Source organism: Ornithorhynchus anatinus, chromosome X5 (assembly GCF_004115215.2).
Source record: "Ornithorhynchus anatinus isolate Pmale09 chromosome X5, mOrnAna1.pri.v4, whole genome shotgun sequence".
NCBI classification, from domain to species: domain Eukaryota; kingdom Metazoa; phylum Chordata; class Mammalia; order Monotremata; family Ornithorhynchidae; genus Ornithorhynchus; species Ornithorhynchus anatinus.
This window is the reverse complement of record NC_041753.1, coordinates 65064214-65136302: the sequence shown is the minus strand read 5'-3', so window position 1 is coordinate 65136302 and position 72089 is coordinate 65064214. Positions and strand designations below refer to the sequence as shown.

At 43.6% G+C, this 72089-nt stretch overlaps 1 long non-coding RNA gene across 1 annotated transcript; it reads left to right on the top strand.

Moving 5' to 3' along the window:
* Positions 1-13827: 13827 nt before the first annotated feature.
* On the top strand, positions 13828-43608 carry LOC103170389. Its single transcript, XR_486140.2, has 5 exons — positions 13828-13989; positions 14576-14690; positions 19232-19338; positions 34179-34283; positions 42491-43608. It is a non-coding gene; the product is annotated as an uncharacterized LOC103170389 (long non-coding RNA).
* Positions 43609-72089: the final 28481 nt, after the last annotated feature.

Below are 72089 nucleotides of genomic sequence, written 5' to 3'. Positions count from 1 at the left end.
GGTAGACATGTTCCCTACCCACAGTGAGCTCACAGTCTAGAGAGATGAGACAGACATTAATATAAATGAATAAAGGATATGTCCATATGTGCTGTGGGCGTGGGGGAGGGGTGAATAAAGGAAGCAAACCCAAATATGACATAATGTTCCACAACACATTTCTTTCCTCCTGCCCTGCTTTAAGGAGTCCAGCTGTAACCCAGTCAATCAATTAATGGTATTTATGGAGTGTTTACTGTTTGCAAAGCGCCATATTAAACTTTTGGGGGAGTACAATACAAGAAAGTTGGTATTCATCAAGGCAGCCCCCTTGCCCTCTGCTGTGGGAAGAATCTAGCTTAGCGTTATTTTTCTTATAATTCAGTGGAACATTCCGAAGACCAGCGTTGACTAATATTAAATATTATAATATCTACTGCCAATTGTAGGAGAAAATTTTGATTGTAAAAGGGAAGAAAAACAGAATTAGACTCTTTTAAACTGCAGTTATTCTAAAGTATATTTTCTTTCTTACTGCAACTTTCCATATGATCTTGGTAGAGAAAGGGGGCTTTCATTTTGATGTTCAATGGACATATATATGATCAATAATATGCACGTTTGCTTCACATTAATTGCTTCCAATGCCCTGGTTTTAGAAGAATAATAATGTTGCATGATTTCTCCTAAATTGCATTCAGTACTTGAGTCATAGGCTTCTTCCTGATCATTAAAAATGATATCCCGTTTACTGAGCCTGAATTGTATGGTTATATTTAAAATGACTTCAATCTGTTGCCAGATTTTAGCCATTGCTTGACTTGAAACAATTTCCCTTGAAATACATCTATTGCTTTTGGCCTTGATTTTTATTCACGTCGTCATCCAGGGCAGACAAAATCTGTAGTTCTGTTGGTGGGGGAGGCAGGGGAGGAGGGGTGTGTGTGTGTGCATGCTTGTGTGTGTGCTTGTGTGTGTGCCTGGCCCCACGTGAGTGTTTTTGTAATTCCCTGGAATTGTTCCATGTCTTCCAGGCATGGCAAAGGACAACTCTTTTTCCCAACATCATCTCCTCAGTTAAGTGCCTTTATTAGCCAAATGATGGCAAGCAAAGATGAAGATTGAATTGGTTGTTTTGCAAGACTCAGGCAATGAGAATAATCAAAACCAGTAATAGTTGAAAGGGTGATTCTTTGTGGCAGGATATGAATCAAAATTTGGCTGGACTGACTGGCCATTTCGAGACAGGGAAATATCAGCAACTGTAGATGGAAGGTTGATTTTTGAAACCTTTCTCATCAACTGCTCAGGATTCTAAGGACAAAAGAAGCCCATTTCTGCTTGTATCTGAGTTCTTGAGCATGTGGTTCAATTGTGCCTAATTTTGGGTGGATTCTAATGAACGTAATAAACCCTTCAGTGAGGAGCATATTCTGTTGACTCTCTTTTAAATGAAATCTGCCAAACATGTGTTTTATTAACTAGAAATTTCATTTAACTGAATTGACCTTCTTTGCAGAAGGAAAAAAAATAAGGTGGGGGATGGAATGTTTTATCCTGAGTTATGTTAATTCTGGATTACAGTGGTTTTAAATAACTCTGAAGCCCTTAGTGTGTACCAAACAAAGGAACCGTTCCATCTTCTGCAAAAAGAATACCCGTTTCCTTCCTATTGATAGAACTTGCCTTGAGATTGGCAGGATGGATTTCTTTGGCTAGCTCTTCTACCCCTTCCTTGAGCTGGCTAAAATCACCCTGAGACCAGAGGAGGAAAGATACAATTCATGGCCACATATCTTCTGAACAAAAGCTTACAGTCTATATGGATATGTAGAGTGAGGCTCATACTTTTCCCCATCTCACATTCTCTTTCCTGACTTAGCAAAGTCAGTTTTCAACCCAATCCTTACACAAGCCACCTAACCTCATAATCACTGGATGGCAATTAACTTCTATTGTTGTTTCCTTTTTCAACAGACACTTTCAGTCCACAGATTCCAACTATTCTCTCCCTCTGCTGTTTCACTCCTCTTCTTGAACAGCACCTGACTATGGCCCTGAAAATATAGGTATTTTTTGGGGAAGGATTTTTAGGTTTTTGTTTGTTTTTTGGGGGGGGTCTTACTAGTGATTTTTTCTTTCTTTTTTTTTAAGGTAAAGGGCTTGTCTTGTCTTGTCTTACGCCGTTGAGTCGCCTCTGACCCATAGTGACTCCATGGACACATCTTTCCCAGAAAGCCCCATTCTCCACCTAATTGTTCCAGTAGTGTACTCACAGAGTTTTCTTGGTAAAAATATGGAAGTGGTTTACTATTACCTTATTCTGCTCAATAAACTTGAGTCTCTTCTGTAAGATTTCTCCCATGCTGCTGCTGCCCAGCACAGGTGAACTTTGACTTGTAGCAGATTGCCTTCCACTCTCCAGCCACTGCCCAAGCCAGGAATGGAATGGATATGCCTCTGCTTTACTCTCCCTCCTGGAGCCGAAACTGATTGGTTAAGGGCTTACTGTGTGTCAAACACTGTTCTAAACTCTGGGATAGGTACAAGTTAATAAGGTCACAGACCCTATCCCTCATGGGGCTCACAGTCTAAGTAGGAGAGGGAACAGGTATTTAATCCCCATTTTACACTTGAGAATACTGAGGCACAGAGAAGAAGAAGAATAATGTGGTATTTGTTAAGTGCTTACTTTGTGACAGACACTGTGCTAAGCACTAGGATGGGTACAAGTAAATAGGGTTGGACACAGTCCCTGAACCACAAGGGGCTCACCGTCTTAATCCCCAATTTACAGATGAGGTAACGGAGGCACAGAGAAGTTAAATGACTTGCCCAAGGTCACACAGTAAACGATTGGCAGAGCCAGCATTAGAACCCAGGTCCTCTGACTTACAGGTTCTTTCCACTAGGCCAATTGATTCTTCCTTAACTAATTGGTTTTGTTTCAAAATACATTTATATTGACCCACTAGTTGAAGCAGTGTGGCTCAGTGGAAAGACCCTGGGCTTGGGAGTCAGAGGTCATGGGCTCGAATCCTGGCTCTGCCACTAGTCAGCTGTGTGACTGTGGGCAAGTCACTTAATTTATTATTATTATGTTGGTATTTGTTAAGCGCTTACTATGTGCCGAGCACTGTTCTAAGGAATGTGGCTAGTGTATAGAGCATGGGCCTAGGAGCCTAAAGGACCTGGGTTCTAATCCCAGCTCTGCCACTTGTCTGTTTTGTGACTTTGGGCAAGTCACTTCACTTCTCTGGACCTCAGTTACCTCATACTACACTTACTATGTGCCAAGCACTCTACTGAGTACATGGAGGACTTGGAGGATTTGTGCCAGAGTGACTGCTGGGGGAAGGATTAGGTAAATGGACAAAAGCTATTAAAAGCTAGTTTTGAGGGCAATGCGTCCTTAACCCCTGGACACATGGACATGCCCTGGGACCCGATACAAGATAATCAGGTCCCACATGGGGCTAACAGTCTAAGTAGGAGGGAGATCAGATATTGAATCCCCATTTCGCAAATGAGGGAACTGAGACATAGAGAAGTGAAGTGATTTGCTCAAGGTCACCTAGCAGTGACTAACAGATAAGAATTAGAACCCAGGTCCTCTGACTCCCAGGCCCAGCTTCTTTCCACTAGGTCACACTGCTTCTCAGTACAATACAGATGCCCCACCCCAAGTAGGTACTCAGTAAAGGCAGTTACTGCTGCTACTCTCACTCTGAAGTTGAATGTGTATAACCCAAACACACCACAGGATAATTCAGGTAAGATAAAGATGATTGCCCCTCTCAGGGTCGCACATGGAGAGATTCCAGTACTCTACCAGTCACTACTACAGAAGGGAGAGTCAAGCAAAGGCATACCCATTCCATTCCTAGCTTGGCTAGTGAGTGGAAGGCAATCTGCTACAGGTCAAAACTCACCTATGCTGAGCATTCATTCAATTGTATTTATTGAGCACTTACTATGTGCAGCTTGGAAGTACAATTCAGCAACTGAGATATCCCTACCCAACAAAGGGCTCACAGTCTAGAAGGGGGAGACAGACAACAATACAAAACAAGTAGACAGGCATCACTTGTGTCCATGGTGTCCCTATGGGTAGGACATGACTCGACAGCATAAGACAACAACAACAAAGATGATTGAGCTGGGTGGAGGTTTTGCAACAATGGTCTAACTACTTGTGTGTGGGAAGAGCTTTTCCAATCTGTGCTTTCTGCGATACAGAATTTAGTGGGTCCTATGGAGGGAGGGAGATGAGTCCATCATTGAGCCTTGGAGTGATGCCTGGCCACCTAAAGTGCATAAGTCCAGTATTTTCTAGCGGCGACTCAACCAACCCCTCTGTACCTGCCTGGGCACCTAAAATCTCTGACTGGCTAACTGGCGTCTGAGATGTTCTCTAGGTTTTCAAATGGTTCCATTACATGTGCAAGAGTGGTCTCTCTACAGGAAAAAGGAAGTGTAGCGTAAAGGTGTTATCTGGGAGACTTAAGTCCTATTAGTCCTGTAAGTAACAACTTTCCCAAGCAGAACCCTCTAAACAAAGAGAAATTTCTCTTTCTGTGTTTTTTGTACAATTGTCAGAACAATGTCATTTTATGAGTTCAGATTCTTAAGAGCCTGAAGCTTGAGAGGAAGTGGTAATTGCTAAATGGTAAGTGATATATTAAAAGCACATGAGAGCTTCCAAAGTGGATCCATGTTTCAAATAATGAACGATGATATTAGTTAAAAAGGTAAATTGCCAAAATTGTGCTATTTTAATACTCTCTTCGAAATAGCTATTGCAGCTGAATCTGTAATGGACTGGATTGCTTTTTTACATCTTTAAATGGAAATGATTCGTTGGTTTCAACAGACCTCTGGTAAGTGAACAAAGAGCTGCACACGACTAGTGATCTGTATTTTCTCACCGGCAGAAGCCAAGAAAGGTCACAGTTTGATGGCTAAAGTATTCATTAGAATCTTAGCTGGTCTGAGGAAACAATGGTAATTTTTCTTTGCTACAAGCCACTCAGTGTCCAGGAGGAGAAGAATCATAGAAACATTTGTCTCTCTCTTTCTCTCTCTCACTCTCTTCATTAAACAAGATCTTTAACTGATTTGTGAGGCATAAGTCTTTCATAGTTATGGAAGGAGGACATCCAGGCCAACAATGAAGCCTATCAGTGGCTCCCAATTGTCTCACTTGGGATTTTTAGCAGTTTTGTGGCTTGATGGGTAATGTGAAAATGCCAAATTGTAACATTAGGGTTTGCTTTACATTTACCTCAGGGAAATTTTCATCTTCTTCCACATTCCCTCCCCACCAACCACCACATATGATTGTCTTGGAGCAAGTTCTATTGTTGGGATGACAGCCTCACTATAAATGCCTGGAAGAGAGTGAGGGGATGAGGCAATAGGAAGACACCTTTATAAAAATACACTTTCCCATCCCCAATTCTGACAGAGAATCTCATATTTGTATTTACAAGGCTCTGCACAGAGTAAGCCCTCATAAATATGATTGATTGATTAACTGATTCCTTACATACCTGGTCAATAATATTTACTGAGGACTTACTGTGTGCAGAGCACTGTACTACGCACTTGGGAGAGAAGCAGCCTGGCTCAGTGGAAAGAGCACAGGCTTGGGAGTCAGAAGTCGTGGTTTCGAATTCCGACTCCACCACTTATCAGCTGTGTGACTTTGGGCAAGTCACTTCACTTCTCTGTGCCTCAGATACCTCATCTGTAAAATGGGGATTAAGACTGTGAGCCCCACGTGGGACAACCTGATTACCTTGCATTTACCCCAGCACTTAGAACAGTGCTTGGCACATATTAAGTGCTTAACAAATACCATTATTATTATTACGATATAAAAACATGAGACACATTCCCTGCCTACAATGAACATATGCTCTAGAGGACAGACATTAATATAAATAAGTAAATTACAGATATGTACATAAGTGGGGTGGGGTTGGGAGGGAAGATGAATAAAGGGAGCAGCCAGTCAGGGCGCTGCAGAAGGAAGATGAAAAAAAGAAAAGAGGGCTCAATCAGGGAAGACGTTTTGGAGGAGATGTGCCTCCAATAAGGCTTTGAAAGCGGGGCAGAGTAATTGTCTGTCAGATATGAGGAGGGAGGCCGTTCCAGGCCAGAGGCAGGATGTGGGCGAGAGGTTGGCAGTGAAATAGATGAGATCAAGGTACAATGAGAAGAATAGCATTCGAGGAACGAAGTGTGTAGGCTGGGTTGTGGTAGGAGAGTAGTGAGGTGTGGTAGGAGGAGGCAAGGTGATTGAGTGCTTTAAAGCCAATGGTGAGGAGTTTCTGTTTGATGAGGAGGTGGATTGGCAACCACTGGTGTTTCTTGAGGAGTGGAGAAGCATGTCTTGAACACTTTTGTAGAAAAATGATCCGGCAGCAGCGTGAAGTATAGACTGAAGTTGGGAAAGACAGGAGGCTTGGAGATCAGCAAGAAGGCTGATACAGTAATCAAGGCGGGATAAGTGATTGGATTAACATGGTAGCAGTGGGGATGGAGAGAAAAGGGAGGATTTTAATGATGTTGTGATGTTGTGAAGGATTTTAACGACGTTGTGTTGTGTAGTACGATGTTGTGATGCCGAAGTTGGATAATCTTTCACCTCATTTTACAGAAGAGGAAACTGAGGTACAGAGAAGTTAAGTGACTTGCCAAGGTCATATATCAGGCCAGTGGTGGACCCAGGATTAGAAGCCAAGACTCCTGAATCCCAGTCCTGTGTTCTTTCCACGAGGCGATGCTGCTTCAAGGCAAACTTGGTCATTCTTTCAGTTGTATTTATTGAGTACTTACTGTGTGCAGAGCACTGTACTAAGTGCTTGGGAGAGTACAACATAACAATCTGTGGGGAGTGGAGCAAAGATTTCTTTAAAGCTTGATTTTCTCCATTCTAAAAATGGGACAGCTTCAGGAATATTTTCAGAGATTTCTCTTCCTGTCCCTATCTCAATTTTCCACTCCAAGTTCCCACATTCACATAACATGGGACATCACATCTAAGGCTGAGGCATCATCTCACAGATGGAGAGAGGTAGTCCCTTATAAAATCTCTAATTCCTCTTGCCATGTTATGGAAATCTGTCTGATATCCAAATATAGTATTTGACAAGGCTGTAAACTGCTTAATTTGATGTCAGCTGACAGAATCACAGCTTGACATGATAGGGTTGTAGTCATAATGATAGGTTTTTAAAGCTAGGGATATATGTTCATGCATATTTTTATGCTAATTCCTTCCTGGAACCATACATCTCCCGCTTACTAATTTGGTGGAGTGCTTTTTTATTTTCATGGATATTTAATGTTAGCTTTAAGGTGTTCCTTCGTTAAGTATTTAGCACTCAAGAATATTCATAGAAGGGCATGTAGGACTTTCTAAAGTAACGTAAATTCCTTTAGTTGTTTACTCTCTTTAGGTTATTTAAACTCAATTCATTAAACAGTAATTTCTCCTAATGTACACATACAAAACAAATTGCCTTTGAAATGCAACTTTACCACTGTTCTATGGGGGCTCTCACCTTAAGGTAATCCCTTGACTTGATTAACCCCTTTTATTCATTTGCCCTAAGTCTCCTGGTATAGAATTCAATGTTTTGCTGTGCCTTTAATTTAGTCTTCTTAAAGGGCTCAATTTTCCTTAGGAGGGTAGGAGAGGATTGTTTGTTTCAAAGGACCTCAATTACATCTAGTGGCCAGTATGTAGTATGCTAAGATAAGCTCATGTATCAGCTCTAGAAGCTGACAAACTCAGAATCGTGGGAGATTTCAGTGTAATGAGTGGGTAGGAAAAAAAATCATCAGGCCACAAGGGAATTTAAAGTTAACTAGCAATGGCCTGTGTCTACGTTCTTCTGGATGTGTCAAAAGCAGCTCTGATCTATCAGTCAATCGATCACCAACTCCATCTTCCGCCTCCCATACATATAGGAAAAATACTTCATGGATGTATCCATTCTGGAAACATTGGCATTTCACAGATGGTTTGGTTCAGACATCTATGCTCATTCTCCAAATGTGAGCTCTCAGAACAACCAATCCATCGAAAGGTGGCATCCAAACCACCAAAGAAGGCTGCACCATCAAGAATCTCCTAGAAAAACAGAGACCAGCATACTCCTCACTGACAAGGACTGTTGGGAGACCATGGCAGCTGACAGAATAGCAATCAGGAGAGAGGTTGCTCTCCTTGAGCAAAGGCTTGGCAAATACCAGTGATGGACCCTGTAAAGGGACAAGTCCATTAAGACAACAAAGATTAATCCTCAACTTAGCTATCCTTGGCTTCCTCTCCTGATTTTCCTCTTAGTCTCTCTCTTTTTTTTTAATGGTATTTGTTAAGTGTTTACTATATTCCCCTCTCTCAGGATCACCCCTGGGGAGTTTCTAGTACTCTACCAGTCTTGACTATGGGAGAATGAAGCAGAAGCATACCCATTTCATTCCTAGCGTGGCCAGTGGCTAGCAAGTGGAAGGCAATTGCAGCGTGGCTCAGTGGAAAGAGCACAGGCTTGGGAGTCAGAGGTCATGGGTTCGAATCCCAGCTCTGCCACTTGTCAGCTGTGTGACTGTGGGCAAGTCACTTAACTTCTCTGTGCCCCAGTTACCTCATCTGTAAAATGGGGATTAAGACTGTGAGCCTCACGAGGGACAACCTGATTACCCTGTATCTACCCCAGTGCTTAGAATAGTACTCTGCACATAGTAAGCGCTTAACAAATACCAACATTACTATTACAGGTCAAAACTTCCCTTTGCTGGGCAGCAGCAGCATGGGAGAGAGTCTAGGGTGGAGACACAGGCTTACTGCGCGGAAGGAGGCAATGGTCAACCACTTCTGTATTTTTACCAAGAAAACTCTATAATAATCATCATAATAATAATAATGTTGGTATTTGTTAAGTGCTTACTATATGCTGAGCACTGTTCTAAGCACTGGGGTAGGCACAGGGTAATCATATTGTCCCACTTGGGGCTCTCAGTCTTAATCCCCATTTTACAGATGAGATAACTGAGGCACCGAGAAGTCAAGTGACTTGCCCAAAGTCACATAGCTGACAGGTGGCGGAGCTAGGATTAGAACCCACGACCTCTGACTCCTAAGCCCGTGCTCTTTACATTGAGCCACACTGCTTCTCTAATGGATACACAACCAGACGATAGCAGATGGAGGTGGGGCATTCTGGGAGAGATGTGTCCATGGTGTCGCTATGGGTTGGAGACATCTCGACAGCATAAAACGAAATTACCGTTCCAAGCACTGTGGTAGATGCAGGCTAATCAGATCGGACACAGTCTGTGTTCCACATGGGGCTAACAATATTAATCTTCATTTTACAGCTGAGGTAACTGAGGCTGAGATAATTTAACTGACTTGCTCCTTCATCTCCTCCTCTCTTGCCTCCTGCATCCTAACTTTGAGGGCCCCTCAGGGATTAGTTCAGGGTTCCCTGTTATTCTTGAGCTACACCCACTCCCTTGGAGTACTCATTTGCTCCCACAGTTTCAGCAACCATCAATATGTGGATGATTCCCAAATCTACCCCTTTAGCCCCTACCTTTCTCCTTCTCTGTGATCTCAGCTGTCCTCCTCAGTCAATCAATCAATCAATCAGTGGTATTTATTGAGTGCTTACTGTATGCAGAGCTCCGTGATAAGTGCTTGGGGGAGTACATTGCAACCAAGTTGGTTCCCTTCCCTCAAGGAGCTTACAGTCTAGAGGGATTCCTCCATCTAGGACATCTCTATTTGACTGTCCCACTGACACCTCAAATTTAAGATGTCCAAAACAGAACTCCTCATCTTTCTACCCAAACCGTCTCCAGCCCCTGATGTTCCCATCACTGTAGACAGTGCCACCACCCTCCCTTTCTCACAAGCCCATAATCTTGGCATTATTCTTGACTCATCTCTTTCATTCCACCCGTATATTTAGTCTGTCACCAAAGCCCATCTATTCCACCTCCACAGCTTCTCTAAGATCTGTGCCTTTCCTCTCCTTCCAAATGACTACTAGACTGTTCCAAGTACTTATCATTTCCCATCTATGCTCCTGCATCGGGCCTCTCCCTTCTCCACTCCATACTTCACTCTGCTGCCTGGATCATCGTTCTAAAAAATCATTCAGTACATCTTTCCCCATTCAGTCGATCGTATTTATTGAGTGATTACTGTGTGCAGAGCACTGTACTAAGTGCTTGTAACAGTGTAACGTCTCAAAAACCTCCAATAGCTGCCAATTTACCTCCACTTCAAACAAAAACTCCTCAACCATCAAACTTAAGGTACATAATCACCTCTCCCCTTCCTACCTAACTTCACTCATCTCCAATCCAGCTGCCACACTTCAATTCTCCAACCCCGACTTAATTACTGTACTTTGCTCTTGTCTCTCTTGCCATCGACCCCTTGCTCACATCCTTACTTCTGCCTGGAACTTCCTCCCCCTTCATGTCTGATAGACCACCACTCTCTCCAGTTTCAAAGTTGGACTAAAATCATCTCTGCTTCCCACCCTATTTGGCCCTCTTCTGCATCACGTATGCACTTGGGCCTAAACCCTTTAAGCATTTTGATAATCACTTTACCTCCATCCCCACAGCCTTGCTGTACATTTCCTCATATGTTACTTCCCCTGTTTATAATTCATTTCAATGTCTGTGCCCCCAGCTCAATTATAAGCTCCTTGAGGGCAGAGATTGTGTCTACCAACTCTGTTGTATTGTGCTCTTCCAAGAACTTAGTACAGTGCTCTATACATGGTAAGTGCTCAATAAATACCATTGATTGAGTGCAAACAATATAGCAAGGTGTGATGCTCAAACATTGGTCTTTTCATCCACATTCTCACACATGGACACGATCTCCCTGGCAGAAGCATCATAATTGAAAACAAAGGAGAAAAAAAACCACATATAAAGTGCACATTTGTTGTAGATGTCACAGCATAGGATAGTGGAAAGATTTCTAATCCCATCACCGCTTGCCTTCTCTGTGGCCTTGAGCAAGTCACTTAACTTCTCTGTGCCTTAGTTTCCTCAACCTGTAAAATGAGAATTTGATGCCCGTTCTCCCACTCCCTTAGACTGTGAGCCTGATGAAGGACAGGGACTTTGTTAGACTTGATTATCTTGTATCTACCCCATTGCTTAGTACAGTGCTTGATACAGAGTAAGTGCTTAACAAACACCATTGTTATTATTATCAATATTATAAGAGAAATGGTAATTCTGTGAAAAAAATCCTCAAATTTGAGGTGAAACGTCTCTTGCCTATCTCTATGGATGCTTTGGAAAGGAAGTCTTGTCTACTTTGATTGGATAAAAATGGGTCATATGAATAGGAATTTTAGGTGGGAGAGGTGTATTTTTGACAAAGTAGTTCTTCTCTATTGGGATGGTGGGGGAATCCCCATCCATAATGGTGGGACGTTTCTCATTCTAATTAGAAATCCTTAAGTTGGAAATAGCAATCTGTGATTGTTTTTCAGAGAAAAATCATCCCCACCCTTCAGGACCATTTTTCTTTTCCTTCCCAGTCTTGTAGTTTTGTGAAACATCTCTCTTTTGACTGGCCTCGTCTCCTCATCAATAAATCCTCATAATAACAGTCTCAATGGTATATGTACTGAGCAGTCAATGGTGCTATGAACTGTACTAAGGGCTTAGAGAAGTATAATAAAAAAAGTGGCACTCTCCCTGCCTATGAAGAGCTTACATTTTAGAGAAGGAAGCCGGCCTAAAGGTATTTATAAAGAGAGTAACCAAATTAAATAATAGAATGTACAGTTGAATAAACATATATATGGAAGTATTCTTCTCACTAGGTAACAGAGTGTAGCGGAAAGAGCAAAGTATTGGGAGGCAGGTAACCTGGGTTCTAATCCTGGCTCTGCCACAAACCTCTAGTTTCCCTCAGCCTCCCCATTTGTAAAATGGGGATAAAATACCATTTTCTCCTTCCTTTTAGACTGTGAGGCTCATGTTGGGCAGATACTGATTATCTTATATCTACCCCAGCACTTAGCCCAGTGCCTGGCTCATAACTATAATCACAATCAAATTAATAAATGCTCGAAGTGGTATTGGATCCTTATCCTTTTTTTTCTTGAAATGATCCATTCTTGAGATGAACAGGAGGACTGGAAGTCCAGGGCTAATGGGGTAGACTGGGGACTGAAGGAGGCAAGCAGGCTTTGGGAAAGGCAGGCCTGCATAAGTGCTTGGTGCCAGGTTAGGAAAGAATTCCTGAAAAAATGATGACGTTGGAAACTGGGCAGCCTGAACTTCACTGAAACCATGCCTTATTGCTTCCAAGATGGTACTGATGGCTCTATACTTCTTCCCCAGATTGAAACCATTAATAATAATGCTTCTAATATGGCACTAGTTAAAAAGTTAAATGTATGAATTAAATATGTTGTGAGCATGCTCTTTCTGTTCCCTTTTTAGATTATCATAGAAAAATAAATCAGCTCTCTGTGGGTTACTTATTTTTCATTTTTTCCCCTCATCTGTCATTTTGTTGTGATTTTTCTTTCCATCTTTTCTAAACATCTGGTTTCCCTTTATTTCCTATTTTTCACTTCTATTTACTTTTTGACAGTTTTATTCTTTTTCAAGCTCTTAACTTTTCACAATTTTCTTTATTTTTTTGGTCTTTGGTATTTTCCTTTCCTCCTGGTCCCACTTGCATTTCAGGAAACTGCATTTTTCTCCCATTCCTTAGCTTCTTTTCTGAATTCTAAGAACTGAAGTTTACACCATCCATTTTCTTTCACAGTTGGTTCTCATCCTTTTTTTTCCCCCTGAACTCCCTTATATACTGAATGTAGTTTCCTAGGTGGTTTTCTTTTTTCTCATTGTCTTTTGAGTTCAACATTTTATTTCTTTACTTCTTTTAGTTATTCTTCATTTGCTTAAGTTTGTTCCCTGAAGGACCAAGCTAGTCTAGTTCTCTTTGTCATAAAGAGAACATTCCTTTCCAGGCAACAGGCTTAATAAAGCCCTCTGGAAAATCTGAATTCACTCCAAAGGCACATTTGGAGGGGCTTTTCTTTTGTGAAAAACTGTTAAAATTACAAGTGTTATCCAGGGCCGTTTTTTCGTGAGCAAGGATAACAAAAATATTGTAATAAAAGTGGGCCAGAATCCACTTTTGATAAATAGTATGGCAAAACCACTCTTCTTTTACCAAGCTAATCCATTCTTATGACAATCTTAAGCCTTTAGTCTCATGGTCTTCCTTCGAGGGCAGGCCCTGTCACACAAGTTAGATTTTTTGGAATAAATTAATGCTAAGCCTGCTTAGTTCAGCGGGGATGCAGATATCAAATCTTAAAAAAGCCTTGTTTATTGCCTTTTGGCCTCTTTAAAGTGCCTAGTGGATTTTCATGCTTGTGGAAATGACAAGCCAGCCGTGGCAAAGATCAAATGGAGTCAGGTGCTGTGCCCATTTCTCTCCGTCCATCTGCCAATCCACTTCAGCTACGGGGTGGGCAAACCCCTCTACCACCCCTCCACTCTTCCAGAGTCCTGCCTCTCTCTGAGCAGGAAACTGGGATAGAGTCTGAGGGGGTCTAGGATGAGAACACTGGCCACGGGGGACTAAGCTGAGATCTGGAAATCGATTTTTTCTCGTGACCAATGCCAGGATCCAACTCACACGCCTCCCAGGGTGAAACACTGTAGTGGTTCATTAAGCCGCTGGGCCACTTAGCAGCTTACTCTCTCTTGCTGCTTTGTGAATTAACATCTCTGCTGCCACCACACCAGACCTCTGTTTTATTTCAGTGACAAAAGGCTGCTGAATGAATAGCAGTTTTCTGAAGAGCCCTGTAGAGGCACAGCACTTCAAATTTTCCGCTGAAAACAACGGCAATCTACCATTCTTATCATCATCATCGTGTTGGGAAATCGCAGTACAAAGAAGTCTCATAATGTGTGTCAACTCAGTACCCGGTAATTTTAATATGGGGATGGTTAGTAATCAATGGCTTGGACTCTATAGGTGGGATCAGAGGAGCTCGAATGAACACCATCTCTGCTATATCGTACTGTCCCAAGCACTTAGTTCAGGGCCCTGCACACACTAAGCGCCCCCAAAATATGATTAAATGATTGATCCTCTTCAAAGGCCCTCTACACTCATGTCTCTTTTAGACTTCTGCAACTCATGATTCTTCCTGTCTTCTACCTTCTTCTTCTCCCATACTCCCTACCCTCCCCCTTCCCCTTCTGTTTTAAATGATGTTCTGCTACACAATGAGGCAATCTGGATCAAAAGCTCAGCACTGAAAAAGAAAAATGCAACTGGGTGAAGAGATTGGATCCAAATCAAAACGTTTCTGTACTTTGGCCATTAGCACACACAGGCTAACTGTTGAGAAAGATGGATGTTCAAAAGATAGGGTGGTGGAAAGCACCTGCTTTCTCACGCTGGTTTATGTTTGCTGTCTTGATAAAAATGCAAGGCAGTCTATGCAGAAGTTGTTCAGAAACACTATTCACATGGTAATTCCTTTGTATCTGAATAATTTCTTTTCAGGTGCTGAAGTGAATGCCTTAAGTTTGTCCATGGCCATGTTTGAGTGTCTGGCTTATTTCCTAGATCAAAGATGACCAGTGTGTCTGCAACTCCCAAGGACTGCACGTCCAACTGAGTAAGGCCTGTTTGTATTACCAACCCCTCTCCCCTTCCCTGCACCCCCAATCCAACTCCCAGTCAAGTCAGGCTAAACCTGGCTCTTTTTGGATCACTAACATGTCACGGTTAGGATTTTCCCACATCAGTTCCATTCCTGACTAAGGACAAATTCACAGCAGTAGGTGGGAGCTTCCTGTCCTAGTTTCCCCTTTCCAAATTCTTAGCCTAAATAATAGATAGGGCCTTGAACCAGCTTTGAGCCAGGAGTGTTTACTATGGGATCGGTTGGCTGGTCGGTTATGATGTTTATAAGCTGCGTACTAAGAGCTGATCATTGTGCTGAACATTAGGGAAGGTAGAGCATAACTGCATCAGACACAGCCCTTCCTCTCCTTCTCCCCCCCACTCCTTCCACTGAGAACTCACAATCTAAGTGGGTCTAGACGGACACAAAGCCTGATAACAGTGAATCAAGAGCAGCCTTGAGTAAGAGTCAACAAACCAAGATGAGGGTGATAAGATAAATGAATAATGCTTAGAGGTACTTTGGTGACTCCCTCAGGCAAGTAGTTTTATGTCCCTGGACCCTCATCTTTCCTCTCCTCAAAACCCTCCACTTGTTTCCCCTATCTCTCATCAATTCAAACCTCTTCAAGAGCAGCTATAGCTCTTCCCCAACTCACACCTTAGCTCTCTGTCCCCTTTTTTTTCTATTTTTAGTGGGATTTTTTTAAAGTGCTTATACAAGCTAATTGGGTTGGACACAGTCCATGTCCCACATGGGGCTCACATTCTTAATCCCCATTTTACAGCTGAGGGAACTGAGGCACGGAAAAGTGAAATGACTTGCCCAAGGTCACACAAGAGACCAGTGTTGGAGTTGGGATTAGAGCCCTGGTCCTTCTGGCTCCCAGGCCCATGCTTTATCCACTAGGCCACAAGGCCATCCTGTTTCCTTGTTCGCCTGTTATTCTTCAATCCATTCTCTTCTTTCCTCCCAAATCAACCTTCTACTTGTTTCTCATTCCTGACTCACCCGTCTCCTTATTCATTCATTCATTCAATAGTTTTATTGAGCGCTTACTATGTGCAGAGCACTCTACTAAGCACTTGGAATATGCAATTCGGCAACAGATAGAGACAATCCATCCCTGGCTCACGCTGATCCCCTAGCATGGAACGGTACCTCTGGTCTGTAAACTCATTGTGGGTGGGGAATGTCACTGTTTATTACTGTATTGTAGTTTCCCAAGAGCTTAGTACAGTGCTCTGCACACAGTAAGTGCTCAATAAATACGATTGAATGAATGAATGAATTCCCTCCCCACTGTCCATCCAGCACACCCCCTGCTCTGCCCACATTCAAAGCCAGCCTAAACTCCCACCTCCTCCAAAGAGCTTTCCCTGATTAAATTCCCAGCACCTTAAGCCATATAATCAGTCAGTCAATCGTATTTACTGAGGGTTTACTGTGTGCAGAGCACTCTACCAAGCCCTTGGGAGAGTACAGCATAACAACATAACAGACACATTCCCTGCCCACAACAAGCTTATAGTCTAGAGGGGAGATGGACATTAATATAAACAGTTTATGGATATGTACGTAAGTGCTGTGGGGCTGGGTCGAGGGGGATGAATAAAGGGAGCAAGTCAATATGACGCAGAAGAGAGTTGAAGAAAAGGAAAAGAGGGTTTAGTCAGGGAAGGCCTCTTGGAGGAGATGTGCTTTCAATCAGGCTTTGAAATGGGGGAGAAATACTCTCAGTATTATTATTCTTGTTCATTGTGGGCAGGGAATGTGTCTACCAACTCTGTTGCATTTTACTCTCCCAAGCACTTAGTAAAGTGCTTTGCACTTACTGTGTAAGTACAATACAGTAAATACATAGAATAAATACATAAATACAATACATACAATACAATAAATAAATACAATAAATGCCATCCATTGAATGTTCAGGGCACATTTCTCCACTCCTCACAAACCTCCAGTGGTTGCCCATCCACCTCCGCATCAAATAGAAACTCCTCACCACTGACTTCCAAGCACTCAGTCACCTTCTCACCTCCAACCTCTTCTGGCTACTCTTCTACTACAACCCAGACCACTAACTTTGCTCCTCTAATGCCAACCTTCTCACTGCACCTTTATCTCTTCCATCTCTCCACTGCCCTCTCACCCATGTCCTGCCTCTGGCCTGGAATGCTCTCCCCCTTCATAGCCGTCAGAAAATTACTCTCCCCACCTTCAAAACCTTATTGAAGGGTACATTTCCTCCAATAGGCCTTCCCTGACTAAGCCTCCTTTCTTTTTCCACCACCCCTTTTTGCACCACCTTGACTTGCTCCCATTATTCTTCCCCCTGCAGACACAGCATTTACATACATATTTGTAAATTTATTTACTTATATTAATGTTTGTCTTTCCCTCTAGACCGTAAGCTGGTTGTGAGTAGGGAATGTGTCTGTTATATTATTATAATGTACTCTCCCAAGCACTTAATAGAGTGCTCTGCACACAGTAAGTGCTTAATAAACATGATTGACTGAGTGGCTGACTTAACCTCTCCATGCCTCAGTTTTCTCACATGTAAAATTAGGATTCAATTACCGTTCACCTTCCTACTTTGACTCTGAGGCCTATCTGAGACCATGACTGACCTGAATATCTTTTATCTACCCCAGACTTACAACAGAGCTTGGCACAAAGTAAGTGCTTAACAAATACCACAAAAATTCCCCTGTAGGCTGTAAGTTCATTATGGGCAGGGATGATGTTTACCAACTCTGTTATAGCATACTCTCCCAACATCTTAGTACAGTGCTCTGCACTCAGTAAGCACTCAACAAATTCCATTGATTGATTGACTGATTGATTGATTCCCTGAGGTTTGGAATGAGGAGTGGACTCATCGAGACTAGTCAGTGCCAGAGATCAACAGTGGCTAATCCGGCATGACCAATGCTTTTAAAAGAAGTTTCTCTCTTGATTTCCATAGGAAGAGATTCAGTTTCACCCTCCTGGGAAAATCTGAGGTTGTCAGATTCATGGCTGTCTCTGTATCTCTGGCATACTTGTCAGATGAGCCTTTAGTGGGATTACCACATTGTAAGTGTTTGGAGGTTAGCCAGCCCATTGCTAACCAAGATGAATTCTAGATGAGGATATTGGCTTTGTAAAGGTTGAGGCAATGCCACGGTGGTTTAGGACTCTGGCACTAGGTCTCATGTCCGTGAAGGGAAAAGATTCTGATATTCATTCATTCATTCATTCATTGAATCATATTTATTGAATGCTTACCAAGTGCAAAGCACTGTTCTAAGTGCTTGAGAGACTACAATAAAACAACAGACACATGCCCTGCCCCCGGTGATATTCAAATGATATTGTACCTGCTTTACAGTAATTTCAGGTTTTACATTTTCAATTTCTATTATGTCTGGGTTCTGTTGGATTATCTTTATCTCCATCTGCCTTGCTAAAACCTTTTTTTTAATGCTGATTAGATAGATTTCCCAACCTCCAGTCTGAGGGGGGAAGGAGAAAAGCATTAACTGTAATAAATAGGTTTTATAAAAGTTTTAAATCCCACTATAGTTAATCAGTTTGAACAAGACATTTGAGATGTAAATAGCTTTTAAAAGTAAACAGAGCTTTACACCAAGTGACAGCTACTATTACATTTTCGGCTTCTGAGTGTGAGAAAATTAATGTACCAAAAAAGTGCCGACTATTTAAAGGTGTCTTGCTCCAGACACTTTTAACAACTGAGATTTGCACTGGGTCCACCACTGAAGTGTCTCCTCATTAAATTATATACTGTACATTAGAAACAGATGTAACACTGGAAACCTTGCGTGATAGCACCTTTTTGCCATTTTTCAATTAAGACATTGCTGAAACAGAAAGCAGAAAGACCAGGTCAGTCCTTCTACCTTGAGGAAAGGTGAAACCAGTGATTTTCCAAGGCCCTGGGTGTCTAACTAGTGATTGCCTAAAAAGCTAACCCCTTGCCCTGTGATTGGTTCATTGTCGAAGAAACAGTAGTAACTTTCAGACCTTACAACTTGGAACATTCAAAGACACACAATAGAATGGCTTTTCAAAGCTGGGTCTTGCTGCGGGGGGGGGGGGGGGAGGTGTGGGGGGAACCCTTCGAGGGCCTAAAAGGATTTTGGGGGTGAAGAAACACAGAAAAAGAGTATACCTGCTATTTCTATTCACTGAAAAAAACATTCCAAGAGCCCTTCCCGGGAAATCCCAGGAAAGCAGGAAGATGCTTAATATTGGAATCAACTGTGTCCAATTCCTTCTTCTCCCTCTCTAAGCAGCATGCCCTCGAGGAAAGATCCAGGGCCTGGGAGTCAGAGCACCTGGGCTCTCATCCCAGCTCTGCAAAACTGGGAGAGCATCGATGGATATTTCCTTCTTCCCCCTTTTTCCCTCTTCCTTCTTCACTTGCCACCTTCTTCATTCCCTGACTCAGGATTTTCTCTCCCAGCCCTCCACCTCCCCCAGCCCCATCACATCTCTTCCTGTCTCTTCTTTGTTTGCAGGATCGCAAGCAGCTTGCCCAAACCCAGGAGAACTTGGGGAATGGAAAAAGATGACTATGATAGGTTGTACAGGCTGTGGTTGTGGACGGGAAGCTTGAGAAAAGGAGGTAAGGAGGTAACGTTGTTTAATTCTCAAGGGACAAGACAACACTCTGCTGAACGAAACGGAATTATTATGCTTATTTTATAACTGAGATCTAGACAGGTTCAGTAACTCATCAAAGAGTACATAATGATTCAGTGGTGTTGCTGGGAGTAGAGCTCAAGCCCACCATTTCAGCTTCTCTAAACTGGTGTCCAGAAAGAAAGCAGCAGGATGAAAGTGAATTTTTTTGTTTCCTGCTCAGTCTTGACAGCCAGGCCCCTGATGGGTAGGAACTTGGGTCAAATGAGTGAAAATAAAGGAAAGGCTGTTAAATCCCTCACTCTATTCCCCTCCATCTGACATACATTTTTCCATGGAGACCAAGTTTGAAAGGCTGCTGGAAGCCAGCAGCTTAGAGTGAAGCCTCTCATTTGTAGACCTACCAGCAATAACATTAGCATGTGAAGCTTGAAAACAGGGAGGGGAATTAGAAAGATTCCAGTTTCCAGGAAAGCAAATGGGCAGACAAGTTCTGGTTGGCTTTATTCTGCTAGCTATCCATCACTAGCTCATTGGATGATTCCTTTTAACCTGCTGATGTATTCTGCAGGAACCTTCACCTACAGAGAGAGAAACAGAGGAGGAGAGAGAGAGCATCAGTAGCTTTCTTTGGTCACACCTACACCCCTCCCCCACTCACTCAGATAAATTAAGGTACAAATCCCCCCCCCGCAGATTTGCATTTTGGTCTGAAATGACACAAAAGGAAGACCAATGGGTACCTTGGGGGTTGGAAGTAATCAATTCACTGGCTAAGTAAGAGCAGCCTTTGTCTTAACTATTCCGATCAATTCATTTTTTCTGAAGAGACATGGCCTGCAGTTGTCCTTCTCAAGACAGAAGCAAGCAAAGTGGCTTTTCTAAACCATGTACCAGATGTTCTATGGCCCTCCCAGCTGTTTATTTTCATATGGTTTTCTCTGCTGGGAATTTTTCATTTCAAGAAACAAATCTCTTCAAATTGCTTTACACCCAAAGTTAGATTTCCCATTACTGGATGTATGCAGATATACCCCAAACAGAGATAAACACTGGGTGACATCATTTCTCTAAGAGACTGTCAATGTTCAAAGGGGTTCCAGATGGCCTTTTTTAGCTACTGCCTCGTGGAAGTAGTGTGGGGTGAAGGAGAGGAGAGAGCAGAATTCTCTCATTCAGCTTTCACCCCCTGAAATCCTGTTTGGAGCAGCTGAGGGGTAATTTGTACTAGAGGCATTCGTTCCAGATTAGCTTTGTGAATGGTAGAATTGTAACCAATAAAGTAACTCATCCATTCAGTTTACAGTTCTCTTAAATTCCTTAAATTGAAAGCAATTTTAATAGTGAAAACTGCTGGCTTTTCCTTCACATTTCCCAACTCTTCTCCTTTTTCTCCTCTCAAGAGGTCACCTCCTTGGACCAGATGCTTGTCGTATCCTGGCTAATTCAAGTAGTAGTAGTAGGAAGACTAGTGATGGCCTCAATGCACTGTAGAAAAACACTTGTGAAAGTACAAAAGAGAAGTGATGCATTCCCTAAAGCACTTTGATAGTCTCCCCAGCCACACAGCATTTATGTAAAAATTTCCCTTATCCTTAATTTATTTTAATGATGGTCTCCCCCTGCCGACTGTAAACTCCTTGTGGGTGGGGATCACATGTACCAGCTCTGTTGTACTTTCTGAAACACTTAGCACAATGTTATGCACACAGTAAGTGCTTAGTAAATAACATTGATCGATTGATTGATTCCCTGACCACAAGGCGCTTACCCCTTACAGGAGAGACAGACAAGATGGTTTACAGCTAGTTTAATGAAAACAAATAATTGAATGTAAAATTAAATAAACAAATATACAAAAGTGTTGAGGATGGGTGTGAATGAATATGTAGGTGCTAGGAATGGCAAGTGGGTTTGTAAAATTTGAGCAGTTGAGGATTAAGCTGGGAAGTTTTGTATGAGGAGCTGGGATTTTAGGAGGTTTGGACTATGGGGGAGAACTGTGGTCAGACAGATTTTCGGAGGGAGAGGAGTTCCAGGCCAAGGGAAGGAAGTGAGAGATTCCAGAGTGAGGAACAGTCAGGATTTCTTGGGAGCAATCATTGAAGAGAGCCAATACATAAGAGGAGGAGAGTTGGTGAAAAGCCTTATTGGTCGTGAGATGGTTAGATGGTTTTCCTTGATGGAGAAGGACATGGGGAGCCAGTGGAGGGTTTTGAAGAGTGGAGAGATGGGTGCTGAGCTATGCTTCAAGAAGATGATCTGTGAAATACTGGACAATATAGACTGGATGGGGAGAGAGGCTAGAGGCAGGAAGACCAGTGAGGAGCTGATGCTGTGGTCTAGCCTCGATATTACCCGAGTTTAGACCAGGAATGTGATTGTTTGGGTGCAGAGGAAGGGGCGGGAGATGTTGTTTAGGTAAAATTGGTAGGATTTGGCAGTAGATTGCAAGAGTTGAAAGATGGCAATGAGTTGTGGGCATCTGGATTGTGCATTTCTGGGACAGGAAGGATGGTGCTGTTATTGATGAAGATGGGAAAGTTAGGACGAAGAGTGGGTTAGGGTGGAACGCTGAAGAGTTCCATTTTAGACATGTTGAGTTTGAGGAGCTAGTGGGACAGTCAAGGTTAAAACATCATTTAGCATCAATCCATTTCTCAGAAAGTTCCAATAATTACCCATTCCTTTTCACATTAGACAGAAACTCCTGTCTAATGGCTTTGAGGTACTCCATCGGCTCCCTCTTTTTGAGTTCTTTGCTCGCTTCTCCCACTACTCCCCAGCTCTAGTTCTTTTATTTCTCTCAAGCTCACCTTCTTACCGAGCCTCGTTCTGGACTCTTCCACCTCTGATCCCTTGCTCATAACCTTCCTCCTGCCTGGAATCCCTTCATCCTTCAAATCTACCCTATCTTCAAAGCCCTCCTGAAATCTCACCTTTTAGAGGAGAATTTCCCCCAGTTAATTTTCTTCTCCAAAGGTCACATCCTCCCAACTTCCACCTCAACACTTTTGAACCTACAGCTGACCATAGCCTTTTCTCGCATGTTAATTTACATCCTCAGTGATTTAAGCACTCATTTTTACATCTATCCATCTTTCGATTCTCTTCTGTCTCCTATCGGTGAATTGTTTTGGGTCTGTCTCCATTAGGTGGTAAGTTCCTTGAGGGCAGAGACTGTGTCATTGATCTCTATTATATCAACAAATCAATGAATAAATTCAATCGCTCGTATTTCTTGGGCACTTACTGTGTGCAGAGCACTGTACTAAATGTTTCGTATTCATTGAGTACTTATGGTAGGCAGAGCAATGTACTAAGCATGTAGGGAGTACAATACAGTAGAGTTGGTAGACATGATCCCTGCCCTCAAGAAGTTTAACTGGACTCTTTCAAGCTCTTAGCCCAGTGCTCTGCCCATGGTTGGCACTCAGTAAATGGGATCGATTGATTTTTTTCTGATAAATAAATAAGGCCAAATGAATCATTTCTGAGAGACAATCACAAGTAGACTTTGGAACAGCTGATTTTCAGTGACTTGGAGGGGAAAAAGCCTGGCTTCTAATCCCAGCCCCACCATATGTTTGCTGGGTGACCTTGGGCAAGTCACTTAGCTTTTGCTGAGCCTCAATTTCCTCCTCTGTAAAATGGGGATCAGATACCAGTTCTCCCTCCCCCGTAGACTATGAGCTCCGGGTGGGTCAGGGACTATGTCTGAACTGATTGTATTGTATCTACCCCAGTGCTGAGAACAGCTCTTGGCACATAGTTAGTGCTTAACCATTACCAGAATTATTATTATTACCCAGTCATGATTTGGAATGAATTGTAGTCTTGAATTATTTCAGAAATAATTTAGGGTGATAGCCCCAAGTGCCTTTTTCCAAGAAGTTTTCCCTTCAACTTTCAAGCTCGTGGGTGCTTTAAGGGAAATGGAACCCATGCACTCTTCTGATTCAGTTATAGTTGAGTCACCAAAAGATTTTTGTGAGAGCTCTTTGACCCCAAAAGTCTTTTGAGCCTTTTCATAGAATTCTTTCAGGCCACTTTTCTTAGAAACAGGAAACTGGGCTTGGCTGAGAATAAGCAAACTTGAGCACTAAACCGAGGAGGTTCGAGTGAGTTTGAACGCTGGCAAAATGTGTGTACCCACCTCTGAACAGGGATACCCAAATGGCCTAAAGAGGAATTTGAAGATCTCAGCCAGAGATTCATCCATGAGCTGGGGCTGATCTGTCTTGAAATGGCACCTAATCTAGCAGGCACAGTAGTGTATGATTTTAAGCATAGTTCAGGTTGGATGGAGTAACTGCTTGGCCTATGATTAACATCTTGCAGTAAGCCACCTATGATGAGCAATCTAATATTTGTGGTCTCAGTATGGTTCACTCTGGCCATTTCCATGTAAACCGTATTATCATAATTGTTCCTTGGCTAACCATGTATAACTCATTCCCCACCCATAATTATATAATTAAATTAATTCCATCTTAAAGTGCATTGGTAGGAGAGTTTTCTATATGGTTTCCTGTATTATTAAAGAACCATGCCCTCATAAGTCTATTTTTGGAAGCCAAGAAATCCGCATGTTATACATTATAAAGGATTGTATGCATAGACTTCTGTCAAACTGTGAGCCAAGATCCACTAACATTACTTCAGACAGCCAGCAGTATTTAGGGAGCATAGGAAATTGAGTTGCAAAGCAAAAATTACTGATACAGTTGATGAGAAAAGATAGAGGAGGATATATAAAAAAATGTAGTTATTTCTCTCTCTGCAAGCCTATCACCCAGGTGGGATGAAGAATTGGGCTCTGGGGAGAGAGTCCCTAGGTAGAAGACATAGTTTGTGATTCTTTGGCAGGCAGGGAGGTGGTCTTGACTTAAAATAAGGGGTTTTTTTTGTTTAAAAGTATTTGTTAAGCACTTACTCTGTGCCAGGGGCTGTAATAAGCACTGGGATAGATGATAATAATAATAATAATAATGTTGGTATTTGTTAAGCGCTTACTATGTGCAGAGCACAGTTCTAAGCACTGGGGTAGATACAGGGTAATCAGGTTGTCCCACGTGAGGCTCACAGTTAATCCCCATTTTACAGATGAGGTAACTGAGGCCCAGAGAAGTTAAGTGACTTGCCCACACTCACACAGCTGACAAGTGGCAGAGCCGGGAATCGAACCCATGACCTCTGACTCCGAAGCCCAGGCTCTTTTCACTGAGCCATGCTGCTTCCCATACAGCTAATACAGGCTACATTATACAAACTAATCAGGATCGACACTGTCCCTGTCCCACCTGGGGCTCACAGTCTTAATCCCCATTTTAGAGATGAGGGAAGTGAGGCCCAGAGAAGTGAAGTGACTTGCCCAAGGTCACACAGTAGATCTCGGTGTCATCCTTGACTCGTCTTTCTTGTTCACCCCACACATCCTATCCGTTACCAAGACCTGCCGGTTTCACCTTTACAATATCGCCAAGTTCCACCCTTTCCTCTCCACCCAAACGGCTACCTTACTGCTATGGGCTCTCGTTATATCCCGGCTAGACTACTGTGTCAGCCTTCTCTCTGATCTCCCTTCCTCCTCTCTCGCCCCGCTCCGGTCTATTCTTCACTCCGCTGCCCGGCTCATCTTCCTGCAAAAACGATCTGGGCATGTCACTCCCCTTTTTAAACACCTCCAGTGGTTGCCTATCGACCTCCGCTCCAAACAAAAACTCCTCACTCTAATAATAATAATAATGTTGGTATTTAGGCTTCAAGGCTCTACATCACCTTGCCCCTTCCTACCTCTCCTCCCTTCTCTCTTTCTACTGCCCACCCCGCACGCTCCGCTCCTCTGCCGCCCACCTCCTCACCGTCCCTCGGTCTCACCTAACCCGCTGTTGACCCCTGGGCCACGTCCTCCCGCGGTCCTGGAATGCCCTCCCTCCTCACCTCCGCCAAACTAATTCTCTTCCCCTCTTCAAAACCCTACTTAAAACTCACCTCCTCCAAGAGGCCTTCCCAGACTGAGCTCCCCTTCTCCCTCTACTCCCTCTACCGCCGCCCCCTTCACCTCTCCGCAGCTTAACCCTCTTTTCCCCCCATTTCCCTCTGCTCCTCCCCCTCTACCTTCCCATCCCCTCAGCACTGTACTCATCTGCTCAACTGTATGTATTTTCATTACCCTATTTATTTTGTTAATGAAATGTACATCGCCTTGATTCCCTTTAGTTGCCATTGTTTTTACGAGATGTTCTTCCCCTTGACTCTATTTATTGCCATTGTTCTTGTCTGTCTGTCTCCCCCGATTAGACTGTAAGCCCGTCAAATGGCAGGGACTCTCTCTATCTGTTGCCGACTTGTTCATTCCAAGCGCTTAGTACAGTGCTCTGCACATAGTAAGCGCTCAATAAATACTACGCTGCCTCCCTTCCTTAACTTCTATTTTTAACCACTCAATCTCCAAGGGCTCCTTCCCCTCTGCCTTCAAACATGCCCACGTCTCCCCCATCCTAAAAAAACCCGCTCTTGACCCCACTTCCCCCTCCAGTTATCGTCCTATCTCCCTACTACCCTTCCTTTCCAAAATCTTAGAACGAGTCGTCTACAATCGATGCCTAGAATTCCTTAACTCCCATTCTCTCCTAGACCCCCTCCAATCTGGCTTCCGTCCCCTCCACTCTACCGAGACTGCTCTCTCTAAGGTCACCCATGACCTCCTTCTTGCCAAATCCAATGGCTCCTACTCCATTCTGATCCTCCTTGACCTCTCTGCTGCCTTTGACACTGTCGACCATCCCCTCCTCCTCCATACCTTATCTCACCTTGGCTTCACGGACTCTGTCCTCTCCTGGTTCTCCTCTTACCTCTCTGGCCGATCATTCTCGGTCTCCTACGCTGGAGCCTCCTCCCCCTCCCATCCTTTAACTGTTGGAGTTCCTCAAGGGTCAGTTCTTGGCCCTCTTCTGTTCTCCATTTACACTCACTCCCTCGGTGAACTCATCCACTCTCACGGCTTTGACTACCATCTCTACGCAGATGACACGCAGATCTACATCTCCGCCCCTGTCCTCTCCCCCTCCCTTCAGGCTCGCATCTCCTCCTGCCTCCGGGACGTCTCCACCTGGATGTCGGCCCGCCACCTAAAACTCAACATGAGCAAGACTGAGCTCCTCATCTTCCCTCCCAAGCCCGGTCCGCTCCCAGACTTCTCCATCACCGTGGATGGCACGACCATCCTTCCCGTCCCGCAGGCCCGCAATCTCGGTGTCATCCTTGACTCGTCCCTCTCGTTCACCCCACACATCCTATCTGTTACCAAGACCTGCCGGTTTCACCTCTACAATATCGCCAAGATCCGCCCTTTCCTCTCCACCCAAACGGCTACCTTACTATTACGGGCTCTCGTTATATCCCGGCTAGACTACTGTGTCAGCCTTCTCTCTGACCTTCCTTCCTCCTCTCTCGCCCCGCTCCGGTCTATTCTTCACTCCGCTGCCCGGCTCATCTTCCTGCAGAAACGATCTGGGCATGTCACTCCCCTTCTTAAACAACTCCAGTGGTTGCCTATCGACCTCCGCTCCAAACAAAAACTCCTCACTCTAGGCTTCAAGGCTCTCCATCACCTTGCCCCTTCCTACCTCTCCTCCCTTCTCTCTTTCTACCGCCCACCCCGCACGCTCCACTCCTCTGCCGCCCACCTCCTCGCCGTCCCTCGGTCTCGCCTATCCCGCCGTCGACCCCTGGGTCACGTCCTCCCGCGGTCCTGGAACGCCCTCCCTCCTCACCTCCGCCAAACTGATTCTCTTTCCCTCTTCAAAACCTTACTTAAAAATCACCTCCTCCAAGAGGCCTTCCCAGACTGAGCTCCTCTTCCCCCTCTACTCCCTCTGCCATCCCCCCTTTACCTCTCCGCAGCTAAAGCCTCATTTTCCCCTTTTCCCTCTGCTCCTCCACCTCTCCCTTCCCATCCCCACAGCACTATACTCATCCGCTCAACTGTATATATTTTCGTTACCCTATTTATTTTGTTAATGAATTGTACATCGCCTTGATTCTATTTAGTTGCCATTGTTTTTACGAGATGTTCTTCCCCTTGACGCTGTTTAGTGCCATTGTTCTTGTCTGTCCGTCTCCCCCGATTAGACTGTAAGCCCGTCAAACGGCAGGGACTGTCTCTATCTGTTGCCGACTTGTTCATCCCAAGCGCTTAGTACAGTGCTCTGCACATAGTAAGCGCTCAATAAATACTATTGAATGAATGAATGAATGAATGAAAAAGAGGCGGAGCCGATTCATCCCCTTTCTACTTATTGTCTACTTATTATCATTAGTCCTCTGTTTTTCTTCTGCCTTGATTTTATTTCCTGGGAATCAGGGAGGCAGAGTGGCTCAGGGACTTGGGCACATACCATATTATGCACAACCTCTTTCCAGTTATGGAAAGTCCTTCCCCACGCCCAACTCTTCCCTTCCCCCGTCTCTCCTCTCCCTGCCTTTCTTGCTTCCATTTCCGGCACCTTCACCTCATCCTCCCTTACTAGTCTCTCCACCCACAGTGAGGAAACTGGGGCAAGGAGAAGTGAAGTGACTTGCCCCAGGTCACACAGGAAGCTAGTGGCAGAGCCTGGATCAGATCCCAGGCTTGTACCCTTTCAGAGAAGCAGTGTGGCTCAGTGGAAAGAGCTTGGGCTTGGGAGTCAGAGGTCGTGGGTTCGAATCCCTGCTCTGCCACTTGTCAGCTGTGTGACTGTGGGCAAGTCACAACTTCTCGGTGCCTCAGTTACCGCATCTGTAAAGTGGGGATTAACTGTGAGCCTTATGTGGGACAACCTGATTACCCTGTATCTACCGCAACGCTTAGAACAGTGCTCTGCACATAGTAAGCGCTTAACAAATACCAACATTATTATTACTAGGCCACACTGCTTCTCATGTTAGATGACAGCATTTGCCCCCAGGGTTTCTGGGATATCTATGTTCCAGCTTCCTAGGCAAGTTGGACTAATGAGGGTCCCCTCCTGGCCTGAAACCCCTCGAACAAAGACCCTGGGCCTGGAGGGAAACTGGAGTGCAAGCAAACTCCATGGCTGCTGCAGTCTTTACTCCTGTATGTACTGCCTGTTCCAAGTGGCCATGTTTGATAGATGTGGTGGAGGATTGATGGGGAAGGGAGGGGCTTCTTCCACACTTTCAAAACTCTAGAGACTGCCTGGCTTGGGTCTGACACAGTACTAAGCTCTTGGGAGAGTACAATAGCAACTTCAAGAAGCTGACAATCTAGTGGGAGAGACAGACACTAAAATAAATTACAGATAGAAGAAGAGAAAGGAAAATTAGATAGATAGGTGAAGAAGTGCTTAAGTGGTAGGGTCCTAAGTCAATATGTCCTGAAGGTCAGTCCCTTGATTTTCAGTGAGCTCACAATAGAAGACAGGTTATCTCCATTTTAAAGATGAGGAAACTGGGACCCAGAGAGGTTAGGTAACTTGCTCAAGATCAAAGCAAGAACAAAGCAAGTCTGGGGCAGAGCTGGGGCTCAAACCAGGATCTTCTGACTCTTTCTACTGGGTCATGCTGCCCCCCAGTGATTTCCTTAATCTCCTTCTTTTTGTTTGATTGCAGCTTCAGACTTTCTAAAAGCTAGTAAAAATAAATGGGGCTTTTGAAGGTTTCTTAAAGCTCCACCCTATTCTTCCAAAATGTGTGTTTTCACTATGCCTTTTGACCAGAACACTCTACTGTGGTGTTGGAAGAGATAGCTTGCATGATTGCATGCGGGATTGGACAGGAGCATTAAATGTGCTCGTCCCCCACTTTTTAGGAAAACTGGGTGTTTTTGAGGTTACTCTCCTACTTTTCCATTCCCATAAAGAAAATCTCTGAGTGAAATTGATGTACTTTGTAAATTGGTATGATTAAACCAAAATCAATTGTAATAAAAATAGAAGATCTTCTAATTGCTAACTTTGGGCCAAGAACTATACTAAGCACTGGGGTTGATATAATATTGTCACATCAGACCCAGTCCCTGTCCCACCCGGGGCTCACTTCTAAGTGGGACGGAGAGTGGCTATTGAATCCCCATTTTACAGATGAGGAAACTGAGGCTTAGAGAAGTAAAGTTATCGCCCTATCTCCCTACTACCCTTCCTTTCCAAAATCCTAGAACGAGTCGTCTACAATCGCTGCTTAGAATTCCTTAACTCCCATTCTCTCCTAGACCCCCTCCAATCTGGCTTCCGTCCCCTCCACTCTACCGAGACTGCTCTCTCTAAGGTCACCCATGACCTCCTTCTTGCCAAATCCAATGGCTCCTACTCCATTCTAATCCTCCTTGACCTCTCTGCTGCCTTTGACACTGTCGACCATCCCCTCCTCCTCCATACCTTATCTCACCTTGGCTTCACGGACTCTGTCCTCTCCTGGTTCTCCTCTTACCTCTCTGGCCGGTCATTCTCGGTCTCCTTCGCTGGAGCCTCCTCCTCCTCCCATCCTTTAACTGTTGGAGTTCCTCAAGGGTCAGTTCTTGGCCCTCTTCTGTTCTCCATTTACACTCACTCCCTCGGTGAACTCATCCGCTCTCACGGCTTTGACTACCATCTCTACGCAGATGACACGCAGATCTACATCTCCGCCCCGTCCTCTCCCCCTCCCTTCAGGCTCGCATCTCCTCCTGCCTCCGGGACGTCTCCACCTGGATGTCGGCCCGCCACCTAAAACTCAACATGAGCAAGACTGAGCTCCTCATCTTCCCTCCCAAACCCGGTCCTCTCCCAGACTTCTCTATCACCGTGGATGGCACGACCATCCTTCCCGTCTCTCAGGCCCGCAGTCTCGGTGTCATCCTTGACTCGTCCCTCTCGTTCACCCCACACATCCTATCCGTTACCAAGACCTGCCGGTTTCACCTTTACAATATTGCCAAGATCCGTCCTTTCCTCTCCACCCAAACGGCTACCTTACTATTACGGGCTCTCGTTATATCCCGGCTAGACTACTGTGTCAGCCTTCTCTCTGACCTCCCTTCCTCCTCTCTTGCCCCGCTCCGGTCTATTCTTCACTCCGCTGCCCGGCTCATCTTCCTGCAGAAACGATCTGGGCATGTCACTCCCCTTCTTAAACAACTCCAGTGGTTGCCTATCGACCTCCGCTCCAAACAAAAACTCCTCACTCTAGGCTTCAAGGCTCTCCATCACCTTGCCCCTTCCTACCTCTCCTCCCTTCTCTCTTTCTACCACCCACCCCGCACGCTCCGCTCCTCCGCCGCCCACCTCCTCACCATCCCTAGGTCTCGCCTATCCCGCCGTCGACCCCTGGGTCACGTCCTCCTGCGGTTCTGGAACGCCCTCCCTCCTCACCTCCGCCAAACTGATTCTCTTTCCCTCTTCAAAACCCTACTTAAAAATCACCTCCTCCAAGAGGCCTTCCCAGACTGAGCTCCTCTTCCCCCTCTACTCCCTCTGCCATCCCCCCTTTACCTCTCCGCAGCTAAAGCCTCATTTTCCCCTTTTCCCTCTGCTCCTCCACCTCTCCCTTCCCATCCCCACAGCACTGTACTCGTCCGCTCAACTGTATATATTTTCGTTACCCTATTTATTTTGTTAATGAATTGTACATCGCCTTGATTCTATTTAGTTGCCATTGTTTTTACGAGATGTTCTTCCCCTTGACGCTGTTTATTGCCATTGTTCTTGTCTGTCCGTCTCCTCCGATTAGACTGTAAGCCCGTCAAACGGCAGGGACTGTCTCTATCTGTTGCCGACTTGTTCATCCCAAGCGCTTAGTACAGTGCTCTGCACATAGTAAGCGCTCAATAAATACTATTGAATTTGCCCAAGATCGCACAGCAGGACAGCAGCTGAACCGGGCTCAGAACTCAGGGTCCTCTGACTTCCAGGCCCATCCTCTTTCCACTAGGCCATGCTGCTTTAAGCTAAAAGTTCAAAAGAGACAATTCTTTCCACCAAAAGCCAGGAAGCCTTGATTTATGGATGGCAGTCCAGCTGAAGAATCTGCAATTTACAGCTTAAGGCTTGGAGATATCTGATGGGAGACAATGGATCATTGACCTTTTCTTCTGCTAAAGAATGGGGGAAAATAGAGGGGCACAATACCCATCTCCATGATGCCAATACTAGACTGGAGATGCATAGGGAAAGCCTTTTCTCATAACTGTCATCAATACACTATCGCACAAAGGGGTGACACAACACGTGGTGTTAATTAGTGGGAAAGCTTCTGCCTTTTTTCACAGAGCTCAGGCCCCCCACCCTCTTACAAAATGATGTTCCCTGATAGAGCTCATTGCTAGCACAGCTCTGGATCTGGCACTGTTTCCAAGAGCCATTGTGGCTGGATCCAACCCAAATATGTTAGACAACCGAAGGAAATTAATTGTGTTGTCTATTTCAATAAAAGAGCCAAAACAGCAAAGCCAACATAAACAGGCTCTAATAGTAATAGCCAATTTAAAGGTTCATTAACAAATGCCGGTGGTAGCACTGTAACACTCAACCTTTCATCACCCAGATGTTAACCGATAGAACTGAAGTACTCCAGGGAAGTGAATCCTATCATACCACATCAAGGGCCAGGGGGCTGAGAGAGAGCGTTTCTCTCTGATCTCTGTTTTTAGCATGAAAGTCCAAGCTGTCAGGGGAACCGATCGATGTAATCACGCCCCAGAAGTTAAGCAACTTTCTCCGGTTTCTATTTCCTCTCTGCTCTCGGCACATACCCTTTGTCATGTGCTCCAAGAGGCACTTGTATGCAGGGAGCGTGTCTACCAACCCTGTTATAGTGGACTCTCCCAAGTGCTTAGTACGGTGTTCTGCATGCAGTAAGTGCTCGATAAATACCATCGACTGATTGACTGAAGGGACTAACACTATATTCAATTCTTCTGATCAGGTGATCAGTCCTGAACCCTTCCCGAGGCTCAAAACTTTTTTGTCACTTAAGACGGCCGACTCTTTTGTCGTTTTTCTCATCTGTCTTTCCTTCTTTTGTTCTGACATTATTATGCTCCTGATTATGGGTAGGCAGTGTGGCCTAGTGAAAAGAGCACTGGGCTAGGAGTTCAAGTTTGAGTTCTTGCTCTGCCGCTCGTGTACCGTATGACCCTTGTCTCGCCACTTAACCTCTCTGGGCCTCAATTTCCTCATCGGTAAAATGGGTGGGTCAGAGTGTGTGCCCAGTATGGGATGGGGACTGTGCCCAATCTCAAAAACCTCGCACCTACTCCAGAGTTTAGCACATAGTAAATGCTTCATAAATTCCATTATCATCATCATTATACATTTTTTTTTCCTTTTCCTGTTTCCTCTTTCTGGATTTTAGGTATGTTCTGGGCTATAGGGCTAGGCTCAAGTCTTGTTGAATTTGCTCCTTTCTTTGGAGATGGGATTTAAAAAAAATTCTGATAATAATAATAATGTTGGTATTTGTTAAGCGCTTACTATGCGCCGAGCACTGTTCTAAGCACTGGGGTAGATACAGGGTAATCAGGTTGTCCCACATGAGGCTCACAGTCTTCATCCCCATTTTACAGATGAGGGAACTGAGGCCCTCAGTTAAGTGACTTGCCCATAGTCACACAGCTGACAAGTGGCAGAGCTGGGATACATGGGTGATCAATGGAAACCACCAGAAGCATAGCAGACATGGTAGCATGGTGTTTAACAAATAACAAATAACATCATTATCAAATCTGGGACTTCATATGGTTATAAAGTGGAGATGATTGAACAGATGCAAGCTCATTCATCCTCCGATCAACCTCGCCAGACAGGCAGATTAGTAGACCTAGAGCTCCTTGAGGGCAGGAATTGCATCTTCTAACTCTATTGTACTTTCCCAAATGCTTAGTACAGTGCACATTATTCAGTGAGTGCTCAGTAAATGCTGTGGATTAATCGTCTCTGTTCCATGGATGAAAAAAGAGAGTCCCAATAAGATTAGACAATAGGATGAGTCAACAGCATGGCATGGTAGATAGAGTATGAGCCTGGGATTCAGAAGGTCATAGGTTTTAATCCCGGCTCCACCACTTGTCTGCTGGGTGACCTTGGGCAAGTCACTTTACTCCTCTGTGCCTCAAGTTGCCTCATCTGTAATTGTGACTGTGAGCCCCACTTGGGACAGGAACTGTGCACAACCCAATTTGCTTATATCCACCCTAGCACTTAGTACAGTGCCTGGTACATAGTGAGCACTTAACAAATGCTATTATTATTATGATTATGATTATTAGTGTCTATACAGAGTGCACCACTGGGTCATTGGGAAAGCATGAAAGAGAACCCTTGATTTCTCAATCCAGGATGCCATACAGTCCATGAGACCACACTGCCTTGAAGTAATTATGTTGCTAGTAAGAGAGCATGGAAGGGAAGCCCCAGTAGTAGAATAGCATGACCTTGGCCTTGTATTAATTAATCAAGTGTGAGAGTACTAATGAAACAGCCGTGCCAACCACAGGAATCACCCAGAGGCAAGAATGAGGCTGTCAGAAATTGATAGGAACCATGTCTTCCAGCTAAATGGCTCAATCGGAAATGGTGCATAATTTGAAATTAAAACCCCAAAGATATCCATCCTGCAAAGGGTGAGAAATCAGCCCAATGATAGGTGGGCTTGTCATTTTAGAAATATGGGCTGTTTTCCTGACATTAAACTCAATTTCTTTCAAGGAAAAATGAAATCCCATTTGAGCTGACTGAGGCCTGGGTTTTATAAAGAAACCCCAAAGTGAACAAAACTCACCTGGTTTCCAAGTTCAAGCTCACTGAATTGAGTTTCTCCTTTTTCTCCCATATGCTATCCTCACAGACACATCAAAAGGCCAGATCACAAATCCTACCACATGGACGAGGCCTGGGTCTGCCTTTCCAGGGAAACAGATGTGTCCGGGCTGGACCAACTCCTGAGAGCAAAGTGAGACATCGTGTCCAGTTACAATTTCCATTTGTAGTGTATAATTATGATAGCAATAATGATAATAATAATAATGATGATGATGGCAATTTTGGTAATTGTGAAGCACCTACTAGGTGCCAAGCACTGAACTAAGCACTGGGATAGAGAGAATACAATCAGATCAGACATAGTCCCTGTCCCACATGGGACTCACAATATAAGGAAAAGGGAGAACAGGTATTGAATCCCCATTTTACAAATGAGGAATCTGAGGGCTAGAGAAGTTCAATGACTTGCCCAAGATGACACAGCAGACAAGTGGCTGAGTCAGGATTAGAATCCAGGTCTTCTTCCTCTCAGGCCTGGGATTTTCCTCTATGGACCCCTCTTAATGTCTACAAAAGCAAAAACACTGTTTCCAACCTTTTCCTCCTCCATTGTCATTCTTGGGGTGTGGAGGGATGAGGAATCTCTCTGTGCACCTCGAGGATTTTCTTCCTTATCCAGGCTGAAGTGGGATTTCTGTATTTGCCAGAGAGTGGCAGGATCTGCCCTTGAGCATGCTTGGGGGAACTATTCCCAATCCACCCAACCTTCCCTGATTTTAATGGTTGACCAGCTAATGGACCAAGTTAATCAGATCTCCATGGCCTCATGACTGCTGGAAGGCAGCCCCCAAAAGAAGGGGGAAGGAAATGGGAAGAAGATGGAATGTGTGTGTGTGGGGGGGGAGAGAGAGAGACAGAGAGAGAGAGAGAGAGAGAGAGAGAGAGAGAAGAAAAGTGGGGGAGAGAGCCAAAGAGAAACTGGTTCAAGGAAACTTCTCTCCCACTCTTTCTGTCCCTCTTCTCCCTCCCTCCAACCCCCACTACCCCCACCACTTCACAGAGTTAATTCAGAGTGGGTTGATTGTTTCTCCAAGGCAAATAAGCAGTAAGAATCAAGAGCCTCATTTCATCAATTCCCATATTTCCAAAGTTCAAAGCAGCAAAAGTGGAGCTCTGGGAGTTTGAGTGAAGGTCTCAGCCTTTGAGGGAATCAGAACTGAAATTAGGTATTATCCCAAATTTTCTTCCTCCTTTGTGTTATCCATGAGGTTATGGATAAGTCTGCTGTTACTGGCTGACAACACTTTCTTTAATCAATTTCTTTCTATCCCTCTCTGGACTGGAAGCTTGTTGTGAGCAGGGACCATGTCTACCAACTCTGTTGTACTCTCCCAAGCGGGTAATACAGTGTCTGGCACACAGTAAGCACTCAGTACCATTGATTGGACTGAGAAAGACTTTGCTCCCAAATGATGATGGCAAAACAATTCCTGTACTTGGAAGGACTTTCAAACGAATGCCTGACAAGTTTAAAGCCCACAGTCTTGGAGGAACTTGACTTTTTAATCAGTTTCTTCTCTGGATTATCAGACTAATCTTTTCTTTGACTAAAGAAAGAACATCTGATTTTAGAATTGTTCCTAGTATGTTTTAGAGGAACTGATTGAACCAAGAACATAATCAAGGTTCAAAAAGTTCAATCAACTAGAAATACAACAGGGTTCAATCCATTTTATGCAAACATTTGGCTTTTCCACAGCCAACTAAGCCCATTAACTAAAAGTACACTTTGTTAGTATGAGTAGAGAAGCAGCGTGGCCTAGTGGAAAGAGCTGGGGCCTGGGAGTCAGAGGATCTGGTTTCTATTCCTGGCTCCACCACTTGTCTGCTGTGCGACTTTGGGCAACTCAAATTCTCTGTGCCTCAGTTGCCTCATGTGAGAAATGGGGATACCTGTTCTCCTTCCTGCTTAGACGGTGAGCCCCAAGAGGGATCTGATTATCTTGTACCTGACCCAGGTCTTAGAACAGTTCTTGGCACATAATAAACACTTTAAAAATACCATTATTATCATTATTATTATTGTTATCAAGTGCTTACTGTGTTCAGAGCAGTGTATTGAGTGCTTGGGTCCCGATCACCTGGAAGAAACCACTTCCTCTTGAAGTGATTGTCGCTCAGGATTCTGCTGTTGCAATCCATCAATCAATTATATTTATTGAGTGCTTACTGTGCGCCGGGCACTGCACAACACAACAATATAGCGGGCACATTCCCAGCCCACAACGAGCTTACAAATTTTCCAGGGAACATTATATAATAATAACATTCATGATAATCATAATAAGGGTGGTGATATTTCTTAAGCACTTACTATGTACTAAGTGCTGGGGTAGATACAAGATCACCAGGATGGACACAGTCCCTGTCCCACTCAGGGTTCACAGCCTAAGTGGGAGCGACAACTGGTATTAGTCCCCATTTTAAGGATGAGGTAACTGAAACATAGAGAAGTTAGTTGATTTCCTCAAGGTCACACAGCAGACAAGAGGAAGGGCCGGAATAGAACCCAAGTTCTCTGACTTCCAAGCCCATGCTCTTTCCATGAGGCTCCGCTACTTTTCATTCAGTAGTATTTATTGAGTGCTTACTATGTGCAGAGCACTGTACTAAGCGCTTCTCAGTGAGAAAAATATAACTGCTCTTAAAGGCACTTTCTTAACTACCTCTGTACAAAAACACTTCCCCTGCTCCCTCAGTCTGAGGCTGGACTAAAATAGCCTGGTCATCGGCTGACAAGAGGTAGTGACCCATGGGAGAGATGCCTCTCTGGTGCTGGCAGAAGGGTCAGTGACAAATTTGCCTAAAGTGAACCGGCTCTTAGCGGAGAAAGCTCCCTCCTCCCATTTCCAACTCCCTTTGAGCACCTCAATCCCTCTCATCACATCTTCTTTCCTCTCTTAAGGATGATTCTCTAGGCAGGAGCATCTTGGGAACACAAGGGGGATGAAGAAGTAAATGAAAACATATACACTGAGTTGAGTTAGCTTTTGAGGACACCTGGAAACTCATATGCAGGGTAAAGATTTATGAGACCCTTCCTCTTTGTCTACCCCCTGCAGGGTGGAGTGTATTGTTTGGGACTCCTATTGCACACGTGGGTGATTAAAAAAAACAAAACAGGAGAATGATGGTGGAGAAGACATGAAAGCCTAATGTTTCTGGCAACCTTGAGGGTTACTTTCCTTTAAGGGAGTATCGTGGCAATACGATCCAGGTCACTGCACATGTCCCAAGAAATCTCAGCTCATTCCTTTAAGAAACTCTGTGAACAAAACCAGCAACAACAGTAAGGTACATTTGGTTCTACTGGACTGGGGTAGGAGTCCACTTTCTTGGCAAAGACTTCTCAGATGAAGAGTAAGCAGAAAAGCTTCTAAAGGAAAAATCTAACCCATCATTCCACTTCTTGTGCCCCCCGCCCCCCGCCCCCCCCCCCCAGCTGATCAGGACCCTTTGTAGATAAACAAAAGTCCAAGTCAGGGAGAAGAGAGCTCGGTGACATTTCCAGTGGAGGAAAAACATGTTCCTAATGTCCTGAGGTCAGCAAAATCCAAATTGTAGGCTTTGGGGCCCTGTTGGTTTCCTCTTAATTTTTAAACCGTGGTGTACCGGGAGGAAAATTTCACCCATATGTTTTTGATTCATTTAAAGTTAAGTCATAAAAATGTGGCTTTTTAAGATGGTGTATGAAGCTTTATGAGCAAGGATCCTTATCGGTTTTTAAAAATATAAATCCGGTTTCTTTGAAATGGTGGGGTCATGTTATGCGAGAATCAACGGAGGTCAAACTTCAAACGAGTTTGCATTCTTTCCAAGACCCTGAACTCACTAAATTCAAATTCACTTCTAAGCTTGGCCAGCGTGTTCTCCTTTGCAACCATTGATGACTTGGCAAGATCCTAATATAGAGTCCCAAAGTACAGTCCCAACCCATTATAAGTCAGAAAATGTTCCTTATCTCTGGACTGTTTTGAGCCAGCCATTGGCTCCTGAGCATTCAGTTCAATCAGATGGTCTAATTTCCCTAACAGAGGCCTGTATCATCTCTGTGGTACAGGTGACTAGTTAGTTTACTTTTGTTGGCTTACACATTGGCAAAATAAGTAACAGCATGGATTAAACTGCACCCCATGGGGTTTGGGTGTTGGAAGTCTAACCTTCACTCATTCAATCGATGGAATTTATTGAGCCCTGACTGGGTGTCAGTGTATTGTGCACTGTACTGAATGCTTGGGAGAGTACGATGCATTAGAATTGGTAGAAAATGACCTCTGCCCTCAAAGAGTTTAAAATTTAGTGGGAGCTAAGACCCAATTTCCATGACCTATCTTAGATCGCTTAGCAAACGGCACAGGGCATTAGAAGAAGATGCACTTTGTTTTTATAATCCGAGGCCTTTTTTTTAATGGTATTTGTTAAGCACTTACTATGTGCCAGGTGTAGAGTCAAGCTAATCAGGCTGGACACCGTCCATGTCCCAAATGAGGCTCACAGTCTTAATCGCCATTCTACAGATGAAGTAACTGAGGCACAGAGGAGTTAAGTGACTTACCCAAGGTCACACAGCAATCAAGTGGTAGAGCCAGGATTAAAGCAAAGGTCCTACTGACTTCCAGGCCGGTGTTCTCTCCACTAGGCCACCATGCTTCTCACCTGACTAAGCTTGCTTTATTTTTCACCAGTAAGACTATACATTTTGCTAATGAACTTTGTGGCATGATGATAGTTAAAACAAAATTATACTTCTCAGTGTAAATGAACAACTTATTTTGAACTAGGCAGTAGCCTTCATTTTTTGGAGTGGAGTCATTTTGAGGCTATTTCCCATTCATTATAGAGAATTAACAAGGATCCAGGCTAGTTTCATTTGTAATTTTAAATTGGTGGACCTCTTTGGTTGCCATTTATGCTTAATTCTTGCTTTATACCTCTAAAGGGCTAGTGAAATATCCTTTTTTTTTCAGAGAGAACGATGAGTCCAGCTCTCCCATGCTAGAGCTCCTATGGGCAGGGCTCTTGTCCATCAACTCTGTTGAATAGTACTTTCCCAAGCGCTTAGTACAGTGCTCTGCACATAGTAAGCATTTAATAAATACAACTGATTGATTGAGACAGTTTTCTTTAAGGTACAAAAGGGTGCCTGACATCATTACAGGACTCTCCTTCTTAGACTTATGAGAAGCAGCGTGGCCTAGTCAAAAGAGCCCAGGCCTGGGAGTCAGAAGGATCTGGGTTCTAACCCCAGCTGCACCACTAGTCTGCTCTGTGACCTTAAGCAAGTCACTTCACTTCTCTGGGTCTCAGTACCCTCACCTGTAAAATGGGGATGAAGACTGTGAGCCCCATGTAGGACAGAGACTGCGTCTAACCCAATTACCTTGTATCTACCCCAGCACTTGTGTCTGGCACATAGTAAGTGCTTAACATACCAGAGTTATTATTAATTATCAGACTGTGAGCCCCATGTGGGATCGGGACTGTGTCCACCCCGAATGTCTGGTGTCTGCCTCAGTGCTTAGTTTAGTTCTTGGCACATAGTAAGATTCCACGGGACATGGGGTCACTGATTCATAGTGGACTGCTGACCTGAAAGCTAGGAGTTCTAGTATTATAGCCCCAGCGATGGTCCTCTCTACCCTCAGTGCCTCTTTAGTTGAATTTTATTTTACTTTATTTTATTTTGGTATTTTTTACACACTTACTATGTGCCAGAGACTGTACTAAGCACTGGGGTAGTTACAAGCTAATCAGGTTGGTCGGGTCCATGTCCCACATGGGGCTCATAGTATTAATCCCCATTTTATAGATGAGATAAATGAGACACAGAGAAGTTGTGACTTACCCAAAGTCACACAGGAGACAAGTGGCAGAGCCGGGATCAGAACCCAGGTCCTTCTGACACCTAGGCCTGTGTTCTATCCACTAGGCCACATTGCTTCTCAGCAGTATGTGATGAAACGGTGAAATGTGGTTAAATGCCTCACTAAGGTAGTCAAAAGTTACTGCCCTATTCTTCTTCTACACGGACAGACATAAACTTGATGGAAATGGTCTCCCCTCTAGCTAGCATATTTCTAGGCCCAAAGCAGAGAATAGAACTCAGTGATTCTCTGAGGAGAAATGCTAATAAAGTGTTGGCAACAGAAGACCGTGCTTTGAAATATTTGGCTTTCAAAGATGACTTTTTCTCCGTAAACCGGTCTCAGATACTGAAAATGATCCTTTCTTTGGTATCATTATTATCTGAAAGATTTGCCTGCTGCCTTTTAAAACTAACTTTGTTGTTTCCCTGAAGGGATCTCCAGCAGCTTAACAATGAAGCAACACAGTGAAGGCTAGGATTTCCAGTTTGGAAAGAAATTTTGGAAGTGATTAAGAGCACCTGAATACTTTTTCCTTCACAGTAGGTAGAAGGATGTGCGGTTGCCGTGTGTGCGACAAGATTGAGTATTCAAACCTCATCCATTGCAACTTTAAAGTCTAGAGGAAAGCCCTATATCAGGTTGATAATTTAGTGGGACAGAAAATAATTTCTCAAACTATAGCCAACTCCCTGTCATAAGGGATTTTCTTTGTAACTGTTTTGCTCAAGAGTTGATTTGTTCTGAGAAGGAATGTTTCATCCATGAAAGTGTCCTTTCTTACTTCTTCAAACCTCTAAGCACCAGAATCACCCACTCGTCTGAGAAAAAACTGCTTTAGAATCAAACACAGATAAAGCCAATTAAGAAGCTAGCTATCAGGGGCTCGGATTTTCAAAGAAACAATTTTTGGACCCCACTGGGCCCCGAAGAGATTATTCTTTGTCAGAAATCGTTGTCGAACAAAAGCCAAAGATTCAAGCTGAGCGGACTGGAGACTTATTCGGACCAATCTGGATAACCAAGTAGTACTGAGTTTGATGAACTCGGAAAGACAAGCGAGCCAGCCATTTGGGTTAGGCAAACCTTTCTGAGGGTTATCCCAGCTCACCTTTGTTCCGGTCCAGATTTTCAGCCATTCTCTGTATGCAGCTATAGAGTGGACGGTATAGCCAGTTGGCTCTGTTTGTGTAACATGCCTGTTAACCACCATCCCAATTTGCCTCCTACACAGCTTTGCAATATGTCTCAAGATTTGCCAGTGAAAGGTGCTATGGAAATGGAAATGGATCACTGTCATTATAAAAATAGAATGAAGATTATTACCAGTTCTAGCTACAACTAGACTACAACTACAACTACAAAATATTGCTGCTGTTCCTGTGGCTTTGCCCACTCTAGTTTCATTTTTTTTTAATGGTATCTGTTACTCACTTACTATGGGTCAGACATTATACTAAACGCCAGGGTAAATACAAGATAGGTTGGACACAGTTCATATCCCACATGGGGCTCTTATTTTTCATCCCCATTTTACGGCTGAGGTAACTGAGGCACGGAGAAGTGAAGTGACTTGCCCCAGGTCACATAGCAAACAAGTGGCAGAGTTAGGATTAGAACCCAGGCCCTCCTGATTCCCAGGCCCGTGGTCTATCCATGTTGATTGTTTTTTGATGTTGGGTCTGTATCCAGGCCCCAGGCATTTCCACCTCTGCAGGCTCCTGTTTATTCCAGATATTCCACTCTGCCTCAGTCACCTCATCTGTGAATGGGGGATTTAAGCTATGAGCCACACATGGGACATGGACTGTGTCCAACCTGATTAGCCTGTATCTCCCCCAGCATTCAGTACAGTGCCTTGCACATAGTAAGCGCTTAACAAATACCATTAAAAAAATCAGAGTAGGGAATGGGGTACTGAAATGATAGACTTTCACAGACAAGCAACTTGTTGTCAGAGCTGCAGAAGCCCTTTCTAATAATTATTTATTTATTTATATGTCCTCCCTGCTCTTACTCCTTAAGGTTTATGGACCATATTTCAATCATGTATGTTTTCCCCAGAATTTACTACATTACTCAGTATATTGAGAAGCAGCATGGTTTAGTGGCTAGAGCGTGGGCCTGAGAGTTAGAAGGATCTGGGCTTTAATAATGGCTCCACCATTTGTCTGCTGTGTGACCTTGGGCAAGTCACTTTTTACTTCTCTGGGCCTCAGTTCCCTCATCTCTAAAATGGGGGTTAAGACTGTAAGCCCCATGTGGGACATAGACTGTATCTAACCTGATTAACTTGAATCTACTTCAGCACTTAGTACAGTGTCTGGCACATAGTAAGTGCTTAACGAATACCATAAAACACTTGCTCTGTACACAGCGGATGATCAATAAATACTTAATCTTATTAATATCATTAACACCTATGATGCATGACATCTGACTTCCTGACAAGTTTTATCATTATCCTTTACAGACAGCATCAGATATCAGGACGGAATCACAAACAACAAAGTTATTCTCCTATCACTGACCCACTGCCCACCATAACACAACTGCTATGGGTTGGATATGTGAAGAGAACAGTTGACAGAAGGCTATCCAGGCAGCTACTGCACGATGAGCTAAAATTGGAAAATTGAAAGCAAGGAAATCGGAAGAAATGTTTAAAGGCTGTAGAAAACAGAACCTCAGCCAAGGATACATCAAAGCTGAAGATTGGGAGTCGATTGCCATGCTGCTATCAAGAAAAAGGAGCTCTTTTCAAGAAGAAACTTTGCCAGGTTCTTGAGACCAGGAAGCAAATGCAAAAAACAACACTAGGTGCTGCAAGCCAGTATGACCGTGCTGCGAGGGACAGTATGTGTGTGCACAATATCGTCGAGACCGAGGAGGTTGCTTTGTCCATTCCAGATCCCTCCCTCCCTTCCCATCCCCTCCACAAGTATAGATGCATATCACCATCAGTAATATTTTCTTTGAGCATGAAGGATATAAATCTATGTGTGTGTATGTGTTTTGGGGGGTGTTTCTAACAACAGAAAATGCGTGTTTCCTCTATAGGCTTCTGCATATTTACAGATTTATTGTTGGCTGCGTTGTGGACACCCGAAGTGTGTTCTGGTGCCCATACACTTCTCGCACTTACACACACAAACATCCTCCATTTCCTCCCTTGCACCCCAGTTTCTCTCCAGAGCCACTTTTTTATCATTAGAAAACAAATAGGCCTCCCTTGGCTTTAACGGAGGAATTGACACAGTTCTGGCCTCTTGAGCTGCCAAGAGCCAGCTAAACACACACCTCTGAGGTCATGCTTACCTTTTGATCACAGCATTTGCAAAATATTCAAAGCCCTAGGAAGAACTGTAAAGTTTAAGGAACATTTGTAGGATCTGTCAACCTTCCAAGCTTTATTGACTAATGGGAATACTTTTGTGTTCTTTTTCCCTTCTATTCAACCCAATTGGTGGGGTATGGACAAGCTCTTAGACAATTAGAATTCCATCATTCAGATTAATAAACTCATAAAACACCACAGATTCTGGGCCATTTTTTTTTAACCCAAACCCGAAGTCTTTTTGAAAATTCTGCTTGCAGTGGTACAGTGGCTTGAAACCCCTTCTGGACAAACAGGCTAATACTCGAAACATTCATTTTACCCAGGCAATTCATCTATTCAGGGTGTGGGGGGTGTGGGTGGGGGTGGAGGGGGGTGGTTATTGTTTTACTTGTTTACAACTAGCTTTACCCAATAGTGGGCTATGGGAAGTATTTGCTTGATCTGAGTGAGCTTGTAGCAGAAATCTAATTTCAATGTCATTTCTTTCTCCCCCTGACCTTTTTCTAACTGGAAAAGGGGAGGGGGTGAGGGAGCTGCCACTTCATTTTATCAGGTTCAAGCTATGCTTCATCACATTGTCTAGTGAAATGAATAAATTAGGTTTTTCGTTTCATGCGCTGGATTATGTGTTTTATATATTTCCATACTTTTAATTTAGTAGGGCAGTGCTTTCCATTAGAAGATGGGTCTCATTACAAGAAATGTTATTATGGAACCGTGTGCATTAAGTTTAATTTTCACTCAATTTCAAAGGAATACTTGGGAGACCAGTGCATTGAAGCACAAGATAATGATTAGTTGGGGTTCCTTTTAAACAGAAGAGCAAAATGTGAGAAAACTGAGGCCTCTGGGGCAAATAAAACAATCAGATCGCCTGATGAAATGACCGAACTGCTCTATTTTAGCCTTCCTGTCTTCTTTTCATGGCTACTTCTATTTTCTTGCTACAGCAGAGGAGGAAGGAAGGAAGGGAGGTGTGTATATGTGTGTGTGTGTGTGTGCGCGTGTGTGTGTGGTGTGTGTGTGTGTGTGTCTTGTAGGTCGGGGCGGAGGAACGATCCTGCTAGAATTTGAGTTCTAAAGCCGACTCCGCCACTTTTCTGTTTTGTGATTTTGGGCAAGTCACTTAAAATTCTCTGGGCCTCAGTTCTTTCATCTGTAAAATGGGGACTCTATGCCTGTTCTCCCTCCCCTTTAGATTGTAGGCCCCATGTTGGACAGGGACTGTGTTTGATCTTATTGTATTGTACCTACTCCAGTGCTAAGTAAAGTGCTTGGCACCTAGTCACCTCTTAACAAATACCACAATTATTATTATTGCTATTATTATTATTATTATTACTAATTGTAATGAGAACATTTCCAAGATCTTGGCTTGTGAAAGGGAGATCGGCGCAGAACCGGACTAACTCCTGTGTGGAGCTTTTTCTGCCAGGACTTTCACAGTTGCAAAATGTGAAATGTGAATGTCAAATATTGACCTCCTCGGTCATTAATTGGCTCCCAACACATGGGCAAGGGGCTAATCGCAAATCCACCTAAACACTGTAGAAAAAGCAGATCTTTGGTAGCCAGCTGATCAAGTAAGAGTAACTCCCTAGCTGACCTCCATGGCAATTCTGAAGGCCAGAAGGTAGGTGTGAAAAATGTAAAAATGTGCTGTGTGCATCCAACCTGGTCTCTTCCACTCAATCGATTAATGGTATTTATTGAGCACTTACTGAGGGCAGAACACTTACCGTTTGCAGAGGACTGTATTGAGCACTAGGGAAGTACAATACAACAGAGTTGGTAGACATGTTCCCTGACCGCAAGGAGCTTATAGGCTCAGTGGAAAGAGCCTGGGCTTGGGAGTCAGAGGTCATGGGTTCTAATCCCCGGTCCGCCACTTGCCAGCTCTGTGACTGGCCAAATCACTTAACTTCTCTGTACCTCAGAGATCAGTTACCTCATCTGTAAGATGGAGATTAAACCTGTGAGCCCCACGTGGGGCAACCTGATCACCTTGTATCCCCCCAAAGCACTTAGAACAGTGCTTTGCACAAAGTAAGTGCTTAACAAATACCACTATTATTATTATTATTATTAAAGGACTTCTTCACTGAAGACTTTCCATAGTCATGCAGTTCCTTAACTCAGAACCTTGCCATTTTGACCAAACGAATGGAGAGTGCAAATCTCCCCACCTGAAAAGAAAGGGCATGAGAAACTTCGATGTTCTTCTTTCAAGTCCAAATGCAGGGAGAATTAGGCTCATTGTATCTTAACAATTGATTTGTAGGCACTGAAATTTTCTTCAATAGACCTATGTCTTCATGAGACCTTGCCTCATGAATCTCCCCATCTTCTTATTCATGCCATCCCCTGAACCACCTCAGCATTCTCATCTATGAGGTGAGATCACCCGTTCAATCATTTGTTCTTGATGTATGCGTCCCCCTTGTGCTTATTGTCTCCAATCATAAATGACTGACGATCCTCAATCCAGGTCTGGAGACTTTCATTCTCTCAGCGTGGCCTAGTGGAAAGAGGATCAGCCTGGGAGTCAGAGGACCTGGGTTCTAATCTTGGCCCCACCACTTGTTTTCTGTGTGACCTTGGGCAAGCCACTTAACTTCTCTGTGCCTCAGTTTCCTCATCCCAAAATGAGGATTCAAGATGTGTTTTCCCTCCCAATTAGATTGTGAATGCCATGAGGAACATAGACTGTGTTTAACTGTGTTTAATCATGAATCTACCCCAGTGCTGAATACAGCGCTTGGCACATAGTGGGTACTTAACTATAGCGCTATTATTATTATTATCATTATTATTAGCACTATTAAAGTTGTTCTCTGAGAAACATGCATGGGGATCACTGGGTAAGGCAAAAGGCCATTGGTGCAGGAAAGTGCTCCCGAAGACTTAAAAAACTACATGTTGAATTTGCTTCCTTTGGTTCCCAGAATTCTGTTTTTCTCAGAAGCAGATTGAAGTTGCTAGAGTATGAGTTATTCTAGAGTAAGTATATTATACCCACTGGGTGCACTGGTTCCTGCAGTTTCTGACTCTGAGTGCAGGCCTTGGGTCAAGGTCATCAATGCCCGGGGCCCAAGTGGAATCAGATGGGATTCAGTAGTGGAGCTGTAAATTTCTCCCCTCAATCTCATCGGGAGCAGTCCTAATTCTAACCAGGAGCAGGGTCGCAAACCTAAGTGACCTTTCCAGAGTTGCCAAATCTTTAGCAATGGCTTGGCCTGTGCGAAGGCTGGCTCCCTGCTCATCACATCTCCTCTAGGAGGCCTTCCCTGACTAATTCCCCCCATTCGCCCTACCTTCTGTATTGCCTCTGCCCTTGGATCTGTAGCATGGTGTAGTGGATAGAGCACGGGCCAGGGAGCCAGAAGGACCTGGGTTCTAATCCCAGCTCCGCCACTTGTCTGCTGTGTGACCTTGGGCAAGTCACTTTGCTTCTCTGTGCTTAAGTTCCCTCATCTGTCAAATGGGTGTTAAGACTGCGAGCCCCACGAGGGACAGGGACCGTGTCCAACCTGATAACCTTGTATCTACCCCAGTGCTTAGAACAGTCCTTGGCACATAGTAAGTGCTTAACAAATACCATCATCATTATCATTATTATTATCTGTACCCCTTAAGTCCTTGGTATGCACCCCACTCACAGCCCCATCTGCAATTTATTCTAATGTATGCTTCCCCCTCTAGATTGTAAGCTCCTTGAAGGTAGGGATCATGTCTCTTAACTAACAGACACATTCCCTGCCCACAACAAGTTCACAGTCTAGAGGGGGAGACAGACATTAATATAAATAAATAAAGGACAGATATGTAAATAAGAGCTGTGGGACTGGGAGGGGGGATGAATAAAGGGAGCAAGTCAAGGTGATGCAGAAAGGAGTGGGATAAGAGGAAAGGAGGGCTTAGTCAGGGAAGGCCTCCTGGAGGAGATGGGCCTTCAATAAGGCTTTGAAGGGGGAGAGGGTACTTTTCTGTCGGATTTGAGGAGGGAGGGCATTGCAGGCCAGAAGCAGGATGTGGGTGAGAGGATGGCGGTGAGATAGATGAGATTGAGGCACAGTGAGCAAGCTGATGCTGGAGGAGCAATGTGTGTGGGCTGGGCTATAGTAGGAAATCAGCAATGTAAGTTGGTGGGGGTGGGGGGTGGGCAGTGAGTTTCTGTTTGATGTGGAGGTGGATGGGAAACCAGTGAAAGTTCTTGAGGAGTGGGGAGATATGGAGTGAACAGTATTTTAGAAAAATCATCCGGGCAGCAGAAAAACCAAGTCAGTAGTTAAGACAGGATGTCTTAACAAGTCTTCTCATTTGTATTGCTGTCTGTCTCCCCTACTCTAGACTGTAAATTTGTTGTCTGCAGGGAATGTCCCTGTTTATTGTGGTATCGTAATCTCCCAAGTACTTAGTACAGTGCTCTGCACACAGTAAGTGCTCAATAAATACAATTAAATGAATGAATGAAATGATAGGTGCTTGGATCAGCATAGTAGCAGTTTGGATGAAGAGGAAAGGGCTGATTTTAGCAATGTCATGAAGGTAGATCTGACAGGATTTGGTGACCGATTGAATAACTTTGTTGAATGAGAGAGATAATACCTAGGGAACTGGATTGTGGGATAGGGAGGATAGTGGTGTCGTTTAGAGTGATGAGAAATCCAGGGGAAGGATAGGGTTTGGGTGGGAAGATGAGGTGTTCTGTTTTAAAAGCCAAAAAAAAGGTTTATCTTAACCTCCTGCTGCCGCTGGACTGAATGAACCAGTGGTCTGGCCCAGGCCTTATGTTTTCAAGTTTTAGTACAAGCATTTTCAGGTATCGGACCTCTGCTACTGGCTAAAGCTAAGGAGATTGAAGCATTGAAAATTACAGTAGGCAATATCTTCTTTGTCTGCAATTTGCAAAAGCAGGATCTGGCAAGGAATTCAAAGATCTATTTCTGCATAATTTCAGTTGTATTCCCAAATAAGTCTATTGGCATGGCTATGGCTTCTTCAGCTTGTTTCCAAAGCACTGTATTATATGCTCTGGTTTCTTTGCAAGTGACGGGGAGAGGTTCCAGTCTGTTACAGTATACTTAATCTCTTGTTATTAGAGTATAAACCATACACATACACATACACAAGCCACAAGCAGGGGAATCAGTCAGTCGATGGATTGTATTTATTCACCACTTACTATGTGCAGAGTACTGTACCAGGTGCATGGGAGAGCATAATATAACAAAATTACCAGACAGGTTCCCCACCCAAAATGAATTTACAGTCTAGAGGTAGAGACAGACATTAATATAAATAATCTCAGCTCTACCACTTGTCTGCAATGTGACTTTGGGCAAGTCACTTCACTTTTCTGGGCCTCAGTTACCTCATCTGGAAAATGGGGAATGAGACTGTGAGCCCTATAAGGGACAGGGACTGTGTCCAACCCGATTTGCTTGTATCCACCCCAGTGCTTAGTACACTGCCTGGCACATAGTAAGTGGTTAACAAATACCATTATGATTATTACAATTATGATGATTATTATTAAAGAGGTAATTTATAATATATGATTTAAAGATGTATAAATAAACACTATAGGTTGGGGGTGGGGTGAATATTAATTGTCCCAAGGTCACAGATTGAAGTACATAGACGATGCAGAAGGGAGAGTCATCCGGAGAAAAGAGAGTTTAATCGGGGAATGCCAGAAGAACCACTTAGCGCATTCCACGAGGTGGACAGGCCCCGTGAGAATTCTGAAAAACAGTTTCCCAAAATGGCAGCAGCTACTGATGGCTCTATGGCCCAACGTCGGGCTTGCGCTGGGGTCCCTTTGACCTCAGATGTTTGTTTGTTTTATGGCATTTGTTAAGCACTTACTATGTGTCAAACACTCTCCTAAGCTCTGGGGTAGGTACAGGTACATCAGTCTGGACACAGTCCCTGTCCCACAGGGGCTCACAGTCTAAGTAGGAGGGTATAGGATTTAATTCCCATTTTACCGTTGAGGAAACTGAGGCACAGGGCAGTTAAGTGACTTGCCCAAGGTCATATAGCAAGCAATTGGTAGAACTGGGATAAGAACCCAGATCCCCTGTCTCCCAGGCCCATGCTCTTTCCACTAGATAGATGGACTTTCTAATCTTAAAAATCAATGTTCTGGTGGTATTTGTAAAGCATTCTCTCTATGCCAAACACTGAGTGCTGGGGTAGTTACAAGAAAATACTAGTATTCACTTTGCATGTGCTGCACCCCTTTCCACCTCCTTTTTTTATGCTATCTGTTAAGCGCTTACTTTGTGCCAAGCATTGTTCTAAGTGCTGGGGTAGATACAAGGCAGTGAGGTTCTCCCACATGGGGCTCACAGTCTGAATCCCCATTTTCCAGATGAGGTAACTGAGGCCCAGAGAAGTTAAGTGACTTGTCCAAGGTCACACAGCAGACAAGTGGAGAGGCCGGGATCACATCCTCTGACTCCCAAGCCTGGGCTCTTTCCACTAAGCCATGCTGCTCGTTGCACCCTGTGCCCCCGAGAGAACTTGTCAGTGCTCTGCACACAATAAGTGCTCAGTGAAAACCATTGATTGAAATTGATTGGTGGGGACAAGTGGTGCTGAAGAAAGAACTCACCCTATAATCAATTCCTTAGTTCATGTTCTTGATACAAAGCAATTCACAAGTAGAAACTCCATCATCATCATCATCAGCTCCACGCATCCATGTTTTTATATACTGATGCAGTAAGCCACAGTCTCTACCTGGACCGAGGAGCTTGTCTGTCCTGAATGGTACCCATCACTCGCCCTCACACAAACCAATCTCAATCTCACCTTTGAACTCAAAGGACAGCCCAATGCACAGGCATAATCTTGTGCCTCACGTCCCATGTACCTTTTTGATTTCACCTTTTACGTATCTTATTTCCCCCTCGACACAGCAACTCAAAGTGCCCTATTTGACAACTGAGAATAACAGAAGGTGGCAGGTTTATCTTACTGAATTGGCTTCTAGTCTGTTTTGCATTTACAGTCTGACCTAAAGCAATTCTTGGAATCATCCATTCCCCAAACACACCTTCGCATCAATTATTTAAAAAATACAAGCAAACATGTTTATCTTTTGGCTCGATCATCCAGGTTGATTGCCTCGAGCTGTGACATCCACACATTATCCACACGTTATCGAGTGCCCTGAAAATAGGGTGGTGGAACATTAATGATTCTAGTGTCGAGGATGAAGGCAGCAGAGATCCAGAGAGTGTCCTCTTTCATCCTTCCCATCTGCGGGAAGGGCTTTTCAGGGATAGACGAAGAAGGGACGGAGTCCTCCTTTCCTCTTCTCCCTCTCCTTCTGTGTCGCCCTGACTTGCTCCCTTTATTCATTCCCCTTCCCCCCACCCCTGTTGTGTGCTGAACATAGCACTTATGTTCATATCCTTAACTCATTTATTTATCTGAATGTCTCCGCCTCTACACTGTAAGCCTGTGGTGGACAGGGAATGTGCCTGTTATATTGTTTTATTGTACTCTCTCAAGGTCTTAGTACAATGCTCTGCACACAGTAAGCGCTCAGTAAATACAATCGACTGACTGACTCACTGACTGAATCCAAACCCTGCTTGCACAACTAGTCTGGACAAGAAGGCTTTAGGCTCCACGACGCCTTCAAGCCTGGGATATTGTTGCAGAAAGATCTATTGAAATGAGATTCCAGAGACGCATCAAGTCTAGTAATATTTACCAGAATAAAACCGGTCATTACCAAATGCTTACTATGTGCCAAGCATAATGCTGTGCGCTGGGGTAGGTACCAGATAATCAAGATGTGACATTGTCCAGATCCCACACAGGACTCATGGTCTGGGAGAGGAAGAACATAAATTAAATCCTCACTTTACAGATGAGGAAACTGAGGCACTGAGAGGTGCCCAAGACCACATGGCAGCCAAGTGGTGGAGCTGGGATTAATAATAATAATTGTGATATCTGTTAAGGGCTTACTACGTGTCAGGCACCGTTCTAAGCACTGGGGCGGATATGAGCAAAACAGGTTGGACACAGTCCCTGTCCCACATTGGGCTCACAGTCTTAATCCCTATTTTACAGTTGAGAAAAATGAGTCACAGAGAAGTAAAGTGACTTGGCCGAAGTCACACAGCAGACAAGTGGCCGAGCTGGGGTTAGAAATCAGCTCCTTCTGACTCCCAGGCCCATGTGAAACCCAGCTCTGTATGAGGAGTAGAAACAATACACTGCTTGTGCTACTCCCTGCCACCCTGACACACAAATACAAGGAAGCTGAGAAATGATTCAGTGGGGAAAATCTCTAGGTGAAGTTCTGTACACATCTGTAACTTTTTAATTTGTATTAAGGTCTGTCTCCCACTTTAGACTGAAGCTCAGTGCGGGCAGGTAATGTTTCTACCAACTCTGTTATACTGTACTCTCCCAAACTGTTAGTATGGTGCTCTGTCCAAAGTAAGCACTCAATAATTACCACTGATTGATTAAATTCAAAAGGTAAATGCCAGGATTAGGTCATGTCCTACAAACAAAGAGAGAACAACCCCTTTCGGGCAACTTAAATAAGTTCACAGTGAGCAGAACTTGTGATGATTGGAGGTCACATACTTTCAGAAAGGTCAGTTCAGTGATCATAATGTTCTCAAGAAACAGTGTGGCCTAGAGGAGAGAACATGGGCCTGGGAGTTAGAGGACCTGGATTCTACTCCTGGCTCTGCCACCGGCCTGATATGTGATCGTAGGCAAGCCTCTCTGTGCCTCAGTTCCTTCCTCTACAAAATGGGGATTCCATATTTGTTCTCCCTTCTACTTAGACTATGAGCCCCACCTGATTATCTTGTATCGACCCCGGGACTTAGTACAGTGCCTGACATATAGTAAGTGTTTAACTGATATCACAGATTATCATTATTATTGTTCATAATGGAATTTCAGAGACTGAGGGAAATCAGGAAAATGGAGAAAATGAATTTTTAATCTGGCTCCTTCGTGATTGTTCAGAATGTGCAAACAAAGAACACACAATCCATTTTACTTGCTAATTACACTTAAAGGGTCAGGTGACATTTAATCTGGTAGAGCTGGAAGATCTCCCTTGGTTTGCAGCTGTCAAATCTCTATAATCAGGAAGAGAGGAGGATGGCCAGATTCTTGGGGGGAAACAGCAAATATGATTCCAGAGATTAGAAGAGTGATCCTGAAATTACTAGCCTGCATGCCCAATGTCAATGGAGAGTCAAACAATTGAAATCACATTAAGAAAATATAGAAATTTTCAGCATAGATGAAATTGTAGACCTCAGTGGGCTGGAGTTAGAGTCAGAGGTTGGAAACTTGATACCTTTTTGGGTGGAATTATAAAATGAAGGGATGAATGAAATATGGGTTATATGTGTTATATATGTTATATGGCTTTGAGAAAATCATTCAGTTTAAGGACTTATGTGAGGTAACCTGAACATCTTTGTTCATTTACATTTTCTATTTTTCCATGCCATGATTCTTGGAATTTCAAGCCAAACTATTGGAATCGCTCTCACTTTGCCTGGGATTAGGGAAATGGGGACAGAGCTAGATATAGAGGGACTGAGATAAGCACAAGGAGCTATAGGAGTGTGGGTGGGGGGGGGGGTGAAGAAGACACCACTAGCAGGGAAATTGACCTGTGAGCGTGTTTGTGCCTGAAAAGATTGATGTAGGACCCACAGTCCTGGCCACATTGAGCACACAAAGAGGCTGTCCCTTGTTATGTTGTCATTTTTAAAGTTTATAGCACCTGGTGCCATTTCCTCTTTTACCAACTTCTTTCTCATTCCTTATGAAGCTTTTGCTCGGGAAAAAAATGAAAAACAAAAACACACCCCTTTCTTCATAAAGCAGACACAATGGGCCAGGGCCAGGCCTAGAGGGATGGACAGCCATAAGAGTTAGAAGTGCTAACCAGAGTGGAGACGGGAGTTGACATAAGAAGGTAAAGAAAAAGAGTGCTAAGAGTGCTCAGATGAAGCTGATGTTCTCACATGGGGAGAAGCAGGAGTCATTTAGATTAAGATACGTTGTTGCCTCTGCCACGACCATTGCAGCCATCTGAACCACCAAGGCCAGAATCGTCTTCCCAGGGCATAAAATGAAGTATGTACAGTTGTCCCTTGTAGTTTAAAATGAACGCCAATGGCCAAACATGGCCTAATGGATGGAGCATGTGACTGGGAGTCAGGACACCCGGGTTTTAATCCAGACTCTGCACTTGCCTGTTGTGCTAACTTAGACAAGTAACTTAACTTTTTTGTGCCTCAGTTTCTTCCTCTATGAAATGAGGATTAAATGCCATTTCTCCCTTCTTAAAATGTGATCTTTATCTACCCCAGAGTTTAGCACAGTGTTTGGCATGTAGTAAGTGTTGAACAAATGCCATTATTCTTAAACACCACAAGCATTTTCATTATTATTATTAGTGTTGTTGCTGTTATTATCATTAATAAAGTTCCCCTTTGGGTGCAAGTGTAGCTGAAAATGCCGAAAGGCACCATTTTCCCTCTAGTCTCTTTTTCTCAAGATATTCTGAAAGATTCTTCTTAAAAAGAGAGGCTTTCTTCTTGATGGGCAACCTTGAAATTTTTCCTCTGTTCTCTTACTTTTTATTACCCTGCTTCAGCTATCTATTCGACAGCTGTTTTGGTATCCTACTGTTGTGTGTTCTCATCGTATGTTCCACTCAGCATCAGTGGTAGACAACTGAACTCATTCCAGTCATTCGCTCATTGCAGTCCTGTTGGGACATTGGTTGTTCAATATGACTTGTAAGTGAACTACCCAGGAGGTTGGATGGAGTTTCGTGATGGGTTCAGGTCCCATAGACATATAGGCAGCCTGATATTTGACCTTTCTTCTTGAAGACGGTGATGATGGAGGTGACTTCAAATTAGTGGGGCATCTCCTCAGTATTGTATATGTTGAGGAGAAACTTCTGTTTCGTTTTCCTGTTTTCACTGCTTCAACTTCCTCAATTATTGAAATAGGTGCCATGTCTTCCAATATTGCTAGATTGGCTAGGTAGTGCAGATTCTCATTTTTGATTGGAGAAGGTGCACTGATGATAATGTTAAAATGTTCTTACTATCTCCTCAGGTTTCCCTCCTTGTCTTGTGACAAGGCTGTTCAGAGGTGCAGTGATGGGGTATGTATGGAACCTCACCCAAGGTCACAGCAGGAAATTGGGAGAATAGTTTCCAGTTCTCATATATTTTTTATATGGAGCAGCGTGGCTCAGTGGAAAGAGCACGGGCTTTGGAGTCAGGGCTCATGAGTTCGAATCCCAGCTCTGCCACTTGTCGGCTGTGTGACTGTGGGCAAGTCACTTAACTTCTCTGTGCCTCAGTTCCCTCATCTGTAAAATGGGGATTAAGACTGTGAGCCCCACGTGGGACAACCTGATTCCCCTGTCTACCCCAGCGCTTAGAACAGTGCTCGGCACATAGTAAGCGCTTAACAAATACCAACATTATTATTTTATAAATGATAATTTGATCATTCAATCATTCAATCAACCAAAAGCATTGATTGAGCACTCTAAGTGTGTGGATGAGTACAATATAAATAGTTGATATAATTTCTGTCCTCAAGGAGATTAAAATTTAACAGGAGAGATAGGCACTAAAACAAATTGCACATATGAAGAAGTAATAGAGTGTAGAAGATACATACATAAGTGTGAATATCCAAGTTCTTCGACAGCACAAAAATGTGGAAGCGGCAATTGGAGGATAGAAGGTGAGGAAATTAGAAATTAATAAGGGAAAAACTCCTGGAGGAGATGTGATTTCAGAAGGGCTTTCAAGATCTGGAGAGCGGTAGTCTGTGAGATATGAAGGGGGAAGGTGTTCCAGGCAGGAGGGAGGGTGTGAGCAAAAAAGCAGCCATGGGTGAGACAAAAATGAGCATTGTGAGTACGTTGGCTGGAGAGTAACAAAGTGTACGAGTTAATGTGTGGTAGGAGAAAAACAATAAATGGTGGTATTTGTTAAGTGCTTACTATGTGCAAAGCACTGTTCTAAGCACTGGGGGATACAAGGTGATCAGGTTGTCCCACGTGGGGCTCACAGTTTTAATCCCCATTTTACAGATGAGGTTACTGAGGCACAGAGAAGTAAAGTGACTTGCCCAAAGTCACCCAGCTGGCAAGCGTCAGAGCCGGGATTCAAACCCATGACCTTTGACTCCCAAGCCTGGCCTCCTTCCATTGTACCACGCTGCTTCTCTTGAAGAGAGTGGATAAGTAGTGGGAAGAAGCATAACATAGCAGAGTGGAAAGACCATGGGCCAGGGAGTCAGAGGATGTGGGTTCTAATTCCGGCTCTGCCACTTACCGGCTGAGTAACCTTGGGCAAGTCACTGAACTTCTCTGTGCCCCAGTTCCCTCCCCTGCAAAATGGGGATTCAATATCTGTGTTCCCTCCTACTTAGGCTGTGAGCCCCATGTGGGACCTGATTATCTTGTATCTACACCAGTGCCTAGTATAGTGCTTGGCACATAGTAAACTCTTAAAATGCCTTTATTATTATTACTTAGATCCAACAATCAGGAGTTCTTACTTGATGTAGAGAGGAATGGGCAACCACTGGAGGCTTTTGAGGGGTGGGGGGACTTCTTTTTTTAATGGTATTTGTCAAGTGCTTACTATGTGCCAGGCACTGAATTAAACTCTGAGGTAGATACAAGGTAACCAGACTGGACATAATTCATGTCCCATATGGGACTCACAGTTTTAATCCTTATTTTACAGATGAGGTAACTGAGGCACAGAGAAGTTGTGATTTGCCCAAGGTCACACAGCAGACAAGTGACTGAGCCGGGAGTAGAACCTGGCTTCTCTGATTCCCAGGCCTGTGCTCTTTCCATTAGGCCACACTGCTCCTAAGGGATATGTGCAGCAGGACATTTAAAAAAACATGATTCAGGTTGCAGATTGAAGTGTGGAATGGAGAGGGAAGAGACTGGAGGCAGGAGGTCAATAAGGAGATTGATGAAGAAATTTGATCCTTTATCTCATTACTGAAACACTTTTATTCTTGATTGTATAGTCTATAAGAAAATAAAAATACCATGGCCCTCAATGTCATTAAAGGGAAAATAAACCACTTGGGATTTATATAGATTTGGCAGCTTTTCTATATTTACTTGGATCGTAAGATATAATTTGGATAGGTTTTTCTTCTTCGGAATGTGGTATTTGTTATCTGAATAAGTGAACATAAGTGAATCAGACTTAGATAAAATGGTGCTTGTGGGAAATGCTTTATGCTATTCTTTTGGGGTTGACTTTATAATGTTTTCATTCAACATTTATTTGGTTTCTTTCTCTAGGATTTCTATGTTGGGTTAATTGTGGGATTTTGTTGGCTTTTGGCAACCCGGTACAATAAAACAAAGTGAATGGTGATGGAAATGTTTTCTCAATATGGTCAAAATTAAATGTATCCCGCAGTAATTTGCTTTGTGATCAAAGAAGTACAGTGTGCTTTTCAGTACTTTATTTGGCAAAGGGAAAAATAAACGGCTACATTTGGGATCTCTATTGCGCCTCTAATTATGTTGAGGATACATATGAATTCTTGAATAGATAACACAGCTTGAGTTTTGTCCATTGTTGATGCTCAGGGTCTGGGAAAGTTAACCCTTCATGACATTAGATGGTTGAGATCTCATTTCTGTATTCTTTAATGACTTGATATTCACCCCATCCTCAGCCCAATGGCACTTTTGTACATATGTGTAGTTTATTTATATTAATGTCTGTCTCCCCACCTATACTGAAAGCTCCTTTTGGGCGGGGAACATGTCTACCAACTCTGTTGTATTCTATGCTCCCAAGCTCTCTGTACACAGTAAGTGCTCAATAAATACCATGGATCGAATGATCTTTTAATCTTTATTCCAACGAACTGTTCTTCCACCACCCTCACAGATCTGAAGAACATTTTCCCTCAGAATCAATCAGTTGATCAATGGCATTTTTTGAGCACTTACTGAGTGCAGAGCACTGTACTAAGAGCTTGGGAGAGTAGAATTCAAAAAAGGTGGTAGACACATTCCCCCTGCCCACATTAAGCTTACAGTCTAGAGGGGGAAAATGACATTAATATAAATAAATGAATTATGGATATGTACATAAACACTGGAGCTAAGGGTGAGGCAACTATCAAGTGCTGAAAGGTCACAGATCCAAATGCATAGATGATGTAGAAGGGAGAGGGAGTCAGGGGAAAGAGGGCGTAATTGGGGAAGGCTTCTAGGACAATCTGTGACCTTAATAAAACTTTGAAGGTGGGGAAAGTGGTGGTTTTGCACATAAGGAGGGGGATGGAGTACCAGGCCAGAGGTAGGACATGGAAAAGGGGTTGGCAGCGAGAAAGATGAAATAGAGGCAGAGTGAAAACCTGGTGCTAGAGGAACAAAGTGTGTGGTCTGGGCTATAGAAGCAGCATGGCTCAGTGGAAAGAGCATGGGCTTGGGAGTCAGAGGTCATGGGTTCAAATCCCAGATCTTCCACTTTTCAGCTGTGTGACTGTGGGCAAGTCACTTAACTTCTCTGTGCCTCAGTTACCTCATCTGTAAAATGGGGATTAAGATTGTGAGCCTCATGTGGACAACCTGATTACCCTGTGTCTACCCCAGCACTTAGTACAGTTCTCAGCACATAGTAAGTGCTTAACAAATACCAACATTATTATTAGTAGTAGTAGTAAGAGATCAGTGAGGTATGAAATGTATGGGGGCGAGCCAATTGAGTGCTTTAAAGCAGATGGTAAGGGTTTTCTGTTTGGTGCAGAGGTGGATGGGCAACCTCTGGAAGTTCTTGTGGAGTGGGGAGATGTGGACCAAACTTTTTTTAGAAAAATGATCCAGAGAGCAGATTGAAGAATGGTCTGAAGTGGGGAGAGACAGGAGGCAGGGCGGTCAGCGAGGAGGCAGATGGATTAGTTAAGGAGGGATAGGATATGTCCTTGAATCAGTGAAGTAGGAGTTTGGATGGAGAGGAAAGGACAGATTTTACCAATGTCGTGAAGGTAGAACTGACAGGATTTGGTGACAGACTCAGTATGTAGGTTGTATGGAGAGAGATGAGTAGAGGATAATGCTAAGGTTATGGGCTTCTGAAACTAGCTGAGATAGTTGTATTGTCTACAGTGATGGGAATGAGAGCAGGAGGACAGGGTTTGAGTGGCAAGATGAGAAGTTCTATTTTAGATGTGTTTAATTTGAAGCGTGGGGAGGACAGCCAGGTAGAGATGTCCTGAAGGCAGGAGGAATGGCGAGACTGCAGAGAAGGAGAGTGCTCAGGGCTAGAGAGGTGAGATAAAGTCTGGAAAGCTAAAGTACAGTAAAAGCTCCTTTCCCCCTCATCCCAGATCTTGGTAAATCTTGCTGGCCCAGTACCAGTCGAATCACAGCCATCCCTTTTGTTCACATGGAGTAAACCAAGCCTATCAGAAATCCTGAAAGTCAACTCCATGGGTTTCACAACAAAACATTCATTTTGCCCTTTAGAGATGCACAACACATTTTCCTATTGAAAAAGAAAAAGAAAATCGCCTCAAAATTAGCTTCTCATTTTGCCAAATGTTTCACAGACTCCAACAAATAGTTTGAAACAAACCAGGCCAGCCCAGATTTGGTGTGCAAACTGAACGCCAAGTAAATTTCACATGGTTTTGGGTTTCTCCCTGAACACTTCACACATCCAAAAACAACCAGTCTCTGTGTAATACAAATTGAGGAAAGATAATCTAGTGAATATAAAATAAGTTCTTGAATTTCCTTAATATCATTAGTTTTGCTATTATTTCAGAGCTTTTGTTCCACCCCAAAATGCACAGAGTTAGATGTCTCCATTCCAGGATTCAGAAAAATTGAGTTACCACTGGCCTTCTGGGGTAAAACACAGTACTGTTGACTTGAAATATTTCACCATGGAAGAGTCTTTTCAAGTGGATTCTTCAGGTTCAAAACAGAGTACAGATGGTAGTGGAGTGAGAAGTTTCCCACAAACCAGACGTTATGGAGAAGAATGAGTCTCTCCACATCATTTTTTTTAATGGTATTTGTTAAACGCTTACTGTGTGCCAAGCTCTGTTCTAAGCGTTGGAGTAGATACGAGACAATCAGGTTGAACACAGTCCATGTCTCACATGGGGATCATAGTCTTGATTCCCATTTTACAGCTGAGGTCACTGAGGTAGAGAGAAGTGAAGTGATCTGCCCAAGATCACACAGCAGACAAGTGGCAGAGCCAGGATTAGACCCCGGGTCCTTCTTACTCCTAGACCCGTGCTCTAGGCACAGGGCCATGCTGCTTCTCAATAATAATTCATAATAATTATATGTGTTAAGCAGTGACTATGTGTCAGACTCTGGGGTAGATACAATACGATCAGCTCAGACCCAGTCTCTGATGGGGCTCCCAGACATTTAATCCTCATTTTACAGATGAGGACACTGAGGTGCAGAGAAATTAAGTGATTTACCTAAGGTAAAGACAGGAGTGGAGTTGGGAGTCAAGCCCTGTGTTCTTTCCACTCGTCCATGCGGCTTCTCAGGCTGTTTAGTTAGCTAGGGGAGCACAGTTCAACAACCATGACATGCAGGGACTGAGAAAAATAATCAGTTTGAGGCCTAGAAATGACCACTCACGGCGGGGAAAGGAGAGTCAGATGGCTAACCTGTTTCTCTTTTCACAGCCCCAAGAAAGGCTTCACTTACTTATTACATCAGAAACTTGATCTAACTTTTATTGGGTGTTTTCTGTTGGAGGAGTGGGGGGAGGATTGAGCAGCTTATTGGGGGGAAAATGTTTTATTTATTGCTTTGCATAGCATGAAGGCTGTGAAGGCATTTCAAGAGGGGGTGGCTTTCTGTGTTAACTGGGACAATCAATTAAAAATACACCAATCTGATCTATGCCACTTAAAATAGCAAAAGATCTTGAGGTGAAAGCCAAGCAAACACATCATTTCAGCTTTTTTTCCCTTTCTTCCATCTTTCTTTTCTGTCTCGCTCCTTCTTACCCTCCCACTTCCCCACCCCCACCCCCAACTCTTTTTTTGTTCCTGGAACATTCTGTTTCTTTTACGAGCTAACAAGTTTGATGTGGCCCTGTGTCTCATTCCCTTTCAGGCTTGCAGCTGTTTTGGCAACAGAAGAAAAAATCCCCATAACAAATCAAATAAAAGCCCATTCTGTGAAGAGGAATTGAAAACAGCAGGCCTCAAAGAAGACTGCACATGAGCTGCCTTGCTCTGGTTTTCAACACAACTCAAATCAGAAACACATTACCATAATCTGAAACAGCCCACTGCTAACACAAGACAGATGGTGGGTAATAACCCATGCATCATTAATAAATAAATTCCAGCATTAAAGGCTTTACAAAGTATGACAACATTATCCGGGCACAATTACAGCCCCTCTTCCACCCCCAACATCATTTCAGTGTGTTGTGGGTTGTGTTGGGTTGATATGTTTTTTTAGGTTCTCTGAATCTGAAAGAAGTTTAAACACAGCCCAAGTTGTAACCAGATGAAACTTATCTCAGTGTACAAGACAAGTCTGAAACTCCAGAAGGGAAAAATAAAATAGCTGCCAAAGTGTAATAGCTCCCATGCACTTCCATGGATCAGCAAACGGCAATTCACTTCACCCTCGCTGGTACCCCACTGTTCATATATCTCACTACACACTTCAAGCAAAAATTTTGGCATCATATTGGCCACAAAACTGAAAGATATATGTGGCATTTCTCAGCTTTCCTTTTGCAAATGATGCCATCTGTCTCTCCCCCTTTTCTCCCCTCCTCTCTTCTCTCCTTCCCATCCCCACCCCCATTCACCCCTAACCATCTTCTGTAGGGTTGTTATGGGTTTTCAAATTTTTTTTGTTATTGTTAATTAGAAAAAAAACTTTAACAAATGTTGGGAACTGAACACTTTCCCATTCCCCAGATGCCCAATGAGACCAACGGTTGGTTGTTATTATTGTTGGTATGGTACTCGTAAAGCACTTAATATGTACCAAGGATTGGACTAAACTCTGGGATAGATACAAGATAATCAGATTGGACAAAGTCCCTGGACCACAAGGGCCTCACAGTCTAAGTAGGAGGGAGTAGGATTTAATCCCCATTTTACAGATGGGGAAACTGGAGCACAGAGCATCTAAGCGACTTACCCAAGGTCACACAGCTGATCAGTGGTGGAGCTGGGATTAGAACCTAGTTCCTCTGACTCCCAGGTTCAGGCTCTTTCCACTAAACCAAGCTGCTTCCCTAATGCTTGCCTCTGCATATGGTTATTTATTTTTTTTTTTTGGTTGGCTAATCTTGTGGACTATCCCAATTGATTGCAAGATTCAACCTGAATGGACTTGTCTCCAGGTTGTTTCAGGTAAATGCACTTTGAGGTTGTCTCTGCAGTGAAATGATGTTCCCAGGGAAGGAAGGCTGGGGAGAAAAGTGTTTGGCAATTTATGTGTATAGGTGAATCTTCACTCTGGATTAACCACTAAACCAATGGGATCGAGAAGGGTCTACTGATTTTGGCCATATTTAGGAAGAGCAATAGAATACTGAGATTCTTTCCTTCCCTTTAAAACTCTACATCCTTGGGTTTCCGTGGGTTGATCACAATGTCCCTCAGATTCCTTCAACATGGAGGATGGACCCCTTCCCCTGGAAACACTATCTAACCTTTGTTTCTGTGACATTGTCCTCTCCTGGTTCTCATCCTACCTCTCTGGCCACTTCTCTGAGTCCTCTGCTGGTTCTTTGGAGCTTTGGGACTTTACTTTGAGGTACCTAAAGGATAAGGGTAGAATTAACATTCTCTCTTGCACAGAAGCAATGCCAGGCATGCTTCTCGAACCTGGTAACACTTTTGAGGAGAAAATAACATCGCAGGACAAGGAGGGCGTGCTGTTCAGATTAGAGATTCTATCAGCTATTTGTAGCCAGGCTCTACGAACGTTAAGTACAATGACACAACGAGGAATGACCTTTGTGCGTGCCCAGTGTGAATGGGGCTGTGGATCCCACATTGACTTATTCACCCTCACACACACTCAGAAGTGAACTTCAAAGTCAGCAGTGTCTTCTCTGACTACAAAGGACAACACTATATCCATAATATAGATGAAAGGGCGATGTATCATGCAAATGCAGTTTATTGAAAAGTATATCATACTGAAATCATGAATTATGCTTTGAGAGCATCCTTATAGTGATAATAAAAAATGATAAAAAGAGGATTCCCTGGAGATTTATTTTCTCAAAGCATTTTACTGAGGAGTTCTTTGTGTTTAACTGTGGCTTATATTTTGCGCTTACTATGTGCCAAGTACTGTACTAAACATTGGGGTTGATTCAAGATAATCAGTTCTGACATGGGGTTCACAGTCTAAGTAGGAGGGAGAACAGATATTAAATCCCCATTTTGTAGATGAGGGAACTGAGACACAGAGAAGTTAAGTGGCTTGCCTAAGGTCACACAGTAGACAAGTGGCAGAGCAGAGATTAATAATGATAATGATGATATTTGTTAAACGCTTACTATGTGGAAAGCACTGTTCTAAGTGCTTGGAGGATACAAGTTGATCAGGTTGTTCACACAGTAGACAAGTGGCAGAGCAGAGATTAATAATGATAATGATGATATTTGTTAAACGCTTACTATGTGGAAAGCACTGTTCTAAGTGCTTGGAGGATACAAGTTGATCAGGTTGTCCCACGTGGGGCTCACAGTCTTCATCCCCATTTTACAGATGAGGGAACTGAGGCACAGAGAAGTTAAGTGACTTGCCCAAAGTCACACAACTGACAAGCGGCAGAGCCGGGATTAGAACCCAGCTCCTCTGACTGCCAGGCCCGTGCTCTTTCCACTAGGCCATGCTGCGCCTCATTGCTATTTGCAAATAGCAATCAGGATGGTAGAAACCAAAGTCAGACCAGCAATGACTGATAGGTTGTGATTTGTCAGACTGTTGTGGCTGTTTGCTGGTCTTTTTTTATGGTATTTGTTAAGCGCTCACCATGTCTCAAATACCATTATATGCACTGGGGTAGGTACTAATTAATTAGGTCTGAAACAGTCCCTGTCCTGCATGGGGCTCACAGTCTAAGTAGGAGGGAGAATAGGTATTTTATCCCCATTTTATAGTTGGGAGTTCAATAGAGTAAGGAGACATAATCCCTGCCCTCCAGGAGTTTACAGTCTAGCAGAGGTGACAGATGTTAGCTAGGCCCATAAATGACCACCAGGGTATTTTGGATTGATTTGGCAAGGAAGGATGAAACAACCCCCTTCAAGGGGGAGGGGACTGGTAGGGGGCAAAAGGAAGAAAACATCTCTTTCACTGGGAAGTGGCAGTTTGGGAAGCAAGCATGGCTTAGTGGCTAGAGCACGGGCCTGGGAGTCAGAAGGACCTGGGTTCTAATCCCAGCTCCACCCTTGTTTGCTGTGTGACCTTGGGCAAGTCATTTAACTTCTCTGTGCCTCAGTTCCCTCTTCTGTAAATTGGGGAATTAAGACTGTGAGCCCCTTGTAGAACATGGACTATGTCCAACCTGATTAACGTATACCTATCCCAGTGCTTAGAACAGTGCTTGATATATAGGAAGCACTTAACAAACACTATCATTATTGTTATTATTATTATGATTATTACTATTATTATGTTCTGAATTCTGTCCTGAGAGACCTAATCCCTGCGGTAAGTCATTTCTCTCTCGTCAAGCTACACTGTGGACAAGAAGAAAGTTCATACAGGATTGACTTAACTGACTTCCCTAATACAGACTATGAGAATTTCAACACATGATGTTTCACAGCCAATCCCTGAACAATAAGGGATCAGTCATGTTCAGTCCCTAAGGATGCAGAAATATCCCAGAGAATTTCATGGCTTCAAACTAAGGCATACAAAGCCAGCTAATAGATTGACACTTGGTTATGGACATGAAGCTAACTAATGCCAACTGGATTCAAATCCAGGCAAGTCTGACCCAAATTATTTCCCTTAATTGCATGGCAACCCTTAAAGGGTTTAGAGGAGATTTTGCTTTGACCTTAACCCATTACTCCTTGAATCAAGGTTTCTAATTGGGCAAAATGAGTCCCTAATTTAATTCGATGCTGGCTCATGTATAGTAATTAAGTTCCATTTGTCCTTAAAATAAACATTTCTGGAAGATATTATCTTCTTTGAATGCCAATGAAAAGAAAATATTCTCTGAATTATAAAGGGACAAAATACTAACAGGTTCTAGCCTCTCCGTGGCAAACTAACACTCTGGGAAAGAATGAGCCAGTGGTGTTTGCTGTATGGACAATCGTTTTTTCACAGCAATACCGGATCCACCCTGGGAAACAACGTCAAAAATTCATTTTCAATTCATTTCAATTCATTTAATTAGGGTTTTATTGTTTGAAGAGGACAGTTGCTGGCCCAAATATTTGTTCACTATCAAGTAGGGAAAAGCATTTCTCAGCTCACTTCTAAAAGACCCCACCCCTAGGTGATCTTTGAAAGAGTTTACTGATGCCTGCTCTGTCAAGAGGGCTATTTGGAGTTGCTCAAGGAAGGCAGCGTGGACTTGTGGAAAGAAGATAGGACTGGAAATTTGAAGACCAAAGTTCTAATCCCAGCTCTGCAACCGGACTGTTCTGGGACTTTAGGCAAGTCATTTAAACTTTCTGGGCCTCAGGGTCCTCATCTGTAAAAAGGGGAAAAAATAGCAGTTCTCCCTACCTCTTAGACCATCCTGGTTCAAGCTCTAGTCTTACCATGGCCAGACTACTGCATGAGCTTCTTTGCTGATTACCCAATCTCTAAACTCTCCCCACTCCAATCTATAGTATCTGCCACTACGTGGATCATTTTCTGAAGCACTGATCTTCCCACATCTCTCCTCTCCTCTAGACCCTTCGCTGGTTTCCTGTGTGCCTCTGCATTAGCTATTAATTCCCCACAGTCGGCTTCAAGGCTTCTCACCCATTCTCTTCTCTCACTTCATTTTCCAAGTCACTCTCTTCACTTCACCCAAGCCATCCTTCTAGCTGTACCTCACTTTCAACTCTCCCTCCTCCATTTCCTCACTCACACTTTTCCCCCAGCTTGAAATTCCCTCCCCACTCTCCATCCAACAGACTGCAACTCTCCCCATAATTAAAGACTTCCTAAAATTCCACCTCCCCTCTCAGGGTCACACATGGAGAGTTTCCAGTACTCTACCAGTCTCAACTATGGGACAGGCCTACACATTCCATTTCTAGCTTGGCCAGTGGCTAGAGAGTGGAAGGCAATCTACTACAAGTCAAAACTCACCTGTGCTGGGAAGAAGCGGCATGGGAGAGAGTCGAGGGTGGAGAGTCAATTTTACTATGTGGAAGGAGGCAATGGTAAACGACTTCTGGATTTTTATCAAGACAACTCTATGGATCCACTACCAGAATGATTGCAGATGTAGGCGGGGCATTCCGGGAGAGATGTGTCCATTGTATTACTATGGGTCGGAGATGACTCGACAGCATTAAGATGAGACAAAATTCCACCAATGAATTTTCCAACCATCTTCCTACGAATTTTCTTAATGGTATTATGTTAAGTTCTTACTATGTGCCAGGCACAGTATTAAGCAGTGGGATAGATAGAAGTTAAACAGGATGGACACAGTTCCTGTCCCATATGGGGGTCCCGGTCTTAATTCCCATTTTGCAGATGAGGGAACTGAGGCATAGAGTAGTCAAGTGACTTTCCTAAGGTCACACGGCAGACAAATGACAGCTGCGATTAGAACCCAGGTCCTTCTGATTCCCAGGCTCATGCTCTATCCACTAAGCCATGCTGTTTCTCAGTTTTTCCCTGGTGATTTTCAGCCCCCTAAGCCATATCATCCCACCAGCTACCTGTAGCAGTGAGTACATACTTATACCCATCCTCAATTATTCACTGTGACCACTCTAAAAGTCAATATTTTTTTGTCTGCCCCCCCCACCCCTTTTGATTGAAAGATCCCTGTGGCCAGAGAATGTGTCACTTCTATATTCTGTACTTTCCAAGTGCACCATACAAATGGGTAATAAACCAACACTAATTCTACTACACTAACTATTTAGATTTGGAACTAGGGGTGCGAGAGGGAATTTTTCTAATGTGATTATCTTTTATCCATCCCAGTGCTTAGTTCAGTTATTTTGCAAATAATAACTATTAAGTAACATCATGTAATAATGATAATTATTACTGATAGTGAGGTCATATCTATATATACATAATAAATAATAATAATGATAATAATGGCATTTGTTAAGCGTTTACTGTGTGCCAAGCACTGTTCTAAGCGCTAGGGGGTACAGGTAATCAGGTTGTCCCATGTGGGGCTTACAGTCTTAATCCCCATTCTACAGATGAGGTAACTGAGGCACAGAGAAGTTAAGTGACTTGCCCAAGGTCACACAGCTGCTAAGTAGCAGAGCCAGGATTAGAACCCATTACCTCTGACGCCCAAGCTCATGCTCTTTCCACTGAGCCACACTGATGGGAATAGGGAAACAGCCTATGGCCAAGAGAATTTCTGAGCACCCTTTGCAGCTGCACCCTTGTCTGCTGTTTAAACGAATGGGGATGAGCACCCTCATATTATTATTATATTGTTCTTCTTATTACTATTCTATTAAGTGCATACTATGTGCCAAGCACCGGCCTAAGCATTGGGGTAGATACAAGATTATCAACTGGACAAAGTCTCCGTCCCACACTGGGCTCACAGTTTAGGTGGGAGGGAGTAGGATTTAATCCCCATTTTATGGATGAGGAAACCGAGGCCCAGAGAAGTTGTGACACTCTCTCAAGGTCACACAGTAGACAGGTGGCAGAGCTGGAATTAGAACTTGGGTCCTTGGGTCACATCTGCTGGGATAACTGTTGGTGATCTTTCCCTCCTGCAGCCATCCCAAGTTGCCTCTAAGGATGCAAGGAACCCAAGCTGCCTGGAGCACCCCCATTAATGGACATGCATCGGGCCAAATAAAACAGTATGTTTGGCTAGGCTTTCCTTGGGTAGACACACCTTTTGTGTTTTCTTTGGAAAAGGATCACAAGCAAGATTCCAGACAATACCCAGTTCCCATTTACACAACCCGGGTGTGATATTTTTAGCAGGAAAGGGATAAGAGTTGATTATAATATAAATCCCCAATGCTGGACTGGAAACTAATCAGGGAAAAGAACGCCAAGTCTATTTCTTCAAGACCTAAAAGAAAAAGTTTGGCTATACAGAATTAGGGGCCGCCAGCCAGATGTTGAAACTGGCAAGCTAAAGGCAAAATAGTACTGATCTAAGAAAAGCATGTTTATCTGGAAAATTGTCAACCCTTCAGGACGTATGATCCCATAATGAGCACCAGGTATGGCTTACCTAGGTGGAAGTGATGGAAAGTCACTTTCACTATCAAAGTCCATCTACCTCAAAGAAGCAGACATTTCAAGCAATGCGGAGTAGGTTTTGCTTGTCGTTTATGTCATAATTACTACTAATAATTGTAATGATTGTTGTACAGCTGTTACTGGGAGTCAAGCCTGCCACTCCAGATGTGGAAGTCTTTCAGCTGATGGGATGGCACAGGAGAATATTGGGATCTTTTCCCCCTGGCTCTTTTCTCACTGGCTGAATATGGTATGCACTTTGAATTGCTGATTGTTTTACTGTTCCGTCCACTGTTTTCAAAAAACAGACTAACTCTTGCTCTTATCATGCCTCCTCATCTTGGGAGGATATTTACGTATGAAAACTGATGATTCCAGGGATAAGCTATTAGAGTCAAGCTTCCTATAACTATCTGTAAGGGTTTTGTTTCTGTATTTTCAAAAATTCTCCTAGAACTGTTCCCCTTTGCTTGACCCAGCATCCTTGTGAAGAGAGCTTTCTCTTACCAAATCCTGTTTCTGGGGACTTCAGTCCCATTACTTCCGAGGTGAAAAAACCTGGTCTCTATAGGTAAAAAGATGTGGAAAGTTGAGCCAGTGGATTGAAACCATGAAGGTGACTAATTCTTTCATGAGAGAAAGAGAGTGTGTGTGTGAAGGGAGATGGTGGGGAAGGCTGGTTGGTGGTTTGGGCTTTATGATCAAATTATCTTCTTCACATCACCCTGAAGACAGCACTAGTCTTCAGGACATTCATTATTGACTGGTGACTTACTTCCTCTCTCTGAAGCATCTTATGACATTGGGCATGAAAAATACAATAAATTACAAATTGTATTTTAAAAGAAAGTATGTTTGTCAGCCTTTTCTGAGCTTTGCTTCAGTCTATCTGCTATTACAACTTGACTTACTGCCTATGTAGTCACTAGCATGAAGCTGACAAAAGTTTCCAAAGTTTTGTGCTCTAAAAATGGGAACAACATATTGAGTAGTGAAGCAGATTATTCAGTTGAAAACCCTTTCAAGTTTACTCTTTGTGATTTTGATATAGCCTAGGAGGAAGAAATTTTCTACTCTCAAACTGTTTGTCCACAGAATAGGTGAACCACGAAGAAGGAAAGCAAACCGCTCCACATACCTTCCGAGTCAGGGATTTATCTTTAAGTACATGGATCCTAGAAACCTCCATTAATATAGTAGGCTAGTGTTTCCTGAGGCTTCTGGAATGTTGTTATTGTAATGGTATTCGATAAACGCTTACCATTTGTAAAGTACTGTTTTAAATGCTGGGATAGATAGAAGTTAGGTCCGACACAATCTGTTCCTGGCTCACTGCCCGTCCAGTTGATGCTGATGGGAACTTTCAACTTGATTGCACGGGTTGGTAGACATGACCCCTGCCTAAAAGGAGCTTAGAGTCTAGTGGGGAAGACAGACAATAAATTAAGTTACAGGTAGGGGAAGCAGCAGAGGGCAAGGTTCATGGCTGCATTCTAGCAGGGGAGACAGATACTGAAATCATTCACAGAGAGGAGGCAGGAGAAGTGGTTGTGTTGTCTAGCTTATGATGCTTAACTAGTAAGATATGCTGGTATATATATATGTAAAAGTGTCAGATGTTAAGGAAGGTTGTGAATGCACAGGGGCAGTTAGTGCAGTAGTGGTAAAACCCGGAGTGGGGAGGGAAATCAATGAGGGAAGGCTTCCTGGATTAGGGTGTGATTTCTGGAGGACTTTGAAGATGGGAAAAGCAGTGGAATGACAATACAGTTCCCATCAGTAAATAAAGTCACCAGCTCTGCCCGCGGCAGCAGCCACTGAAAACACTAAACACCAAAGTCCGCTGCTGTGGCGGTATTTGCAGATCTTGAAGTATTGTTTATGGGCATGATAATTTTAACTCTCTTTTTTGAGGCTGTCTGTGAATTTACAGCCATTTCAGCTGCAGCTGAAGCAGTGGGCACAGCTGCTCCTGGGCTGGATTTTCCGTGGCAGGCACAGCTGCAGCTATGGGCTCATTTGCATGAATTTCCAGATGATTGACAATCTTATTGCGTAGGGCTTTTTGGGGGAGGGGGAGGTGGGGTGGTAAGCTTCAGGCTAGGGGAAGGGAGTAAGAAGGTTAGTAGTGGGAGAGACCAAAACAAGGCCCATTGAGTAGAATAGCTTAAGAGGTGTGAAGAGTGTGAGCTGGAGTGTAGTGGGAGAAGAGAGTGGATAATTATGAGGGAGAGAGCTGACTGAGTGCCTTATAGTCAGTGACTGGGGATTTCTATTTGACATGGAGACCTATGGGCATCCATTGTGGGGTGTGAGGAGAAGGGAGATGTGCAGAATCATGTTTGTAGAAAGATGGTCCAGAAAGCAGACATATGGGCAAATGTACTCCATGATACAAGGGCTCAATTAAGGGCATTTATTGAACATTTACGGTGTGCAGAGTACTGTATTATACTGTACTCGCTCATGTGCTTAACAGAGTGGGTAGATACAATACCTGTCCACAGGGAGCTTATAGCCTAGATGGGCTCATGATACAACCATGTTTTCCAGGAACCTATCCCATTTGTATTGTGGGGTACATCAGGGTAGTTAGGAAAAAGTGGGCTTCAGGAAAGCAAAGAGCTAATAGGTAAGATTGGGAGATTTGAAGCATCTTTTGGGGAGTGTTTGCCTGATGTGGAAGGAAATGACTAGCTATCGGAAAGTTTTGAGGACTAGAGAGACGTATACTGATAGACATTTTATGGAGACGATCCAGGTAACAGCAGGTGTGAAAGACTCAGTGGAAAAGAAGCAGCCTGGCCTAATGGAGAGAGCCCGGCCTGGAAGTCAGAAGGACCTGGGTTCTAATCCCAGCTCCACCACTTGTCTGCTCTGTGACCTTGGGTAAGTTGCTTCACTTCTCTATGCCTCAGTTACCTCATCTGTCAAAGGAGAATTAAGACTGTGAGCCCCATGGGGGACAGGGACTGTGTCCAATCTTATTTGCTTGTATCGATCCCAGCACTTAGTACAGTGTCTGGCACATAGTGTGTCTGGTGCTGAACAGATACTTCTATTATTATTATTATTATTATTAGAAGCTGGAGACAGGGAGTCCAGTGAGGAAGCTGATATGGTAATCTAGCTGATATGACAAGTGTCTGGACCAGGGTGATCACTGTGTGGGTGGAGAAGGGTAGTTCCCAGTTATTATTTCCCATTAAAATGCCACCGTAGTTAGCCAAACACCTCAGCTGTAGGATTTTTACAATTGGCATTTACTAAAGAAAGTCCCTAGAACATAGAATAAAACATCCAGTTGCCACTGGCAGAGACACAAGCGTTGCTCGTCCATTCCAGAAGTGGCATTGCTTACCAAGTCATTTTTAAAAGCCCACAATAACGAAATGATCACTTTAAAAAACCAATTTGAAAATCTTCCAGAAACCCTTTCTGCAATATTCTTTTCATTCAAAATAAAGTGCAACTTTGAAAGCGCTGCAGAAATGGCTACTTCTGCCCCTGAGCTCTACTTTCAGCACCCAGTTCCACATTCTGGACAAGAACTGTTGGCTCAGATTTTGTGAGGGAGACCTTGCTGACACTCTCCTGGGCTTTAGGCTATTTTCATTTTGTTTCCAGTATTTGTGCACAACTCAGCTTTGGGAGGAACTAAAATTTCTTCCCAAAATTCAGCTGGGAAGAACTGAGAAGCATCACGGCCTAGTGGAAAGAGCAGGAGCCCGAGAGTCAAAAGGACCTGGGTTCTAATCCTAGCTTTGCCACTTGTCTGCTGTATGACCTTGGGCTAGTCATTTCACTTCTCTGTGCTGCAGTTACTCCATCTGTAAAATGGGGATTAAGACTGTGAGTCCCAGGGGGGACAGGGACTGTGTCCAATCTAGTTAGCTTGTATCTACCCCCATACCTATTATATTGCCTGGCACATAGGAAGCACTTAACAGATACCATTAAAAAAAAATCCTAAATCTGTCCACTACTGTGATCTACATAGATTGTAATCCCCTTGAGGGACAGGGTCTGTATCTAATTCCAAACCTTTATACTCTTTCCCAGCACTTAGTACAGCGCTCTGCACTCAGTAAATATTTAAGAAATATGACTACTACTACAATAGTCTACTCCTATCCCACATGGCTTGAGACTGGGCTTGTTATATAGTACTCTCCCAATCGCTTACTACGGTGCTTGGCACACTGTATGTGTTCAATAAAGATGTTTAATTGACTGATTCACTGT